Below are 71,416 nucleotides of genomic sequence, written 5' to 3' on the forward strand. Positions count from 1 at the left end.
GTTCTGGACAAAAATTGTTCCATCCCAGACGGAAATAAAAAGCCCACGGTTGTCCATAGGATATCCGAAGCCGGACATGTGGATGTCCGTGGGATATCAGCTATTTTCCATCAGACGTCCTAGAGACGTCCGAGTGGCCACCTCGCGGACATTCCGAGAAACGTCCGTGGCAGGTAGAGTTACGGACATAACTACTAGCAGGGTTTCTTTTATTGTTTGTTACTATTAATATCCTTTCTTGCATCTAGAGCACATGTTAACTATGAAGTCACTCATCACACTGGATGAAAGTGTAAAAATGACTAGCTTTATTTAGAAAAACCTTCAGGTAGAAGTAACATCACACTTCAACTGCAAATATAAGTCAAAGTATCAAAATATTGCGAAGTACGTACTTTTATAAGATGTAAATTGAAAACAAAACGTGATATGTCAAGAAGAGCACACGCGCCCTTAGCGTACAGGGTGAACGTAAACTTATAGAGCACCAATAAGATCACTGGTAAAGTTGCTATCACAAAAGTGTCCTCTGCTTTGCCCTAAAGGCAGAGACAAAACTGTTTGTACCTTCAGGTAAATGGTAATACGTACAAATGTATAGCTAAGGATAAAGGCTAAATAAGGATATAAAAAACCACTAAGGTAAAAAAAGGCACATATTACGGGTGTCTCAAATTCAGTTATTCTGGTCCATAAAAAATGCACATTACAGGGTGTCTCAGCGAAATCCTCGGGCTAAAGAATTTGTACACGGGTGCATCAATCGAAGAACTTTCTTTCTTACAAGTACCTGTCCGATACTACCTACAAGCTGCGTACCGTGTGAATGAGTAGGAGGCGCTCATTACTTAACTAGAAATTCAAATGAGGTCAGTGAAAACATAACTTCTAAATGAGCTGCTGTCAGCATTAAAATGGGTGCTATCCCTTTTAGGGCCTTCAGTGGACACCATTTTGATAAAAATCTGCCACTGAATCTGGTCATTTGTTGCAGCAATTAGTTGGTTTTTGTGGTGGCTGGTCTCCATGAAGCGCAAAAAAGGATGCTCTTGAACTCCTTTATCCACCAATGAACTTTTACTTCAGCACTCCCTGTTGCAAGATAAGCTCAAGAACACTGAATTCATTGGGGGTAAGGGAGTGGAAGGCCATCCTTTTGCGCTTCACCGTGACAAAATCTAAGCCAAAACCAGTTACTGCAACAAATGACCCGGTTTTGGTCCCATATTTTTATCCAAAAGGTGTAGTACCCATTTTAATGCTGACAGCACCCTGATTTAGAAGTTATGTTTTCACAAAACTCATTTGAATTTTTATTTAGATAATGATTGCCTCCCACTCATTCACATGGTGCGCAGTTTGTAGGTAGTATCAGGCAGGTACTTCTAAGAAAGAAAGTTCTTCGATTGGTGCACCCGTTCGCAAATTCTTTAGCCCGGGGATTTAACTGAGACACCCTGTATTATGCATTTTTTATGGACCAGAATAACTGGACACGGCTGTGTAAGAGCTGCAATCTGTGGCTGGAAAACTCCCCCGTGTCATCCTGGGATACGAAAAAGACACGAAAACTTTGAGAAGTTCGCCCAAAAGATGAGTGTCCAACTAGTGGCCTCCGGAATTCGGGGAATCGGGATCACCTCCGGAATCCGCTTCACCCATACCTGAAAGACAACAACAGACTATAAACAATGCACATAACACAGTTCCTGTGTTAGTCAATCTGGGTCAGAAGTTTAAAGACTTAGTATATTTAAGCGTGAAATAACTTTTCCCCATTTCTCTTAGAACTATTCAATGGTCACTTCAGGTGAAATTTACATCCCGCTGCAACATTAGAGAGAGTTACAAAGCCTTGCTTATGTGAAGTAGTAGGAAAGGGAAGCATGCAAAATGCCAGGTAACACATGATTCTATTTTCTCTAATACTCCTGCAGGCCCAGTGACCCTAGCAGGAGTTACAGCAAAGCAAATAATATCAACACAAATTGCTGTCAACTCTTTCTCAGACTTTTCAGATTTCCGCACGGCACACTAGAGAATTCCAATTCTGCTCAGTATGGGGAAACTAACTACTCTTTAAAAAATTGTGAAAAAATGTAAGACTTTTTATTTTCCTACACACACACAAAGCAAGAAAACCATTTTGCTGCATTTGCTGACAGTTTACTACCAGACTAATACAGGTTTGTACATATAGAAATTTGTGAATACGAATAGTACATGTGTATCTCTAAAGTTGCACCTTGAATATGGATGAAATTTATAGTGGGCTTCTCCGCATGAAGTGATGCTGAGCTGCAGGCAAATGTCATGGCTGTAAAGCATATTCGAAATCGGAAACTTTCAAATATGAATAAAATATGAAAACTATTTGACAAGTATTTGAAATGTCAAATACTGGCACACCATTGATTCAATGAAGTTGGCTTGTGCCTCGGGAAGTCCCATTTATGATATTCAGGAAACATCAGCAAAAAGCACAGTGCTTCATTTTATGAAACAACAAAGGCAGGATGCCAAACAAGACATGGGATCTATACTTACGGTTCTTTTTGTAGAGACGTTCGCTCGCGTGGCGGAGCCACGACTTGATGGCTTGTTCTCCCTCGTAGTCAGAAGCGCCTCCAAAATTCTTATTCTCTCTCAAAGCTTCTATTAACGAACAGAAAAATATAGTCCATAAAACATTTGTGATTATTCACCTTGTTTTCTACAGTACATTTGTAGAGCGACATGACAGCAACATGTGAGCTGCACAGAAAACAGGATACAAAGACACCATTTGTGCGACGGTACAACTGCTGCTACTGTGACAATGTAAGGCACCTCTGGGGGCAAAACAATTAGTGACGCACATATGGTTGCTGACAACTGATTTAACCCTCTAGGAGCCACAAAGTTTATCTAAATTATAAGACAATGATGACTATTCACCTTGATATCAAGAATGTTCAAGGTGACCAATTAGTGTACTTCTTCGCACATTGAACAAAAGTCTATCCTGTGTATTTTGTCACCGGCTTATGCATCACGGATGCACTTATTAAGGGGGGCAGTGTGAGGGACACCGGGACCAGAACTGTGTGTGCACTCTCACGAGAGGAGAGGGAGAACGGATATATGTACGGGAGACATGCAGGAAGTTTAGGGTTACGTGAGGACCGAAATGGAACAAACCTTACAATGCTATTAATGCAAAGAGTAGAAGTTCATACCACGCATAACTGCCCAGCACCACAGATCTTTAAACTTCGACTTTCCCTTCTTGCCTTCCCAACTGTAATTAACGGCAACATTGTCCAGCATCAACATATTCAATATTCTTGTTGTGGCGTCCTTCGCACTGCGTCCTCCGTATCTTTTCCACTTGTTTTTCTGCAAGAACGTTAAGAAGGAGATGATCAGGATGACGAACACCATGCACTTGGTCAATGGCAAGCACAGATCAATCATGAAACTGCTATTCACATTCACTGCTATTCACAAGTCAAATACCCGCGAGTATTCATGGTTCCCTGAAAACACATCTGTGCATGTGAAAGCAATGTGAACAGATATTGAATGATGGGCTCAGCAACTATTATCTACGTCGCATATCACTAAACGATAGCTGCTGTTGAAGATACACAGCAGGGACACTATTTCATCGCATGTCCTCTCTCCTCCACACAGATATTTCAGTAACTTCATCAGATTGTACAGCCCTTCTGTTTAATAAAATGGACACCAAGCCTCGTGTGCGCTGTTGTTTTACATTATGGAGAGGACTACATGTCGTCTGTATCTCGTAGCTGTCCCTCAGTGGTTGAGCGGCAGTGAAACGGAACCCAAATTAGACAGACAGGTTAGAATTGGCAAGTTAAGTTGACAAATGAATGGATGTTATTAGGTCAGTAATTTTCAATTTGACAACAACCTCAACGAAACACAATGTACCAGCCCATTACAAAGCAAATGCAGCTACATGCGAGTGGCAGATCAAGAAGCTATACCATCTGTATTGAAAGCAGAACAGCCATCCTCAAACTGAGAACCCATTTCAGCATGGTAGTTACCTGTCTCAAAATCTGAGAACTCTACACAAGAACGTGCTCAAGCGCGATCTCATCTTTTCTCTCAAATTTGCTTTATGCATCCGGTTCAAACGCTGAGTACGAGCTTGACATCGAACTCGTGTGAGAGATCAATCTCAAACCGCTTTATGCAAACAACCCCTGGAGGGCAATGGTGGCTATGTCATTGACATTTTTAAACCCGATACGCCTTATTCGTAAGTGCTGCAGTATCGTGGCGGCAGCAGGCGGAGATGCCATGTTTGAGTATTCGGGGGGGGGGGGGGAGCATTCTTCTGTAACAGGGCCAGGTGAAGTGTCAGAATCCTTGAGATTCAAGCTTTTTAGGATGGCAGGTGAGCAGGAAGAATGGCCCATGAACCCGACATATTTTTCGGAAAATTTGTTTTCTATGACAAGTAAACAGCGAGTACGCTCGGTGTAGCTGCAACTTTGTGACAATTTTGCATCGCGTTGCGCACTCTTAAGACTGTTGCTTTTGTACATATGAGTACTCAGCTATACTTTCCCCAAGTTTACACTGGAGTATTTTAGTACGGTGTCTTACAAGGTAACATAGTGGGTCTCTATGAGCACATTTGTGCAGCATGCAGTGGCAATGGAATTACTACAGGGCTCCCTGCTTAGCTACTGGGTCTGTTCAGTAAGTGATGCTGTGGAAGCACCTGATGTTTCTTAGCTAACAAATAAATGAGACTAGCAGCAATTCAGTATATTTAGTATTCAGTAGCTGCAAAATCCAGAATTACTAATACCCTGTATGTATGGACATAATGATGTCACCACATCCTGACTGTGTAGTTTTTAGAAGAAAGGCTAGTAACCTGTTTACAGATACTACACCTAACAGTAAGGACTGTATCATGAAAAGAGCAACCATGCTATACAGTGATTCAACAATAATTCCTCTTTGCAGTGTCAGGCACCACAGAAAAAAGCAAAGTAGGTAGAAATCAAAATCAGAGCTATTTCATGTCTTACGAGTGCCTTCCGCTTTGAAGCTGACTGTCCAAGTGACTTGTCAAAGTCCTGAAAATCCTTCAATGAGGTAAAGGGAACTGGTTCAACATCATCTTCGATGATATCCGGCTGCTTTGACATCCGTGCCAGCAATATGTCAAGTTGGGACGACACGGCCTCTTGCATCAGCTCAAGTTTTGATACCATAGTATCTTGCACCAACTCAATTCGCCTCAGGAGTCTCAGCGTCTCCTTCTGCATATCTGGAAACAGGGCACCAGTAATGAGCCACTAACCATGTAAGACAGAAGTACAGTCACGCAGCTTTGCAACTAAACACAACGTGAACGAATTTTGCACTTCAAGAGAAGCTCACAACTCCAGTCAATTTCACATAACAGACAATGCGTTTCTATCCCCAATTTAACAACTCAATGAACAATTTGAGTAATAACAAGTGATAAGTTTCTTGCTTGAACCATTCTACAGCAAGAAAGACTCCTAATTAATGTTCTGATAGTGATAGCAATGTGGATGCAAGATGTGTAGGTAAGGAGCACAACACCTGTGGCAGTGCCAGTGGAGTGCTTCTTCGCTGTTGATGCGGTGCTGCTAAGTTCAGTGTCCTCCACTACACTTTCGCTACTAAGCGTCAGTAACGAGCGTCGCTGGCTCGATGGTTCTGTAAGCAGTATATTGCATTTATAAGGCCAGCATTACAGGAACCATGATGGGGTATCAAAAAAAAAAAAGAAATCTGGGTTACTGATGATGACGGCCATCAGCAAACAGGTCATTCTGAAGAACAACTTCTTTCTTGCATCGATTGTTATTCATTCGACTCTGACTGCTTTGTGATATTTCTGTGTGCTTAGTCTATCGAGCAAAAAAATAAAATAATGACTGTCACAGGGCAGTTCCCAAAGGCGCAGTTGCCATTTTTTGCAATTAACCATTACTCCTTCCTTGCTTGGGTTCTTTCCAAATATAAGAGCAAATGGAATGCACTACTTTCACTGTTACAGCCATTCAATGTTTTTATACTTGAAATTTTCTACACCCGTGTAAAGTGAACTCAAAAGTGAAAGAAAAATAAAAATGAATAAAAACACACACACATCTATAAACAGGGTGTCCCCCCTTTATTATAATAAAAAAACTACACCACCTAGAGTCATGCAGTCAATGGCATTTGTTCTTACTGGGTTTTTGTCACCTCCTGTTGTGAATGTAATGTAACGTAAGCTTAATTATGCAAATTTTTGCAAGCTTAAGTTCGGAAATTTGCCTAATAAAGGTCACTTTTTCATCCCACCAATGTGAAGAGCATGTCTAATTTAATCAAATTAATGATAATTGACAGGGATATTCAGGAGCTATCCCATCGGAAAAAATAGCCGAACATCATGCTCTACGGAAGTCGCACAGAATAGCGGACGATGAATTTTTCAGCGCAATCTTTGTCAGTCCGACGAAAGGAGGTTGGAAAGCCAGGCCTCCCCGACATCGCAGAAAGAGATAACACAGGCGCGGCTTATCACGTCCGACTTTCCCTCTTCCAATTTTAGGAACTGTTACTTTTTCTACTATCACCCTGTGGGCTGGCTTCAGAACCTCCTTTCGTCGGACTGACAGCGATTGCGCTCAAAAAGTCATTGCGCATTATGGTCCGATGCTCCGAAAAGCATGATATTCGGCTATTTTTTCCGATGGGATAGCTCGTGAGTATCACCGTCAATTATCATGAATTTGAGTGAATTTGTTACGCTCTTCATATTGGTGGGCTAAAAAAGTGACCTTTACTTGGAAAATTTCAGAGTTCAGTTCGCAAATATTTACATAATCGAACTCTGAGTACGTGACAGTCACATTAGGAGGTGGCAAAAACCTAATAAGAACAAATGCTGTTGACCGCGTGATTCTAGGTGGCGTAGTTTTTTTATTATAACTCAATGACACATTTTCTGGGACACCCTGTATATATATATATATATATATATATATGAATGTATAACTGAGTACAGATGGACGCGAAAACAAATAGACTACAAGTAATGAAGAGACTTGGGAGGCCGTATAAGGGTTAAAAACACTTGCTACTTTTATTACATTAATAATTAAGGGGGCGCTAGGAATAGATTTACAGTTAGGGGTCGACGTTTCGGCAGTCAGCGCTGCCTTCAACAGAACTAAACTTGGAAATAGGTGACAAGGGCTTATATACAAGGGAAAGGGGGAAAATGAGAGGGGAACAGTGCACATGGAGCGGAGTTGGTGATGTTGCAGGAGCATTGTTGCTAATGGTCCATTGAGCACTTGCAGGAGCGTTGGCTGTCTTCCAGGAGAGTTCTCCTTGGTCGTCTGATAAACCTGAAATGGTAACAGAGAGACGGCAGAAAGAACGAAAGAGGGTCGGGGGACTTGGTCTAGGAGCTAAGGCTGCGAACTGTAGACAATACGCCGGGGTCTTCGTTTATCGTGGACTGGAATTTGTGGATTAGGAATGATTCACGCTGTTGCCTGCTATGGTCTGAGGGGAAACCAGATTGTAAGATGTACACGTGGATGTCCTTGAATGAGTGGCCGGTTTGATTGAAATGACGCGACACAGGGAGATTTGGTTTCTTAGTAATATCGGACCTGTGATTATTAAAACGAATTCGGAATGATGTTGTAGTTTGGCCGATATATTGTGCTTTGCATGCGTTGCATTCCAATAGATATACTACGTTGGATGAGTTGCAGTCAGAAGTAGTTTTGATTTTTACTTGGAAGTTGCTGTTTGTGCTTTGTACCCTGTCTGCAGTCTGCATTACAATACAAATTTGGCATCTTCGTCCGTTGCATGGGTGGCAGCCTTCGGTTGTTGGAGGTGGCTTATTGACTTTTGCGTTGACTAAGTGGTCTTGAAGATTCCTTGCACGACGATATGCTATGCGAGGCGGTTCTGGGAATATTTCTCCAAGGCGCTCCGACTGTGTTAAAATTGGGTGATGACGTTTCAGTATGTTTTTAAGGTTAGGGATCGCGCCATTGAAGGTGACTGTAAGATTAACCCGCTTGGGGCGTTCGGGGCGTGTTGAGTTTTTTAGAAGTTCACTGCGATTAGTACGGTGGGCTCTACATATCACGTCCTTCACGAGATCCTGGGGAAGTTTTGGCTGACCAGCGTGTTTTGGAGATCGTTAAGGTTTGCGTCCTCTTGGGAACAAATGCGCCGGTAGCGGAGGGCCTGACTGTACGGGATGGCCAATTTTGTATGTCGGGGATGGCAGCTGTGAAATGATAGGTACTGTTGGGAGTCAGTCGGTTTTCGGTACAGATTTGTTACGAGTGTGCCATTGGATATGCCAGGAAATCCCGGTCGCCCCATAGTATCTTCAAATGGCACATCAACCGAAAAAATCTCCACGTTCGTTGACCACCTCCTCAAAGACATCCCCCCAAAATTCCCGTCATACATAAAGGATACGAACCATTTCCTGCAAATAATTTCGGATATCGAAGTCCCGATCGGTTCCCTGCTTGTAACACTCGATGTTACCTCATTCTACACCAATATTCCTCACGATGACGGCATCCATGCCACTGTCGTAGCATATGAAAAATTTTCTGAAAAACCGTACGACTCTGCTGTCATAGAAACACTAATTTCTCTAATACTCACATGTAATAATTTTGAATTTGACAACAGGCATTACATTCAAATTAACGGCACAGCCATGGGCACGTACCGAAAACCGACTGACTCCCAACAGTACCTATCATTTCACAGCTGCCATCCCCGACATACAAAATTGGCCATCCCGTACAGTCAGGCCCTCCGCTACCGGCGCATTTGTTCCCAAGAGGACGCAAACCTTAACGATCTTCAAAACACGCTGGTCAGCCAAAACTTCCCCAGGATCTCGTGAAGGACGTGATATGTAGAGCCCACCGTACTAATCGCAGTGAACTTCTAAAAAACTCAACACGCCCCGAACGCCCCAAGCGGGTTAATCTTACAGTCACCTTCAATGGCGCGATCCCTAACCTTAAAAACATACTGAAACGTCATCACCCAATTTTAACACAGTCGGAGCGCCTTGGAGAAATATTCCCAGAACCGCCTCGCATAGCATATCATCGTGCAAGGAATCTTCAAGACCACTTAGTCAACGCAAAAGTCAATAAGCCACCTCCAACAACCGAAGGCTGCCGCCCATGCAACGGACGAAGATGCCAAATTTGTATTGTAATGCAGACTGCAGACAGGGTACAAAGCACAAACAGCAACTTCCAAGTAAAAATCAAAACTACTTCTGACTGCAACTCATCCAACGTAGTATATCTATTGGAATGCAACGCATGCAAAGCACAATATATCGGCCAAACTACAACATCATTCCGAATTCGTTTTAATAATCACAGGTCCGATATTACTAAGAAACCAAATCTCCCTGTGTCGCGTCATTTCAATCAAACCGGCCACTCATTCAAGGACATCCACGTGTACATCTTACAATCTGGTTTCCCCTCAGACCATAGCAGGCAACAGCGTGAATCATTCCTAATCCACAAATTCCAGTCCACGATAAACGAAGACCCCGACGTATTGTCTACAGTTCGCAGCCTTAGCTCCTAGACCAAGTCCCCCGACCCTCTTTCGTTCTTTCTGCCGTCTCTCTGTTACCATTTCAGGTTTATCAGACGACCAAGGAGAACTCTCCTGGAAGACAGCCAACGCTCCTGCAAGTGCTCAATGGACCATTAGCAACAATGCTCCTGCAACATCACCAACTCCGCCCCATGTGCACTGTTCCCCTCTCATTTTCCCCCTTTCCCTTGTATATAAGCCCTTGTCACCTATTTCCAAGTTTAGTTCTGTTGAAGGCAGCGCTGACTGCCGAAACGTCGACCCCTAACTGTAAATCTATTCCTAGCGCCCCCTTAATTATTAATGTAATAAAAGTAGCAAGTGTTTTTAACCCTTATACGGCCTCCCAAGTCTCTTCATTACTTGTAGTCTATATATATATATATATATATATATATATATAGGTTAAAGAGATTAATATATCAGATGGCTGCGAAGCTGAATAAAAGTAAAATAATAAGACGTGGATGACAGACTAACAGAAAAGTTAACAAGAACTAATTTATTTAACGGGTAATTTAACATATACGTATCATAATATGCTATGAAACGTTTAAATGAACGGTCGACACTTCAACAATAGCACTCTCTTTTGTCCTGACAAAGACAGTGCCACTGTCGAAACGTCGACCTTTCTTGTAAACGTTTCATAGCATAATATAATCTATGTGTTAAATTACCCGTTAAATAAATTAGTTTTTGTTAACTTTCCTGTAATGTCGTCCATGTCTTATAATTTTACTTTTGTATATGTGTACACATATATAGATATATATGGGTTCATATATCTGACGGCTACGAAGTTGAATAAAAGAAAAATGCGACATGAATTACAGATTACAGAAAAATTAGCAAAAACCAGTTTAGTAGGTAATTAACACAAAGATTATAATACATTATGAGACGTTTTAAAGAAAGGTAGACGTTTAGACAGTGGCACTGTCTTCATCAGTACTGAAATGTTACAATGCAGCACATGGCTTAATTAAGTTCTTGGAGTGACGTCAAGATTGGTAAAGGTGCACCACATGGCAGGCGTCACCTTCAGGAATTTTCTCCGAGGAGTGATGCCATGCCTCTACCCAAATTTGATTGAAGAATAGAAAGGGCGACATCATTTACGGAATAACAAGGCTGTTTGAAATGATGAGGAACAGGAAGATTTGACTTTTTCGTTAACGTCCAACCGGTGGTTGTTGAAGCTGACCCGAAAAGATGTTTTGGTTTGACCTACATATTGTGCTTGACATGCATTGTACTGAACAGCGTAAACAACACTGGATGAATTACAGTCAAAGTCACCATGAATTATGATGAAGAAACTAGTTACGTAGCGGTTGACATTGGAGCAGACTAGATTATCATAGAGGTGCCGCGTGCGCCTGTAGATTCATCATCATACCCTTGACGTTTTGCGCCGATTTGAAGGAACGACAGAGGAGCCTCCAAACTGGCACCCTTATTCACATTTTAACTACAAGCAGCAGAATGCGTGAATCTCATTTCTTTTGCATTATTCTCATGATGACCAAATCTTTCATAGAGCGAAGAGATATTTTTGTACTTCAGTGCCCCTTTAATAACTCAAAATTCCCTGACAACTTCACATTATCCTGGATTTTAAACAATTTGTATACTGTAGACATAAAAACTCTCATTAATGGGCACAGCACCTTTGCCAGTTCGAAAAGGATGATTCTTTGTAGTTGACTGGATGGCGGCAGGATCAGTATCGTCCGCTGTTGGATGTTGCCAGCTTGACAGACCTGAAAGCCAGTAATTGAGAGGTTATGAGAGGCTGACAGGCTCCTGACAGTTGGTGAAAAGTTAATGACTGTGCTTTTAAGACGCTGACCCTGAAAATAATAGTTTGAAACGACGGTCAGAAGGAGACAGGGTGACTCTATGGCGCATCAAGTCTTGCTCACATGCGTATGCTCGTTCCTTAAGAACCACAAGGTATCTTTCAGGAAAGGCAGTCTAACACATTCCATGCGCAGACTATAACTGAAGCGGAGTCGTAGAAAACAGTAAGTTTAATGTTATGCATGTCTCGCGTAGCTTGGTGTCTTTGGCTTCTTTTGCTGGCGATACTACAATAACAATGAATGCTAGAGCGTGCCAAGCATTTTTCTTAGGACTTCTAGCAAAACAAATGTAAGCGTCAACAAAGCAACAGCCAAATGTAAAAGAATGGAGCCTTGAAACATGCTTCAGCTTTCTTAATGCTGGCAGGACAAGTAAAAATAATTCACTGGGAAGCATAACACAATATCACTGTCTTCCCAGATGAAGTACTAAAAAGCTAGGCAAAATTTTCTCATTTTCCAGTTCAAGTTAACCTGGAAAAGTTCGAAGTGTGGTAAATGACAAGAAACATTTTGCAAACTGCCTTACCTGCACCTGCATAGTCTTTAGTGGCCAATGTTTGACCTAAGGATGAGCCATGAGTTGTAGTATCCTTTCTTTTCTCCTTTCTGGACAGCACTACAAAGAACAAAATGATCAGCTCAAATCTGACATGCTGGTAATGGCCTGTCTAGGATATATGTATGTCCTGTAGGATATTTCGCTATGTGATGCCCCTTTGCACAACTGCCCTTAGCCTATTCTTGAATAAAACATGTCAGAAGTTCAGCCCGGAAGCCGGGAAGAAAATGTAATGGGGGTTAAGCACGTACTCTACAACAATGCTACATATTTGAACGTCTTTATCACTGGGAAATGAATACCACACGTTACGTTAAGTGTTCGCACCCGGCATCCTGTGTGACGTTGAGAATAAGGTGGTGAGGGAAACAGAGGAAGACCAGAATCTGAGAGTTCATCAGAATCATCGCCCGAGGAAATTCGACGCCTTGCACGTTTCCTTTTCGGCGGTAGTACCTTCTCTGTACACAAGTCTGAGGTCTCCACAGCAAATGGAAGTTTTATCCTTGCTTCATCATATGATCCTTTAAAAAAAATTATTCGATTTCCAATTCCTCCTGAATCAAGCACACAAGAAGTAACGCACAGGATATTTCTGCTGTTCTGTAATATATATATATATATATAACTGTTCTGTAATAGGATCGGATCATTTGACTTTTTTCCCATAAAGCATTGATTGACTTTTCTACCCGTAATGTACGCATACCAATTAGCTTGTGCTTCATCACTTCATTCAGTATTTGCTGCCACTTTATCGTCACTATTTGGTCACTTTATTAATGAGAATTTTATTGCCAAGTCTAAGAGAGCACACCGTTATTTAAAACCTAATTTTATTAAATACTAATAATATTAAATAATTTATCAAACTAGTATTATTAATATAAATAACACACCTAATTTAGATGCAGTTTACTTTTTACTAACCAACCAACAAGGTAAACAACAGAAGCAATGGTAATCTTACCAAACCATTCCATAGGCTTGCATGGGCACTCAGCCCAGTTTGGCATCGGATGAACAGATCTCCTTACAAGACTTGGGATTTGAGAGCTTTTCACTGGTGGCCACATGCAGTGATTATCAACGATCCAACTGCTGGGGACAACGGCCACCTCATCATTTTCGTCAGTAAATCTGACTATTGCGAAAGAACGGCCGTCTGCATAAAAGTACACAAGCTGCGATAAATGTGGCAAGAACAAATTTCTTTTCCCTGTGTCTTGTTTATGATGCAACAGGTTGTCAGCACCAGACAGTTAACCCAGGACATGGTACACAACATTATCAATAAGGCCAGAAAATGGTATGCAAGACAAACGTGGATGACTCGCGTAGGAAGCCATCCGAAACAAATCCAAGAAAACATAGAAAAATACCATACAGTACTACAAAAACTGAGATAATGCCAAAAGCAGGCCATAGTCTGCGGCACCTGCAAAAGGGTTTCTAGAATGTGTGCAGAAGAGGAAAGACCACAAACTTCCCATCGAAAGGAAACTTCATGCATTTGCGTTTCAAGTCACTAATTTTCCAAACGTGCAAGGAGGACAGCTGGGACACCACATAAATAGACAGTAGCGAGGAGCGGCATGGTTTAGTGTAGAAGTCATCCTTGATCAGGTACTTTCTTCCCACCAAGCAGCATGAACCTGACATTGTGTGTGCTACATTTTCTACTTGAACTATGCTGCCGTCAAGCATCACACAACAGTTGTCAGGCTCCTTCGTGCGTAGTACAAGTTTGTCAATGACAACTTTTTTGTGCTGTGGTCCCTTGCAACCAAGTGGAAGTGGGCCTTCTGTGTGTCTTCTTGATAATAAGAGCCTAGGCAACCTAACCGAAACGGAGACCGGCATTCTGTTCTCCTCGCTGATGCGGTTATAAAGCTGTTCAAGTGGTTTTTCTGGCTTTCGCTTGAGCTTTTTTAGCTTCTGCATGAAGTTCTCAAAGCGGAAAGCACTCCACTCCTCCAATGGGCCATGGCGTCTCACATCAGAGGTCAAGTGGAGCAAAGCATGTACGTTGTGTGAAACATGGGCTTTTCCATAGAGAATAATGAAAGACTCCACAAAATGCTTCAAAAGCTGGTGCGCATAGTCCATCAGTTCACTGCTGGGGGTATGTGATGAAAGGATACTGATAGCACAGTGAAGTACCAGAAAATGCTTGTAAAAGCTTGGTGGAAGTGCACCATTTAGGACAACCGGGCCCGCATACAAGACAAAAAACCTGAATTCCGTGGCCTTCCACCGTTCAACCTCGTCAAGACGACGTGGCTTTCGATTGAACTCTGCTGCGGTGAAAGCTCGCAATGACTCAAGTTTGTCCGAAATGTCTCCTTGTACTGATCTGCTAAACAAATGATTCTGGGATCGAAACCACAGGAGTAGCAGCTTCCTGCACACCCCAAGATAAATCACATGCATGGGATCAAGCGGTACTTGTGCTACAAGGTCCATTGGCAGCTCCTCCAGAATTGAGACACCTGTGTGGTGGCATTCCTGGCTCCGGCTTCTAAAGGACTCATCAGTACGAAGTTCTGCATTTAAGTCAGGGAAACAGGTACGGCCCTTCAAATATTCGCCTGCGGTAACACATTTTGTACAACTATAGTACCCTGTATGCCCTTTGATAGACAGCACATAGGACTTTGCGGGGGCATCACAGACAAGGGCCTTCAATGCCACAGCAACAGTCCTGTCATTAATGGAAACAGACTGTTCAAGCACCTGCTTGATGTCATCAACAGATGGACGCAAGAAAGCATTTGCATCTAGTGGCTTGCTCTTACCATAGAAAACACCAATTGGAAATGGGTCTCCAGAACCACAGCCAACAACCCTGCATAAAACTGGCCAAAATTGGTCGAGTGCACTCTTCGCTAATGGAAGCCCATCTACGTTTAGGATGATTTCCACTAAAGCTGGCACATCTGCAATACCCGTCAGGCTACGACGAATTCCAGCAGCCAAACCGAAGTGACAATATCTACCCCCACTCAGTGATATTACAGGTGATGAATCACGAGGAGTACTGAGAAGTGTCTTCGAGGTGGACGGGAGGTCAGGGTGGCCATGGTTGCGAAGCCGTTTCAGAAGGGCGGTCAAAGCATCGCGTGTAACGAGAAACTCGAGACTCCAGTCACGCAAATCGTCTCTTAGCGTAGGATTCGCTCGCACAGCATCATCTCGTTGCGGTGACCCCGACAAACCCGACTGGGAGTCAGTCTCTACGAACGAATACGGCGAGACGTTGAAGCCCAGGGATGGTACATCAGCCTCTACGTCTCTATCATTGCTCGAATTAGACTCGCTGTCAGAACTTTCCACGTCTGTGTCTAATACACGCGGTATTTCAGGCGTTAGATCTCTGTAGTCAGCCGGGCTAGTTGGAGACTCGCTAGCCAGACCTTCTACATTTGTATCTGAATCAGACGACAGTTCAGGCGTTGAGTCTCTGTCACCGCTAGCGTGGCCCGGTTCATAAGAATCGATACCGACACTTTCAACGAGCTCAATGCTTTCTTCCACGCGCTTTTGAATGTGTCGGCGGAAAGTTCGTCCTTTTTGTTTTGGCATTATTCGAGACGTAGCGGTTAACTAACTAGAGGAGGTTACCTCTGTTCATGACAGAATCCGAGTTGCGGTATGGTTTGACGCCAGGAATGAGAACGGCGTGCACCACGTATCGAAACCGTTGTAACAAAGCAAAACCGCCACAACAGTTCACGTGTAATGGCGGCCTATCCACGAGCCAACGATACTCAGACAGCAAAACCGAAAAAGTAAAAAAATACCATAAAGAAATGCCATTTTTCTCATCAACAAATCCTCAGTTACATTTATTACAAAATTTGCGCTAGTCATATCTTTTTATACATTTGCGAAACCACTTAGATCCATTTTTAGCGCAGCAACATTTTCGGCCACCAGGCAGCCCAACGTAGTTGCGCGTATCATTCGTGTGGCAAAATGGCTGCGCGCAGGAGATTTATGTTTTCATGCGGTCGTCTCTCTCAAAACCTTCGTAGCTAGTGAGGTAAATATTGTGTGTTGATGTGTGGGACTCGGACCTGTAACGGACTTCCTGTCACCAACAAAGTGACCGTTTTAGAAGCTCATCTCACTTCTGAGCATTCATCACGCTAATCGCAGTGATGTGTACGTCGAAGGTGCCTGCGAATGTCCTCTACTTACTGAGGCAGACGAAACCAGAAGGCAAAAAAAAAATATATATATATATATACATATATATTACTCCTACTGTGGCCGAGCACCGGTGTAGCACCCTAATATCGTTGAGCTGCCACTAACCTCCCTGAAGGCAGGGGAGCTATTCTCGATGAAACTAATGCGTGCATTACTTGCACGTCACGAGCTCTTGGGCTGGGTCCACGCGACACGCTCCGCCCGAACGCTCCGCCCATTTCTAGGGACATTTGTCCCTAGCGAAGTCATTTCCAAGTACATTCTTTGCAGTGGCATGCTCTGTTGTAAGAGAACGTAACGAGGTGGCGCTACGTACAAGATGTAATAAATGTGGGAGCAAAACGCAATCGAAATCGTAATGCTGCGTAGAAACGTTCATGAGAAAGCCGTTCATGAGAACATTTTATTTCCAGCTTTACAGTTTCAGCAAAAACTTGCAGAGAGTCCTTTATGTAGACATGCATGTGAAGATTTCCAAAGCGATACAGTGGCGCCACACCTTACGCTTTGACTTTTACAAAATTACATCGATGAGTTGTCCCTATATTTTCCCTAGCCGGCAGACACAAGCCAACATCGTGTTAGGCCATACGTCATTTTGACGTAAGCAATGACGTACGGCATCACTTTTAACGCAGAAAAGTAAGGCAGCGTAGGGGGTGCATTACTTTGATCAAGGACGGAGGTATGATCGACATAGCATACATACTTTGGGTTATGGCCTTATATCTTGTTCGGCAACTGTTTTCACGACTCAATGGTGGCGTACACTGCATTTGTTTGTGGTAATGAACACCGGTGTATGTTGTTGTTGGTTCGTACTTCACCACATAGCACCGCACGTCCGATGTGCTTCACCACACAACATCTCCATTGAGCCGTTTCTCCGATGTAACGTCGTGCAAGCAAAGGGATGGTCTCAGTAGTTTGCACAGAATTTAGTTCCTCCGGGGGGGGGGGGGGGGTACTTTTACACGCTTTTGACGAAGTATTGTAAAATGTCACAAAATTTAAGGGGGGTCTGTTCCAGATTTGGGGGGTATTAGGGTGCGTGTGTGTAGGGGGGAGGGGGACGGATGTCCTCCCATTCGAAGAACTTGGCAAACGCTGATTCTCAAGGGAAATAAAAAAGGCGTTGGCTATGCGGCTATGCATGGTCACTTCGATGGTCACTGTCGATGGCCCGAGCTCGCGAGGATGCGGTTGCATCATATGTTCCATGCGCGCGACGATGCCCGCACACAGCGATTTGTGTATTCATTGTGTATTTGTCAAACGAGTGAATTATAGAGGAATGTCCTAAAAAAATTTGTGAAAACTGCGACGGTGTTCACAAGGCAAGAGCTAGCAATCGCTCCAACGGCCATTACACTTGCACAAATTTTGTTGGCGCTCTTCGCGCCACTCGGTTTGTTCAAAATTGCAGCAAAATTCCATGCGCGAGCGCCACCATACTGTCAGCAACTTCGTAATGCAATGCGCTCACATTCACATATTTTCTCTCTTTAGCTCTTACAAGTCCGAGCAAATTCTCTCGTCGCAACTAAGTTGCATATTGCTACACTCTTACGTATTTCCACAAATCTTTCCTTCGCATTGTGCTCTTCCGTTTCCGGCGACGGAATGCAAGGGCGGTCTCGTGAGGCGGACAAGACGCTAGATCCTGAGGGGTATCATTGCCGCGTCACTCACTCTTCCAGGTGCTTCCGCGCAAAAATGTAGCTCCTACTTTTCATTGGCTGTTGCGTGGGACGCCTTGCATTCTAGTTGCCTCCGCGGGAAAAATGAAGCCATTATTTCAATTTCATCTATTTTTGTTGTACTGTTTATTAATAGGCCTGTTTTTTCACACGAATGTTGCACGGACGATCTTTTTCGCGTTGTTGAAATACTGGGAACTTTTTGCCTGCTTTGTAGTGTGTTGGGTTTGTGTGTTGAAGGTTGAAGTCGTTGAAACCAGTTGAAGCCGTCATGGCGTCGTCATGGCTATAGAAGCCCGCTCATATTCGAAACGTTGAAAGTGTATCTGAAGCATGATTAGCACTTTGTAATTTGTCAGCATTTGTATCACCACTATGTTTATCACGGGTCATCATGAGGCACCGTGATATGGATTTGATGGAACAAATCGGATTCAAGTCAAGTCTTTATTTTCGAGAAGCAATGAAGTCATTATGTATCCAGAATTATAGTTTTTTTCTTTGTATTTATTTATTTCTGCTCTTACGCAACAACGTCTTACGACATTACTGTGGCGTGAATACATACAAATAAAAGTAAGCAATAAGTACAGCATACAAAAAGAAAAATTAAAAAGCACACATTTCTAAGACAACAGGTACTCAGGCCCCGAAAAAATAAGCTCTATACATCCGTTGGGCTGAATTTTCCTGCAATGATCAATCTCGATATGTACGATGGAGGTTCCTTTGTCATATACTAATTTTATCATGAATAATATTATCTGAAAATTGCAAACGTAACTGTTGTCTCCTTGTCGACAAACTATCCCAACCTAATCTTGACTTTATCTCGCTTATACTAACATCCATGCAACTCATCTGGCCGCAATAATCTGAACCCTCTCCTGAATTAAAAGCATTTCCTACGGATCCCATACTGTACATGCACAATCCAAAGTAGGGCGAACCATAGTAATGTATGCATCCCGTAGTACTAGCCCGTTTAATATTATGGAAAACAAAGTGAAGCATCTTTCTTGCTTATTTGCTTTTTTCATGCCAAATCAAATCCCATTTCAAATCCGGGTTTGTCAAATCCTCTGCAAAATCCAGAAATTTGGAGAATTTGGTAGAAAACATGGCCAGGTGGTCAACTTAAGAGCGTCGTGCTGCTATTCACTGAAAGTATATCGTGTCAGGTTAGCCGGAGATGAATAATAAAACACACGAAGTTTCAAATTTACAAATGCATCCAAAGTAAGGCAGACACTTGGGGTAGTTGGTACGGTGTTTAAACAGCACAAAGAAAGAGAGAGATATACACCACGACGCCGAACGTCCAACCGATTTAATAAAAGGAAAAATATACATGTACAACAATTATTTCTTATGTAATGTCTTCCCGCAATTACAGTTTTCTGGCATCTTCCACCAAACTGTACACTTTACTAGCTCTTTTTTTTGTTTTTCGCCTTTTTTTTCTCTTTCTTTTTTTCTAATGTACAGGCACGCAACGCTTCGGAACCGGTTCTGCAGTAAAAAGTTAAAGGTATCAAGAATATATATGAGGAATACTTCAGATTTCGAAGAATACAAGTTGACACGCGTGTGGAAACAGTCCGGGTGCAATATGTCACGAGGAGCTTTTACAATTTCGCTGCAATACAACACTACTATATTGAAAACCATGATCATGTATGAACAAATTAATATAGTGCAAGAAAACTGATGTACTCTATAACATTTTTTTTTTAGTTCGTATTTGAGTCTTGTATCGTCCTCGTCGTCTTCTGTGTTCTTCAAACTCAAGGAAATGTTTCATCTTTCAATAGCCTTGTGTCCAGCTAGACAAAAAGTCCAAGTGAAAATTGCCTAAAATCTGCCGGAGATCGGTATTTGGTTGGCACAAGTCGCTGCAACTTGGGCTGACGTCGTCATATTGTCACCTACGAAGCCAGTTCGTAAACTGCGTTGGGCTCAAAGCAGTGGCCTAGCCCAAAAATATTTGTGGAGGAGTTCTATGGGGACTTTACATGGGTGAGGAGGATTTCATTATCATCTCCCTCTTCCAAATGCCCTAACCAAAGTTACTTTTTTTTTTTGGGGGGGGGGGGTTAAACCCCCAAACCCCGGCATATAAATGCGGGCCAATATTGGCCCAGCGTTGAGAGGAAACTCCGAAACAGCAGCTGCTGCTCGAAACAACAAGCAACGATGCTAGTCTATGTAGTTCAATTCGATGTATACAAGTCCATTTCTACATTTTTTTCTTCAGCTTGCAAAATTATTTTCAGACAAGGTGAATAATAAAACACACGAAGTTTCAAATTTACAAATGCATCCAAAGTAAGGCAGACACTTGGGGTAGTTGGTACGGTGTTTAAACAGCACAAAGAAAGAGAGAGGTATACACCACGACGCCGAACGTCCAACCGATTTAATAAAAGGAAAAATATACATGTACAACAATTATTTCTTATGTAATGTCTTCCCGCAATTACAGTTTTCTGGCATCTTCCACCAAACTGTACACTTTACTAGCTCTTTTTTTTTTTGTTTTTCGCCTTTTTTTTCTCTTTCTTTTTTTCTAATGTACAGGCACGCAACGCTTCGGAACCGGTTCTGCAGTAAAAAGTTAAAGGTATCAAGAATATATATGAGGAATACTTCAGATTTCGAAGAATACAAGTTGACACGCGTGTGGAAACAGTCCGGGTGCAATATGTCACGAGGAGCTTTTACAATTTCGCTGCAATACAACACTACTATATTGAAAACCATGATCATGTATGAACAAATTAATATAGTGCAAGAAAACTGATGTACTCTATAACATTTTTTTTTTTTTAGTTCGTATTTGAGTCTTGTATCGTCCTCGTCGTCTTCTGTGTTCTTCAAACTCAAGGAAATGTTTCATCTTTCAATAGCCTTGTGTCCAGCTAGACAAAAAGTCCAAGTGAAAATTGCCTAAAATCTGCCGGAGATCGGTATTTGGTTGGCACAAGTCGCTGCAACTTGGGCTGACGTCGTCATATTGTCACCTACGAAGCCAGTTCGTAAACTGCGTTGGGCTCAAAGCAGTGGCCTAGCCCAAAAATATTTGTGGAGGAGTTCTATGGGGACTTTACATGGGTGAGGAGGATTTCATTATCATCTCCCTCTTCCAAATGCCCTAACCAAAGTTACATTTTTTGGGGGGAGGGGGGGTTAAACCCCCAAACCCCGGCATATAAATGCGGGCCAATATTGGCCCAGCGTTGAGAGGAAACTCCGAAACAGCAGCTGCTGCTCGAAACAACAAGCAACGATGCTAGTCTATGTAGTTCAATTCGATGTATACAAGTCCATTTCTACATTTTTTTCTTCAGCTTGCAAAATTATTTTCAGACAAGGTGAAAACCAGCTTCATACATTGAGCCATAGTGACACGGACAGCATTACTTAAACGAGTAGGAATTTCAATTTCCTACTCGTTTGTAATGTGTATAACCTTTGACAATAACAGCTGTCGAGCAGGTTGGTACGTGTACATATCTATCCCAATAGCGGCAAAACGATGGTAAGACAGGCCACACACGACCAGCAGCAGCACTTTCAACCTTTGGATTTTATTTTTGCACCTACCAGATACAGTTGTAAGGCACACTGGTGTTATAGAATAGAATATCGCGTAGAGGGGTGCAGAAGATGCATGGGATACCTACCATGGTTGGTTGAGAATCTTATTATATTTGGACCATTCTTGGCCCATCATTGCTGGTGTCTCATGGGATGCTATCTAGCCAACTAATGCCCGACTAGAAACCAAGCTTGGTTCTACAATGGCCCCAACGGCAATGCATGCTGGTCCCCGTGTTTGTTAGGATCGACGGTCTGTCACATACTGGCCCAAAGTTGGCGGTATTCAGTTGGCCCGAGTAAGGCCGATGTCAATGAAAGCTTGGCCGAACCCTCTTCTTCGCAAGCTCGGCCCAACTAGGCCGAACAACGTTTAGGTATAGGAATGGCGTTTTTCTCCATGGGAAGCACATTGCTCTGCTTACTGTTAACAGATTCTTCGTCCCGCTCTGGTTCATAAATTTGGTGCACCGTGTGTTTCTTTTCTTTCATTTTTGTTTTCTTTTAAATACAGACAGGGAAGCTTTGTGCTGATGGCATGTATATAGTTTCCCTTCAGTTGACAATTGAACCCCTGTATGCAAGAAGGGGATAAGTCGAAAAATCCCAAACCGAGAAAACTTCGAATATTTGGTAAAGTAATTGCAGCCGGGTTACCTCGACTAATGCAATGGAAAATGTGTAACATATATGTTCGTGTTTTTTGGGTCTGTGACTTAGCAGAAATTGTCCGTGAGCATGATATATCATTTTTCAATGTAACACCGCATGCACACAGGGTTATCGCGCAAATACAAGCAGCTTTCGCAAGTCGTACTTGGATTGCTGAAGAACCAGGTAGGGTGAAGCAGGGGCGGATTTAGGGGGGAGGGGGGTCAGGATGTCCTGACCCCCCCCCTCAATTCCAGACTTGAACATAGGGTTCAATGGATCAATCCCAGCATGCACCTGGCACTTGTCCATAGCGGACCCCCTCCCCCCCCCCCCCGGGAAAATTCTTGATCCGCCCCTGGGGTGAAGTCGCCTGTGCGTTGCAGAGCAGCATGGGTCGAGCGTATCGCGCTGCTAAACGAGCACAATCTTGAAAATAATATCGTAGGTGACCAGCATAATATGACTTATTAGTGCTCACGTTTTTTTTTTTTTTTTTCGATTACAACGCTCAGTATCACTGCCGGCACGGTCGTGTTAGTTAGGAAGAACGTGTTTTTCGAGTGGAAGCCGCAGTTCAATTTAAGCTATCATTTGTATGCGTGTAGAAAAGCGGCAAGATCTGACTGCCCATCCCATTGGCACACATACATTTCTCGTTTCTTACCCTCCTGTAACAGGTCAATAAATTGCAATACGGTCCTAAATTTTCTATGGCAGGTACATGCTGGTATGTGGATGTCATTGCAGCAAAAATACACGAAAGGGGATTGCATTACATGCATGGATTGCTTACTGCATACAGAGGTTCAATTACATTATATATGGTTATCTCTAAATTAAAAACTGGAGACGGGGGGACAAAAAACGACAAACACAGACAAGCTTGTCTGTGTTATGGATCTACACCACCAGCTCGCTTGCTACCTCTCTATCCTCTCGGTACTCTGTATATATTTTTGTCATTTTCTTTGGGGACTGTGTTGCACGATTTGCCCTAAACATACCCGATCATCGTGATCATTTTGTGACCTTAGTATCAATAAAGAAGTATTCTTGATCGAAGACAATTTGTCGCCTTCTCTTATGTTTTTGTCGTTTTTATCTGCCTCTCTTCCTTTCTACTTAATCTGCATATCAACATACTTTGGTTATGGACACTTCACTTTTTGTAACCAGTTGGAAGGAGAAGCTGTCACGAGATAAGGGTATTTCGAGGCTGTCGGGATCCGGGGTTCAAGAGCAGTGGCAATCATATAAGGCCGAAAATCATGAGACCGAACTATCAGAAAGCTGTAAAGTCGGAAGACAGAACTATCGAGAAACCGGACAAAGAGGAGCCCTAAGATATGAAAAGCATTAAAATTACAATTACTACATAAAGTATACTTTCACTAAGTCGATGTTATATGTGAATTGCTGTAGCAAATGAATCATTAAAAAAAAGAAAAAAAAAAGAGGACAGAAATCACGGGACCCGCGGTGCTGGATATACGTATATAAACTGCAAACTAAATTTTGAACATATCTCACAGAAATTCTAGAAAAATCTTGGGGGCGACACATGATTCACATTTATCACCTGCACTTGTGCCTGTTTTCCCACGGTGGAGGTTCCTCGGAAAAACCCGTTCATGTCTTTGGAAGACCTTTCTTTTTTTTTTTTTGGGGGGGGGGGGGGGGGGGTAGCAGAATTCGCATGCGCGAATTCAACCTCCTCTTGTCGTTTTACCAACCACCAACCAACCTGCTTTGTACATGAGCTATGGTGCTTCTGCGCAGATATAAGACAGCGTTACTTTTCTGATTCTTGTTGTTTAGTTTCGAAAGCGATTGCCCTATCTACAGGGATCTCAAACACGCGGCCTCTTGGCCGCCAAAGAGAACGAAGCTACCCTCTCGAAAAATTTAAAGACGAATTAGGAGAACAGATTTTCAGGCATTGTTTTCAGCCTGGCCTGCCGCACTGCTGCTGCGCTGTCCATGTTAGGTAGAATACACTGCATGCGAGCAGTTCTTGTGGCTCTCCAACCTCACAAAATTACGGACACGGCAACCTGGTATTCGCGTGCGGTATGGTACACTAGCACACCGTAGCTAATAAGAGGATTGAGTCGATCTTCTGTCTATCCTAATCCATATACTAAATCAAATAGTGACATTAAAACTCGGCTTTTGAAAGAACTCAGCCAAAAAGAAAAGCAAACTGTCAGTTCGAAAGAGAGGTAGTCGAAGTGGCTGAAATAAGTGGTTCTTCCAGTTGTACTACTGAAGCTTCTATTTGTCGGATGGATAAGGAACTTGAATTTTTATTCAAATCATAGGAATTTTTTTCACTTGTGTCACCCCTTATCACTAGGGTGGTTTTGTTTGCACATGCCTAAAACTGTCATTTTGAGGGTCTTGTCTGACATACTTGTACAGACTTCTTGACTACGGAGCTATGGCAGACAAGGATAGCAGGAAAAGATCACCACTAGGTGTAAAGTTCCTTTTTAATCAGGTCGTCTCAAAACTCCCAATCCCAACGTTCAACCTTCCTTTTCTGTTTTTCCAGAAATAAACCAGTTGATTGTGGAGTGGTGTTGTCCTTGTCTGCCACAGCTGCCACAAGATGTCATACCAACTAGCCCATTCTACAGTGCTGGACAAAAGTTTATGGAACATACTCTGGCGCACTCCTCCCTCTGAGTGACAAGCTGGCAGCGAATGGTATCGTACGGGCTTGCATACAGGTGACTGGGCTACCTATACGCACATGTCTAAGTCTGTACGGTCCCATTCACTGTCACACTAAGGAAGGAATGCGCCGGAGCATGTTCTCTAACATTTGTCTAGCCCTGTACTCGTTTTGACATGGTGGGATAGCAATGCACCTGCGCACATGACTGCGTCGGATTTCCTATCATTATAGTTTAGTTGTAAGCAGCTCTGTCTCTCCATTGTCCCGTCTGTATGCTCTTATTCCTTTTTGCAGTTATGTACCAACTGGCCCAAATTTCTGCACTTTTCATTAAATACAACATAGCAAACCCGAAGCCATGACCCACTGTGAATATGCCAGCTAGCTCTTTCTCTTTGATTTTCCATACTTATTTTTCCAACTGCGAGCTAAGGCAGCAAGTAAATGGATAATTTGGAGTGCTCCTGAACATTCTCCTAAACCTTTGTGAAGGTCGAATAGTTTTTCATACTTTCAGCACTCGACTTGAAAGGCCGCCGGTCCTGTTTTTGTGTACAATGTTATGTATGATATACCAAAGTTTTACGGTAACTACAGTAATTTCTTTTCCTTGTGGCCCTCCATGATGTGGTCTAAAGTCAATGTGCCCTGTGGCTCCAATGGCGTTCTTCGGACCCAAATATACTGTCTCGTAAAGTTTTGTCCTCAGTGCCACGAGGGTTCAATGATATAGACTGGCATACAATTATGTCAAGTACACCCAAAGACCTTTTTTCTAATTCTCGTATTATTGGACTACACAAAAAGAACTACCTTTATAGTACGGAGAGAAAGGGGAAAAATGGAGGCATCAAGTACATTCTCCACGTCACTTTTGTCGAGAAACGGTGATAGCTTTTGCAAAAGACATAGTACAGGTCTCTCGCAACAACCTCGACATTTTCTGCTTCATATTTTCTGTGCGAATGAATAACAGGAGTTATAGTCGGTTCCACATAATGTTCACCTTAGCAATATGTTCTGTGATGCATACTTTGACCATCCAAAAAGTGGCAGAACATGACTCCTTCAACTCTAAATATTACTGTCATCAAAAATATAGTGCTTAACGAAATGTATGGCATTTGCAACTGCAATGATTGCTTTCTATCAGCACTGTTGTAGCCATCGTGCTTGAGTTATGGTTAGTTCAGTGATCTCCTATCACTATCAGGGTTTGTTCTATCAGCAGAACGCTAGCCATTGTGGCGGACATATGGTGGCCCTGATAAGGGCCGTTTGTTTACTTCGTCCAGGTCTGCTGTTTCTTCTCCCGTGCACCATGAAGCTACTGAAGAATTCCTTAGCATGTCCACAGTCCATCTTCTAGTGTACATAGCTCCCTACGGGAGCATGCTGTTGGCATAAGACAATCCGTGGGGTGGGGCATCGTCACGCAGCTGGTGCCTGTGAGATGCCCTGGACAGCATTCAGGCATGAATGCAAAAGGCCAATGCAATAATCCTGTGGGAGTGGCACACTTGATTACAGTATGCCACCAGAGGCCTTCCGCCGGGTCAGCTCTGTTTGAAGACCTTGAACTGAAAGTAAAACATAATTGTGAGTAGTATGAAATTACTGAGAATTATAAGTAAACAGTGTCAGTTACAAATCTGTCAGCTCAGCACGAGAACAATTGTGTGCCTGCTTTGATTGGCCTAGTGAGGACTACCATAAGCAGGGGTATGCAAATTCTCCAATAGAATCCCAATACCTCTCTCTCTATCCCATACCCAATTCATATATGGCATCTGACAGTCCTGGCCTTTCTGGTCAGCTACAGGGGTTCCACCTGGAAACAACAGGGTGAAATGTATTTAGGCAACAAAAAGCTTCAAGTTTGCAGCTTTTAACATGCTGGATAACATTTTACTCTCCGTAATCATCATTTGCAAGCCTTAAATTTTGGCAGTGTCATTTATAAAATCCTCTACAATTTTTGAAAAGAAAACCATCTGATCACTCACTGCGGCGTTTCTATGCTATCAGAGGCCATATGAGGACAGGAAAACGTTGTTTGGTTGTTCAAACCAGGTCGGAGCTTAAAACCTGAGTGGTATCACTCGACACCGCTGCTTGATTGCGGATTTCTGAGCCTTAAATTCTGACTGTATTACACGTTAGATCACTCACCGAGGCTTTTATAAGCTATCGATAGCTGTACGAGAACAGGAAAACGTCGTACGGTTGTTGCAACTTGATCGGAGCTTAAAACCTGAGGGGTATCATTCGTAACTGCTGCTTGACTGCAGGGTTTTGAGCGCTAAATTCTAAGTGTATTACACGTTAAATCACTCACTGAGGCTTTTATAAGCTATCGAAAGCTGTACGAGAACAGGAAAACGTCGTACGGTTGTTGCAACTTGATCGGAGCTTAAAACCTGAGGGGTATCATTCGTAACTGCTGCTTGACTGCAGGGTTTTGAGCGCTAAATTCTAAGTGTATTACACGTTAAATCACTCACTGAGGCTTTTATAAGCTATCGAAAGCTGTACGAGAACAGGAAAACGTCGTACGGTTGTTGCAACTTGATCGGAGCTTAAAACCTGAGGGGTATCATTCGTAACTGCTGCTTGACTGCAGGGTTTTGAGCGCTAAATTCTAAGTGTATTACACGTTAAATCACTCACTGAGGCTTTTATAAGCTATCGATAGCTGTACGAGAACAGGAAAACGTCGTACGGTTGTTGCAACTTGATCGGAGCTTAAAACCTGAGGGGTATCATTCGTAACTGCTGCTTGACTGCAGGGTTTTGAGCGCTAAATTCTAACTGTATCACACGTTAAATCACTCACTGAGGCTTTTATAAGCTATCGATAGCTGTACGAGAACAGGAAAACGTCGTACGGTTGTTGCAACTTGATCGGAGCTTAAAACCTGAGGGGTATCATTCGTAACTGCTGCTTGACTGCAGGGTTTTGAGCGCTAAATTCTAACTGTATCACACGATAAATCACTCACTGAGGCTTGTATAAGCTATAGAAACTTGCACGAGAACAGGAAAACGTCGTTCGGCTGTTGTAATTTGGTCGGCGCTTAAAACCTGAGGGGTATCATTCGTAACTGCTACTTCACCGCAGGGGTTTGAGCCCTAAATTCTAACTGTATCACACGTTAAATCACTCACTGAGGCTATTTATAAGCTATCGAAGACTATATGAGAACAGATATACGTTTTTTGATTGTCCAAATTTGATCGGAGTATCATTCGGCACTGTTGCCTGTAAATCTTCCGAAATTGAACTTATTTAACGGATTTCACCACAGCTGAAACAGGGCGCGAATGTTTCACTAAAAATTCGGGAGTACAAACATCAAGGAACTAAAATTACTTACCTCCATGTGGTAATTAGCATGGAACAAGAAGCACAACACACACACGTCCACCTACGACAGCGCGAAACCGACGACTGAGAACAATTGATGTCTTCATGCGCTGACCAGGGCACTACATTCATAGCCACCGCCGCCGAGGCGTACGAACACAACGAATGATACCCCTCAGGATCTAGCCTGCAGGGTTTTGAGCGCTAAATTCTAACTGTATCACACGATAAATCACTCACTGAGGCTTGTATAAGCTATAGAAACTTGCACGAGAACAGGAAAACGTCGTTCGGCTGTTGTAATTTGGTCGGCGCTTAAAACCTGAGGGGTATCATTCGTAACTGCTACTTCACCGCAGGGGTTTGAGCCCTAAATTCTAACTGTATCACACGTTAAATCACTCACTGAGGCTATTTATAAGCTATCGAAGACTATATGAGAACAGATATACGTTTTTTGATTGTCCAAATTTGATCGGAGTATCATTCGGCACTGTTGCCTGTAAATCTTCCGAAATTGAACTTATTTAACGGATTTCACCACAGCTGAAACAGGGCGCGAATGTTTCACTAAAAATTCGGGAGTACAAACATCAAGGAACTAAAATTACTTACCTCCATGTGGTAATTAGCATGGAACAAGAAGCACAACACACACACGTCCACCTACGACAGCGCGAAACCGACGACTGAGAACAATTGATGTCTTCATGCGCTGACCAGGGCACTACATTCATAGCCACCGCCGCCGAGGCGTACGAACACAACGAATGATACCCCTCAGGATCTAGCGCCTCCCGTGAGACGGTCGCCTACTGCAACAATGCAACTGCATGCTTAATTGTTTTAGCATTGGTTGCGTGCGCGTGAGGTATCTTCACGCCTTCTTCGCTCGGCGACCAATGATAGCTTGCAAGCGAAGTAATGCACGCATTACTTCATCGAGAATAGCTCCCCAGGTCTGTGTTGTATTCCCATCCTGCACTTACAACACTTTGTTCACTTCGACCAACACCGTGTCACCGTCCTGCACCTTCCCTCGAATGTCGCACGTGGCCCTACACTCCGAGCACTCGGCCTCGTGTTCAACTGAGATGCAACGAGAAGATAAACTTGAAAGGTTCGAAGTGCAGTAACATATTGATCGGCTAGGTGCAATTATATCACACATTATTTTTGCAGGCTGCACACGTTAATACTGAAGCCAGTATGAGAAGGATGGAACCTGTTCTGAGCGGGACACAAAAGAAGATAATCCAGAGGCCAACCTTTCAGTGAGAAGACTTGACAAGCAACAACCTTATGACAAAGTTAGAAACACTAAATAAGTCATGAAACAAGTGCATCTCTAAATCTCGTAATTAACCATTGCAGTTGAGCTCAGATTTGCGAACAGGACGAAAATTTTGGGAGGGCCTTATTCACTGTGTGAATGACTTCACTGGAGTAACCCAAAGCAGAACGTCAACATTGCATAACATGTGGGACTCAGTCTTAAGTAAGTTACTTCTAAAACGTATAGTAACTAAGTTACAGCTATAGTTACTTTCTTGGTCGAGTAACTAGTTACAATTACTGAGAGAAAATAACTTAGTGACATGACAGTTACTTTTTATAAAAATGATGACCATGAGAGGGTGATACAATTGTTAAAAACATACATTTATTTACATTTACTGAAGTGCGATAAAAGTTGTCTGGCACTTAACGAGAAGCATATAAGGTAATACGCGGTTATCCCACACGGAAAAATACGACATGTGCATGCAACTTGGCGCATCGCGGTGAAGAAGAAGAGCACGGTGACACGCACGCGTTTCGTACCGTGTAGAGAGACATACACAAGAACAAGGAACTCTCCTCAAGATGCTTTTTCAGGTTTGAAGTTGACGTCCTGTTTGCCGGTACGTCTTATTCCATAGCGTGCACATTGCAATTAAATTATTCTCGTCCTTCCGTGATAAAAACTCAAAGGTTGCTTCACATAGCAGCCACGGAAGCTTAGGATAGCAACAACCGGGGCCGGAATAGCCATTGCACTGGTCGGAGTGTAAGTGAGCTGACCGGAAAGTTTCTCTTTGTGTATAATCATTCCTTTGTCCATATCCACCGAAGGCAGGATCCCATGCAAGGGCAGTGACACTGTTATTTACATATGACTCACTCCGAACGTTGAGGGTCACTAACTTCAAGGAATTTCTGTTCGCAAAGTTGGAATTCCCTGCTTGGTCAAGATCTCAAGGCAGGGGGCACATACCAATTACGGATAAAAGGAAGGAAGACACTGTTAGGGGGAAGTAGGGGAAGGTAGGGGGGAAAAAGGAACGACATTTATTCGAGTATCTAGTTACATTTTGCAGTTACATTCACAGAAATAGTAACTAGTTACAGTTAAAAGCTACTTCTCTGGAAATGTAACTAGTTACTGTAACTAATTACCCCCAAAAGTAACTAGTTACAGTTACAAGTTAAAAGTAACTTAGTTACTACCCAATACTGGATCAAGTCATGCCTGCCAAATACTGATTACACTTGGTATAATTCTATAACTGTATTGGTTATGTGTAGTATAGCGAGCTATCTTTAATATGACCGTAACCGTTTCCGTGAAGGGATGATTGCCATATTTGCATCGCCCCTGGCCGCGGAATGTCGAACGTCGTGTCTTTCCCCCAGTAAACATGACACTTTTCAGACTGGCACGTTGCGTGGGAAAGTAGCAAGAGAAGATTTGAAGAAGAATGCAGAAAGAGTGAAGTCACATTGTACTCATTACCAGACCTCAAACATTTGCATAACCTTGAAACTGACTATCTCCCCCAATGAGCATGACAGTCGCCCGCAGGTGGCTGCACATGCCCATACGCTTACTCGGAAAAGGTCCAGTTTGGTCAAAAAGTGGATTACCATACTAACCAACAGCATACGTCACAAACACCTAGTGCAGCACCTTTGTGTCACGGAGCGATGACTAACATAACTGCTTTTTGTTGCTTGTCATCCGGTTCGTTGTAACGTTTATTCAATTCTGTCTGAAATCAGCCCGGCAGCTTAGGTCTGCATCACTCTTGATTATCTCAAGATAAGGAGCACATCTGTAGGTCAGGAAAACGACGCATTCAACAGCTAGCAGTTACATTAATGAGGGAAAAGTAGACATATTTTCCTATATTCCTCTAGAAAACATCGGTCATAGATACAGGAATGGTCATAATTAAGCAGAAGGATTTACGCAGCAAAGGAATGGTTCCCATGGGAAGTGGTCATAAACCGTGCATGTCATAATCACAAGTGTCATTAGCAACCCGAGAATGCATGACAGAGTAAATATTTTTAATATTTATTATCATACAAGTGCCACTTTTCCAGTCGACGGGGTCGTCTTATTAATTGGACCATGTATGGTGTCATTTTTAGGGATCCATGTTGTCCACATCGACTGACAGCAGGTTACATCGACTGGTGTATATTGTCAGATTTTCCTTTTTTCAGAGAGCATTTGTCTGTACTTTCCTTTTTTGTAACTTTTGTACCTTTCTGTAATATAAAGTTTACAAAACCAATGGCATTTTCGTTCTTTACTACATGCTTTCCAACACACTTAGACACCAGTATATATGTCCCCACGTATTCTTATGTTAGATATCTTAATAAGCACCAGTCGCTGGACGACTGATTCGAACGTTACAAATGAGTCTTCTTTATAGGTTTATTTGTAGCAATTGAAAATTGGTTAGATGACTGCTTTAATGGCAACAGTAACCTTATTGTCAAGGTAACAGCGATCATTTTAGAAGTGTAGCTGTTGACCCCAGTCAGAGATAACAACAGGTGACCTTTCACAATTCTCAATAAACATGATTTGTAATTTTTATATCTTTATATTAAAGTGACGAAGCTAAGAGCTCCAATAGTAATGAGACGCCACAATATCAGCCTAATTTTCAAAAATTACCGACTGGCTCTCCTCTATACATGATGATCTTCCACTGAAATTTAGTGTTCGATCCAACACTTATGATCTATTCAAATGTCCATAAAAGGACGTCCCACGGATCACAAAATTTCTACGTCCACTTACGGACGTCCGTGGGCTAAAGAAATTTCGGTCTCCGTAGGCTGATCTCCGATGGACGTCCGGCGGGTGTCCGGCCTCGGACGCGGACGTAAGGATCAATCTCGGATGTCCGGGGGACAATATGTTCCGTCTGGGATAAAGAACGGTCCGGGAAAGGATATACTCGCATGGCAGAAAGGGATCGTTCTGTAGAATCACAGCCGTTGTTTTAGCCGTGTATCGGTTTCGTATGATTTATATCAAGCACCGCCGCAGAAAGTGTCTTTTAGTGAACGACTGCGGTGCTTTGCCTCGCAAATATGGACACACCGAAGCAGCCCAAATACGTTGTGAGCGTGATCTAATTGCTTCACGCAATTAGAACACGCTCGTTAGGACAGTTAATAAGGTAGTGATGTAAGCTTAATCAATTAAGTTTCTTAAAAGTGGTAACACCTCCTTGAGACGCAAGATTTACCTCTTTTTGAAGTACAGCCCTTCTATGTTTGTTTGTTTCTTCCTTCATTTGTTCTGATTATTTGCAGGCGCGGTTGTGCCAAACTGAATGTCCTTCTCGAGTACTCACATGCTTTTGCTGAATACAACTGCAGCGTGAGCAAAGCTGCTTAGGAACGTGGGCCTGCTATCCAGTGCTGACTTTGTCATGCTTGTTATGTGGAGCACGTTCGAAAAAAATGCAGCTGCACATCTGAAACTCCAATGAGTATCATCGTCATCTAAAAGAGAGCGTCGTAGCACCGTTGTGAGACCAGTCACGCTTTCTGAATATCTTCTATGGCTCCTTCCGCAGTTTGCACAATTTTGTTCAGCATCGAAGTCTCTCATAGGAACCACTTTGCATTAACTGTGACTCCCATCTTACATTTTGATGTGCAAGGGCCTTCTTGCACTACACACGTATGGTCTGCAACAGGATAAGTGCAGCAGGACGATTTGGAGCTTGAAACAGTTGTGATATTGTCATTTTGGCCCTCGTGTACCCCGTCTGTGAAACGTAAACAAAAAAATCTAACACGATATGCTTTTGTAAAGAAGGTCACTGATGGTGAGTAAAGAGAATATACAAGTTCAAGTTTATTCAACATTTTATATCATACATTATATTATTCAACATTTTATATCAAGTTTATACAACATCAAGTTTATTAAAGTTATTTCTTGCACTTATGCGTTTCAGGATAAAATGAACGTGCAGGGAGGTCATAAAAGACTACATTTATTGTTTTATGACCTTGCTACAATGACAATATATATTTTAGGAATGACAATGGACAGGTACTCTCTCTAAATTTGTAGCACTCAATTTTAGGATAGAATGAGCAATGAATAGCGACTTCCCTCCTGGTATTTTCTTATATATGATGAATTTTGAATTTAATGTGATCAAATATGTGTTAATATAATAGTATATATAAGAATATAATACGTGATAAATGAATGTGATCAACAGTAGATGTAAACAACACCAGTAGCCAGAGAAGTGCATTCTCAAGAAATAATTTTCTTCTTATAGCATATATGTGCATGCCTATTAACTGAAACAATTATCACGGTTCTCACGGTTGTAATTTCTGAGAGTGTACTGTAGAGACGGCTTAGATCTACAACAGTTAATACAAGGTATTATATACTGTGAATACATGTAAAAATCCCATGTGACACATACTTTTTTGGAGGTGCTGTGGTAATCAAAGTTTGTGGGCATTACGCAGGTTCTGCACCCATTTCTTGAGTATGTCGAGGCAGCTGTGAAGTAACCTGCATTGATGATGATTATTCCAATTTTTATGGTGCATCAACAACAAAGGAAATAATACATCAGAACATTGGTTTGGGTGCAACCAGTTAAAAATGAATATGTTGTTTAATAAATGCATTGGACAAATGTTAAAACATCAGTTTAAAACATGGTTTAAAACATGGTTTACAATCCCTGTATCTTCTAAAAATTAAAAAGATGAAAAACTATTCTAAAAAGAATATGGGGAACTCTTCTAAAAAGAATTATAATCTCTAATTATTATATTGCTGGGTGAAGGAGCCTAAAGTGTAAGGTGTGTTTCTGATGTGAACATGTAAGAAAATATGCAAAACTGAGAGAGGCTAACCACAGTGCGTGCACTGAGGTTGTTCCTTCCTGTAAAGTAGAAACCAGTGGATGAGGAACGTGATACTTACCTGTACACCCAGCCGTATCACACTACACAGATTATTCACTGGGTAGCCCTCATGACGAAACCTGTATTGAGAGACCACTTTTGCCTTAAAAACTGCTTCAAATAGCACGACACGCTACAAATCATTACTATCGTAACAAGCTGACGATACAGCTCAGACAAAGGAGTTATTCAAGTAGCGCCACACCACCGTTACGTAGGATTCTGTGTCACAAATCAAACCAAGGCACAAAACAATACCAATACATGAAAAAAGGTGACAATCGTGGTCTCATTATGACGTAATACCGAACTTGTGCGTGAAGGTAATTCAAAGAAATGAATGTGGCACTTGCTTCCGCAGAGAACACCGTGTACCATGCTAGCAATGCATGCAAAAAAGCGCTCGAGTGCTCGCACATATATTGATGACAACACTACCTGTGTAGTGTAACGTGTTCTTTCAAGCATATTATGCACTCAAACTGTATTTGCCGCCGGGTAAAATGCAAGTGTGCTCGATTGAACGTCGGAAGAGCGATCAAGCAACCTGCATCCAGTGCTCGTTTTGGACAAAAAAACACTTCATAATGGTCAACTAAATATACAGAATGAACGCCTATTTATTCCTCGATAAAGAGTGACTCACCTGTATAAATTTAGGCCCTGTAACCTTGCCAGTACGGTTGGTACGACCGTAATTGCAAGAAGTTGCCATGATCGCTGCGGCGACTGTTGTGAGCACCGTAAGATTGGCGGCCGGTTTCTTCACGCTCGCGCTCCCTATCCGCGATCCAGCCTTTTACAATCGAGATCAGTGGTGGCGACCATGCAGTGATGGGAAGTACTTGAAGTACCAATAAGTAGTCAAGTACTACTTTAAGTGCATTTCTCAGTACTACCTGTATTTTACTTAACGTACATTCCAATTTGTGAACTTTGTACCTTGCTTTAAGTTAGGGCGCCTCAATACTACTTCCTCTGAATAAAGAGCTAGTATTGAGTATCCACTAGCATTGAGTATTGAGGGAGCTAGTACTTAGTGTCCACACAAATAGTATAGAGTCACCCTTTGTCGAAGCCAATGCCGCAAAGCCGCCATGTTGACGCCCAAGCTTACGATGCGTGGTTGCTGTGTACCGACTACACTCACTTTTTCAAACCTCCTCCGGTATCCATTTACTCAGATCCAAAATGTACAGTCTTAGAAATGAACTTCACCGCATAGCACGTTCTCAGCCTACCATCATCCCTAATGATAGCGTTATCTGCCCTGATTTGTTGAAAACGGGAGGCGTACGCCGTTTTTGTGACAATTATGAACAGCATAAATGTCACAAAAAAGGCGTACTCCTCCTGTTTTCAACAAATCAGAGAAAATAACGATGTCATTCGAGATGATGGTAGGCTGAGAGCGTGCTATGCGGTGAAGTTCATTTTTAAGAGGCAGCCCTTTCAACATCACCACCACCACCACCTCATTTTTAAGAGTGTAGTGTGTCGCTGAGCGTATAGCTACCCTTCTGTGAGCGCATCGCGTGCTGTGCATGGGCGGCAATTTATACCAGACGACGCTGTTGTCTTCACCCTATGCAGAGGGAGGTAGTATTCAGGATCCCAACTTTATATATTTTTCTTCTATACTTTTCTTCCACGTACTGAAGTATTCAATTGGCAATACAAGCGCAAAACTTTATCGCAAAATATTTTTGTCGGTGCATATTAATGGGTCAGCCGTGAACTATCGTTATTTTCCAGCTAGCAACCCGGCAAAAATGCTTGCTAAAAGTTTTCTAAAGGTAACAGTCGCAACATAATTACTTCGCGTTTTATCACCACCGAGTGCTGAAACGTACAACGATACGAGGTAAATTTAAAGGGCATTGATGAGTTATTTAAGCTGTTTTGCAATGCATTCGCACATTACTTTAAGCACATATGTATTATGATGCTATGTACATGTGCTAGGTACTTCGTACCTTTTGAAATACAATTTTGATATGCTTTGCCCATGTCTGGAGACGAGACAGCGTATGCTGTGAGGGGTGACATTACGAAGGCACAACCGGATTGACGGATAGACAACGTATGATGATGAACAATTTCAACCATTGTATTAGACAGAACCATTAAACATTGATTCATACACACTGCAAAAAATATTCCGCGAAAAAAGCGGGCAAAGTCTTGGGAGCTGTGTTAATTGTGAACGGAAAAGTGTTTTCGAGATATACGGCACAAAATCGTCAAATTTACATGTCGCTGTATTTCACCATTACGTGTTCACCCGATTTAAAAGATCAGACCATGTTTTTGTTGTTTAGTGGTTCATCGTCATTATGACGAGCTATTGCCAGGTGCTGTATACTACCGGGTGCGGGTATACTGTACAGGGTGTTACCCTATAAAATTCTACCCGTGCCGCAATGCCGTACTCGCCAATTACTCGATACAAGTGGCACATTGTACGGTCTTCATATAAAGCTCATAAGGACATTGAATCTTGGTAAATTTCGAAGTGATTGAGCGCCGCAGCACGAAGTTATAACTCAAAACGTGCAGTTCACGTAGTCAAAACAATCAAGATGGCGGCGTTGAGAAGAACAGTAGACATGCTGCTCCCCAGACGGAGACGTGTCGCATATCCTGCCAGCCGGATGGGACTGCAGTTTTCATTTCGCTTTCGTGTAACTGTCGTATTTTGCTCAGAACAACAACAACAACTATATGAATGATTACGGGATGAGGTGATTCACCGCAACAATAGCGGTACCATATACCTCAGTGCCTGTGGGTTAGTACATGAGTGGGATGACGATGAAAAAGATGAGGCATACACTCGCACACACACACATGACAGACGCAAATGAGATATCACACACGTGGGTGCGTCGTAAGTTATGGGTTAGTTAGTTAGTTGAGTTAGTTAGTTATAGTTCATCCGGTCGGCTACCGGAGATGAAATGCTGTGCTCAGAAGTAAGCAACGTCAGGAACGAAAATGCCGACGTACTCAGCAGACGACACCCAAAAGGGATGTCGTTAGCTTACTGAAAGGCAGTGAACTAGCATAACGCGGGGATGTCTCTGCCTGGATGGACGGATTGCCAGAGCGACACGTCGCCGCCTGGGGGACTGTGTCACAACTGCGATTCACAATACCACCACCGTGGCTGTTTTGACTACGGGAACCTCACGTTTTGCGCTATAACTTTGCGTTACGGTGCTCAAGATGTACCATGATGGAACATCCTTATGAGTTTTATACGTAGGCAACACATCGTACCACCTACATTGAGTAATTGGCGAGCACGGCATGCCGGCGAGGGTAGACTTTTATAGGGTAACACCCTGTATTATAGAAACACGCACGAGCCTGGAAAAATCACTGTCTCTTATTTTGTGGAATCATGTGCGACCTGTATGATTATCAGACACCCATACCACGTGTGCTGTGTTAATAAAACACTTCTGTTCTGTGTACTTCTGTGAAATGGCAGAAATATGTCTGTTGTAGCTAACCTGTAGTATTCACCTTAACCTAACTAACGCCTGTAAAAGGAGTTACAAAAACAAAATCAAGACTCACAAACAGGGACTCAACAGCACAATAGTAAGCTGTTAAAGGAGTACAGAGGGCCATCGAAAAAAATTTCAGATTAAGACATCTGATGAAAGTGTTTGTGTCATTATACCGAATAGCGCGAAAGGTTTTGATGTGTGCAATTTGTTTCCCAGAAAAAAAACTCACATAAACATAGCTCCGCGCGTTCACCCTTAACTCGGCACTCCAGCTATAACGAAGATGAGGAGGTATGATGCCACATCACCGATGATGGTATAAGGAGAACTCGTTCTGGTTCGCCGGTCAGTGGGGGTCAATGCCTTGTCCCTTTGCCTCTGTAAACCTGTTTTGCCAGTTCTCCCGGAGAATTGGGGATAGAAGGAGCGGTCGAAGCAATACCGGGCAAGGAGAAAGGCTTTATCACGACCCCGAACAGCCGAGTTGCAGACGACAGCGGAGTAGCAGACATTTCTCTAGGCCAATCAGCGAGCGTTCTCCTTATAGCGTGAGCGCGAGGTTCCAGGCAGATCACAGGCTGGTACTGCTCTTCACCACCGTTGCGCATGGTAGCTTTTTGCGACGTATTTTAAATTCAATTTCTGCGATAATTATGACTCTGTGGTGTAAATTACTTCGCATGGTGCATCTGGCTGGCCTACTTAAGTTTTATAGGAAGAAAACTGGGTGTTAAAAATGACTTCTGTGATACTTTAAGAGTGTAAAATTTTCGGGAATGTGGACCAAATAGAAATAATCAATACCAAATTGCAGAACGAGAAAGGGATAAAGGCGATTAACCCATCTCTTAATTTTACCCCAGTTTGCAGCGGAGTGACAGAACTCCAACAGGCACGCCATTTAATTTTGTTTGCCGGTGAGGGCGCTTTGTTCCTCTTTCAGTGTCGATGTGTCCGGATTAGCTGTTAAATGAGAAAGAGGGTATTTTTCAGCAATCCTAATTTTTCACGCTGTACGATGTCAGGTGTAGGACTGCCTTTCCTGCTTCATGGGCAGGTCAGCCAGCTGTCATGTATTCTGTGGCCCGACGGCCTTGACCACCAAACAGAAGGAAGCTATCCTATAAAATAATTTAACCAGGAATTTGGAGTAAAACAACACATGAAAATGTTTTACTTCCTTATGAACATGAAATGTGCCTGTCTATTGACATCTTTTGGACATTCTTATGCTTCTTTGAGTTTTCTTTTGACATTGATTTCCGATAGACAATTGTCGAAACAATTGCTGTAGACGGCCTTTGGCCTTTCTTTTTCCTGAAAGTATAAAGAGGTCGCGACAAAGGAAATCTATTGACCGCCTTTGGACTTCCTTTTTCTTCGTTTTCAAAACACAAGTCAATGGTTAGTCCAAAGAACGGTCAAAAAAGGGTGTTCCGACGTAAACACGAAAATTTAGGTGGAAGTGTAAAGTCGATTAGTGTTGCGGTAATAGAACAGATGACACGATAAGAGTGTTACGCATACCTAGAGTAGGAAAGAGAAAAAATCTGGGGGCTCCACGTGATAGCACAAACGTATATAATCCCGTGAATGGGCTGAGTATGATTAGTCAATAGGTCAATAGTAGCCATACACTCTTAGAAATGAACTTCACCACATAGCACGCTCCTAGCCAACCATACCTAATTGTATGCTAAATACTGCTTGAAGCACTCGCTAGTCTGTCCAAATTACTTTACCCTATATCAAACTACATTCTATCATCGGAATTTATTATCTGATTTTAAATATTTTTTTGAATATTTTGTACTTGTCTGTCTTCCTTGTTGTACTGTACTAAGCGGGCGACTGATCAACCACTTTTCTGCAGAATAAATTGCACAGAGTTTCAACAAAGACTACTAATGTAACCGTTTTTATAGACTACTAATGTAACCGTTTTTATAGACATTTGTGGGGTTTAGTCGTACGATTTGTGACATTAAGTGCATTTTTTGGAACGACTGATTTTACTAAGCTAGCACGTGGTGAAGTTCGTTTTTAAGAGTGTGCTACACGACGTGTCCTCGTTCTGCGACGCGTTCTTTTAGCGAGAAAGTACTTTTTAAAGGTTCGCCGAACAGAGGTCTAACGCGCTGTGTAGATCACCTGCGCACGTCGTTCTATCGCAGGAGCTCATTTTATATTTTGTAGAACACACCGCGTGGAAACCTAGAAAAAAAAAACATTTTGAGTCCACCTCAGTGCTCGTTTAACGCGGACAGCCGTATAGCGCGCAGGAGGGGCCCAGAGGCGAAATTCCGCCGCCCCATAACATGCGGGTTATATGACAGAAATTATGGCACTTCGCTGGACAAATTGGAACCCAGGCCATATAGGACCCTTGAAGAGGTGCTCACGTGCGGTCAAATTTCTGGTACATGAATAAGGGTGAGGGCGCACGCTACACTGTAAACAAAAAAGTATTATTACAAGTGGTTGTCCGTTAAAACCAGGGGTCGAAACCGGAACTGAACCGTAACCGAAAACCGCAAAAAAACGTTATTTTTTGCCGAACCGAACCCGAACCGAACCGTAAACACTTTTTGTCTCCCCTTGAACGAACCGGAACTGAACCGAAAAAATATGATGCTGTAACCGGTTCGCCAGACGGTACAAACGCCTATACCTGCCGTCGACTGCCGCGCACCAGCTCCCTGCATCGCTCGGAATCTTGCCGAATTTATAGAGCGGACAAATTGATAAACTAAGAAGTGGTGAGTCCATGCACCTCCTACAACCTTATCTCCAAAAGGTTCACCACATCCCTGTACATTTTTGCGATTCGAGGTGTAAAAAAAAAGATGTGCTGCACGACAGCTACACTTTGCATTGTTGCCTCGGCTGCTTCCTTTCATTCAGCGTCGCATTGTGAAGGCGACGTAAAGTTTAATAGTCCACAGTGATATCCACAAGCAACGCAGATCTCTAGCGACCACGGGAAAGGGGTTGGCGTGTGGTCCGGAGCATGGAGGAAGAAAACACAGGAGCGGCCTCTCTCCCTCTTTTCAACGGGGAGCAACGTGCCGGCCTGCGCGTGGGGTACTCCTATCTACCACGAGACCGCTTTCTTCCCTGTTTTCCTTTGGAAATTAGTGATAGCATTTTGCAATGGAGTTCAGTGGTATGCTGTGTGCCATTTCCCAGCACTTTTCGGTACAGTAAAGGATGATCTGCTGTCGTGAACTGCATCATGGCTCTTCGTACCTATGAAGTGTAGAGGTGAGGGAGTAAGAGGATGGAAGGAGGAACAAGCCATCGCCGGAACCTGATATTACCACTCACATCTCGTACACAGCACACTAAACCGGTTCGAACCGATTAATATCGGTTCAAAGCGTTATTTTGGTTGTTCTGAACCCGAACCGAACCGATAACCTCGAACCGGAACTTGAACCGAACCACAAAAAATAACGGTTCCGAGCCCTGGCTAAAACTGACAGACGCTCGACCGCTTCCTACGAGCGGTGCATAACGTCCGTTTCCACTTAAACAGTGTGAAAAGCAGTTTTTGACGGTCATCTGTATCTTTATTGCACGTTCGTCCGTATACTTCAGGGACGGGTAGAACGTACGTATTCGCCCAGCACTCTCTGCGTTACAGAGAGGGGTATTATCTTCGAAATCCTCCCACTAGAGGACACCACGGCTGTGCCGTTGAGCGTTGATTTGTTTTCCTTTTAAAATTTCCAATGGTGGTGATAGCGACAGACGCGTATCGGACTTCTTTTTCTTTTTTTTTTTTTTGCTGCCAGGCCATGGTACTTGGGCCCTTGAGCTTCTGCAGTACTTGCGCCACCGAAGGTAAGTAACTGACCGTGTACTCATTGTTACTTAAACAGCACAGTGCTTGTGAATGTGTATCGCAAAAACATGCCGGCTAAAATCAACATAAGCACAGACTTCCTATTCCCCAGGCTGGTGTTCGTCCTCATGCGCGTTCTTATATCCTGCACTCACAACTCGCTGCAGTGTACGTATGTTCTGAAGTTTGTGTATTTTTTCTGCCGTATCTAATCGCCACAAAACGAAAGACCGAATGTAATAACAATTACGCCATACGCAACTAGGCAGCATTAGTCAGCGTCTCAGTTGCATGTCATTCTTGTAGTGCAGCAAAGCTTTGTCTTTGACTAACTGGTTGTTACCGTCTGATCGACGAGGCTCTTTTCTTTTTCTTTTTTTTGCAGACTTGGGTGGAGGTTCCACATTTTAAATAGAACTCTTGTTCTATTTCATATTACTTGAGTCCTGGGGAATGCACTGCCGCAATAATTAAAGGGGCCGTAAACAGGCCACCAAACATTTCTGAAATAATGATACCCCATGAAAGAACGCAGCTCATAATACCCAAATATACATTTCGTTCGGCTCGTGCCAGCTCATTGACCCGTATAACTGCTTTCAAAGATGAGTAACCAGCGAGCCTCTCTCCACAACGCATACGTCACATGGCTACGTAGCGTTTTGCCGTCCAAGCGGGCGGACGAGCTGCACACATGACGTTTCAAATTACCAGCCAATAAACATACTTCATTATCAGCTGTGAGTCGGAGCGCTGAGTTTGTTTGTGTGAAACGACGGTTTGCGCTCCGTGGTTCCGAAATTCAACGTCATGACATCTTCAACATCTCCGGCTGGCGCAAACGTCAACAGCTGGGCTGCTATCACATGACGCGATTCGAACCCGGGTTCCTCCCAGTCACGACGTGACGTGCCCAGCACGCTATCCACTGTACCACGCGAGCTGGTGACGCAATGCCGCGTGGATCAAACCAAAGTACGGCAGCCCAGTTGTCGGAACCATTCGAAGATGACGAAGATGTTCCATCGCGCACCTACCTAAGATTCCGGAACTGTAGTCCCGGATATTCATTCGCGCAGGTGGTGTGCTGCGTGCTACTGCCCAGAAAACGTAGTGTGCGTATGATACCTAAATTAAACGCATTTCTTTTTCAGTTTGAGGCTGTAACTGTTTAGATTTAGAATAGAAGAGGATTCACGTTCATCTAGTCCAATTCCGCATTTGAAATAAAATCATACGTGGAACACTCAATCGTAATTGGTGGGGAAAGCGCTACGTCAAAATGACGTAAAGTTAGAGCGCGGGGCGGAGCTAAAATGCGAAAGAGTGCAGTGAATATTTCATCCGTATGCAAGCGCCTTTTGTTTTTGAGCTTTAGTAATTGCAAGGAGTTTTCACTGACTAAGTTCCGATAATATAACACAAAGAAATGTGCACCTTTTGTACCTGTTTACGGCCCCTTTAAGCTCAGGTTCATACATTGTCGTTTCAGGTGGTGACATTTTCAGTAAGAGCACTTTTTTTCTTGCCGTGGAACGAGCGATACCCTTTGAAGCTGGTCGGATGTTCCTTGATGCTGCAATGCCCTTGTGTTTTCTTTTCTTTTTTTTAATTCCGTGTTATTGCTGCGAAGCAACTGTGGCTATGAGCGGCATTCAGACGTGCACAGATGGAGACAGGACAACAGGAAGGAGTTAGTGGAGTGGTTGGTTAGTTAGTGGAGTGGTAGAGGAGTTAGTGGTTAGTCTGGAGTTAGTGGAGGAGACAGAGGGGTTAGTATGGGTCCTGGGCCGACCTTTGGGGGATCTGTGCCGACATTCGTCTGGAAAGTCTTCGGAAAACCCAGGGAAAACCTCAGACAGCACAGCCGGTGACAGGACTTGAACCCACTTCGTACCCACATCAGTTCTCTCAAGAACAAGCCAGCTAGCCAAATCCTGATACCTCTACAGAAGTAGAATGTAATCAAAGTTTGAATCCTTTATTAGACGCATTATTCATTTTGAAGCTAAATTTGCTTTCAAAATGAAGTTTACGTCTAAATTCATTGAATTTTTTTCCCATACTTGATTTGGATTTGATTTGCCGCATCCTTTAAAATAACCTCTTATTTGTTTGGTCAAATTCACATCTCTTATGTAGACTGGTATACATATTATACTGTGAAGCCACTGTACAGCTCATTGCTTAGTCGGCCACTGAAGCTGCAATTCATTAACGGACGAACCTTTATCAGCTTTACATACGACATGGGTGTCTTACTTACATGCTTCGTGTTTCTTCCTGTAGACATATCATGGAGCCGGGCACAAAACAAGCCAGGAAGACACATTCAAGAAAGCCACTCAAGGTGATTGAGCTGTTACGTCAAACGAAGTGAGCCTTCCAACAATACCAACCTGTTAAATAAATAATTTTATAAAGCACAGTTCCTGCACCTCTTGTGTTGGTGACAAGAAATCTGAGCAGCGGATGTGTTGTGGACATTGTGGATGTATTCACCAAGTAGGTTTTCCAGCCTAGAAGAGACGTGTCATCACTCCAGAGCACAATTACATCGTACCGTATATCAGTCAGAGGCTGCGATGCCCTTGTTGTATTTGTCTACACATCTTTGTTCCTGTGAAGCATTTATATGCGGTCTCCGTTAGTACGTACAATTGGGTATGGGTTGAATTGCAGTACCTCGTCATAAGTACCACTGGTGTATAAGTAGGGAGTGACGTTTTCGGGTTAAATGATTCGGGGGGTAAAAATTGGGCGCTATTTTTAAATCTGTAATTCGGGGATAAATCGGGCGATAATTGTGCCTTCGGATGTTATTGGGTGTTTTCTTCCTAATCTCCTTCCCTAATCTCTCTTTTATTTCTTTTTTTTTTTGCGGGATCGTGACCTTCCAGCGGTAATCCCCGAAGACATAGAGAATGTTGACACACATGGGTGTATTGCTGCCCAAGCAGCACAATGCACTGAAAGTCGAGTGCAGTAGGGGTGGACGGGTATTGGAAGACCTTGAACAGACCCGTGAAACTAAAGAACATTGATAAGACACATACCGGCCACCCCCATTGCACTCGACTTTCAGGACATTGTGCTGCTTGGGTGGGAACGTAAGTGACCCATTCTTGCATGTGTTACACGTAACCTTTGTTCGTCTTCAGCGGAAGCGTCACCTGAGGATTTCATAGTGACTGGAATTCGGGGAGAAATCGGGTTTAACACGAATTGGTCGGAGGTCAGTTGGGGGGGGGGGGGGGAATAACCGGGCGGAATCGGGTTTAACCCGAAAAAGTCACTCCCTATGTATAAGGAATGTGCGTCGTACAGGAGCTAGTGCAAACGCTTGCAGCTGTAGAAAAAAGCTGGTGCACTTCATTATAAAGGAACAATCACTAGCAAAAAGACGGCGTACCTTAACATCTTATAACGGAACATGTCCGGTAAAGAAACAGTTCGCCGTACACCGTAGAACGGACAAGTCTCTGCAAGTGCGGCATCGGTAAAAATGTGCCGTTTTTCTACGGCACTTTCGTGACGTTTTGCAACGGAGCATTTGTTTGTAAAAAAAGAAAAAAAATCTGTGCTCCGGTGATCGGAAAACGGACAAATGTATATGGCAATATAATATCGAGTAAGATGCCCGTTTTTCTACGGATTTATTTTTAACAGTGTAGCTGGCGAAACATTCTGCTGAGTTTCACTGAGTTGGGGTTCATATTTCTTCTAGCACCGTGTGTAGGATATTACCTGTCCGCGTTAAAGATCCCCAGGTGGTCGAAATTATTCTTAGTCCTGGCCTGCGGAACGTTAAGCATGTAGCCACACGACTGTAGGTGTGTGTGTGAGTGTGTGTGTGTGTTGAGGACATGCGAGGGGAACGGGACGGTGGCGCTATCCATTCAAGTCTTGAGGAACTGAAAATTCTAGGAATCGCCGTGCGATGGAGCCATATGCCAACTTCCGAAGCATACGGTTATGGTGGACTAGAATGAGTGGTGTCCTGAGCGGTCTATCCAAAGCATTGCGAGCGTGTGCGCTTCGATTGAAGCCGAGCACGTGACCTTTGACAGCACACCATTGCCGCACACAGGGGCGGATTTATAGCTAAGATCTGGGGGGTGGGGGACACACGCACAAAAAAGAAGGAAAAAAACAGAAGAAGAAACAATACAAAAAAGAAACAACATGGCTTCAGACAAACACTTCAGAAAAAAGCACGGCTGCTTTTTGAAGATTTTTCAATTTGAATTTTGATAAGTCTTGGAAATTGTTGCGCTGCCGACGGCTAAAGTATGTATACGTAAATGAATTATGAAAAACTTAATTGTTCCTTCAAGGTGCTATTTCCGGAGACCTACGAGCGTCCCGACACTAGCCCCCCCTCTGAATATTTGGACTTTGTTCCGCGATTATTAAAGAAATGACCGAAGTTGGGACGGTGAACCAGTGTACCTCAAACTTCTGGTGAGCTTACGGCTAGGGAACCCTCTGGCCAAGTGCAGCTCTGAACTTCGACATGCAAAACTAAACGAATTTTACCCATACGTAAATGGAGAATATTACTAAATGGAACTGCTACGAAAATTCTAACTATTTCACGACTAACGAACTATTTCACGAGTTTCAACTAGTTTCAAAGTTTTCACGGGTCACGCAGAATGACACAGGATCATCTCTAAATTAATTACGTGGAATCATTGAACAAAATATGTAGCTGAGAGGCGCAGTGTAGTCCAGAGCTTGGCGACGATGGTGCACGATGTCTGCGCTCTCATGCCGAGCAGGGCACACACGTAACGCGTTCCACGACTGCTGTTTTAGACACTCGTTGGACGCCTCACAGAGAAATGGTCACAGTCTTGCATGCCGTGTAGTTTCCAAGAAGCCTTCTTTCAGAAGCAGTTACAATAACGAAAGCGAAAGACAGTTTCCCCCAGTCCCTGCCCTAGACAGCAGACCCTGGCGGTAGCACCCATACGAACCCACGTCTATTCAGTCAGTAAGACTGGAACCTTGATCTGATTCAACACTACACAAACGTGAAAAATTCTCAAAGTCATATGCGGCATCCGTCATCTGTCAATATAACGACAATAGAAGGCCAACACAGTGCATAAGTTCACAAAAATCCGACACATGTTTGCGCACCAATGAAGAGAAACACAAGCAAGAGGACCAAGCAAGCCCCCGCGTCTCCCTCTCCATTGTGTTGTCCTCGGAGTCAAGTCCTACCATATGTACAAATGACAAACATGTGGTCTGCTGTGCCTTAAAAAGCGGGAAAGCGGGGGAACGTGTCTTGTGGGAGTTCACATTTGTGACATGGGCTCACTTCAAAAGAAGAAACCGATAACCCCTTAAGTTCGATCACCATTAATTACCTAATTGCTTCCATATGGGAGTTTCGAAAGAAACGTACACATACGACCACAAAGAAGGCTTTGTCCGTGCAAACGACGGAGAAGAAAATTCCGTCTGTTTAGGAAGGGGGACACGAGTGCCGCACGCAGAATGGCCACTGGCGGAATACCCATCACATCAACAGGCGTATACTTGAAGGTGGAAAGGGACAACTTCCAACCCCCAAGTAGAGGCCCCTGAGAACGAGCAAATGAATCTGCTCACCTCCGCAGACCTCCTTAGACAAGCGGAAGGTCGCAATGAAGTTGTCCTCTGACATCGTAGCGAAAGCATCGCTGTAAGTGCGATGTGTGCGTTCCGGGTCGCGATCGGCGATGCCCTCCTCATCAAAAATGATGAACAGATCCGCCATTTTGATCGCGAACCCCGAAGCGGTTTGGGTCGTCCTACCTCCGCTCACAACGGCTACAGTTACGTGATGCACGAGCCGCCGCCGGGGTAGCAGGGAACGGCTCTTTAGTGCTCCATCGCGAAGCCTGCCACGTGACCCGGCCGTTGCTATGGAGATGGGTGAAACAATAGCGATCTCGCGCACCTACGACGTGGCTGGGAACGCGCCCCTGGACTGCTCCATGGCACAGCACGCGCGTGCACGCGCAGCATGGACTAAAACACCGGTGCACGAGCTGAAGCGTCGTTCACTGCTTAGTACCGAAGCAAGAAAGAGTCCAGTATAATTTTGATCGTAGCTTCGTAACGGAATCAAAGTTTTCAATTATGATAACAACTACGAAATCAACATATAGTGTCTAACGTGATATGAAATAAAGTTGTTTTTGCATTTTAGTGTCCCTTTAAATGCACGTTTTCCCCCTTTTACTACTCACACATTTACTATCTTGTGCCTTGCGCCCCTTGCCTTCCAGAAGCACTCTCTAAACTGCATTACACAATAACAGTTAAGAGGAAAAGGCACATAATTAAGATGTGCTCTTCATATTTATATGTGCACAGATGAACAAGTAGTCTAACAACAACTTTATTTAAACGATAATCGCTGGAGAGTTTCATCGCAACGGGCGATGCTCCCAGTGCTGGCGGTAACGTGGTGAAATCGAATAATGTCTCACAATGAGAGCCGAAGTCATACGGCGTCCAAAAGGTTCAGAACTGCCTGCAGGGCAGACCATTGGTGGGCTGCATTCGGCCATGGGCTAAACAATTTTAACGTAGAGCGAGGGCGAGAGTCTAGCTGACTGACAAAGACTGAAAGTGTCATTCTGGAAGGGGGGGGGGTATGTTTAATAGAATGAAAAGAAAGAAAAGGAAGGAAGGCAGGAAGGTTGGTAGTGCGGGCAATGGAGAAGGGTGTTGTCTACACTGTAAAAAATAGTAGTGGAAAATACGGGCATATCGCCGCGACAATAACGGGAGCGAACCCGTTGTTTCAAACCACGCGCGTTTCCGGTTAATTCGCGGGAGAGGAGGAGTCTGGGCATGCACACTGGATCTGCATGGCCTCCGCAGCAACCGGCACACGTGTGAGGAACGCAAGTGCCCACCGACTGTCAAAGCCAAAGCTGTGCGTGCCCTAGTCGGTTTTCACAAGAAGATTTCGAAAGTATGTGAAGTCTTATGATGTCCTTTGTGCTGTCAGCTTTTACGAATCAAGGGAAACATGCGCCGCCGTTGTGTGCCAATGTGTGAACCCAAACAAAAACATGGACTGGTCTCAGAATGGTTCCATTTGAATCTGGACTGGTTCCACTTGAATGGTCCCAGCCGAATCCCCAAGTGGGGTGACTGGTTTCATTTCGGTGAAATTAGTGGTATCAATCTGGCCTCGGATGGTTCCAGAAGTTCCAAGTGGAGCCTCACAGGTACCATTTTGTTCCCAGAATGGTCAATCAGTCCACTTGAGATACCAAGCTGAGCAGCCCTTTGTGATCTCATAGGGGAAGAGTCCACTCTTGATATATACTTTTCTGGTCTTGATTGATCTTTTTTTAGCATATGCATGATCTCGTTTTGTTGCTTTTCTTTGTTTTTTGTTTTTTCGTCTTGTATTTCAGGCGAATATCATAAGCGCCAGCAAAATGTGAAACGACATATATTCGAAAAATGACAGAAACTAAGCTAAATAATTCGAAAAAGGAAAAAGAAGAAAAGGTAATTGTAGAGACCGACGGCCGGTGCAATGGCTCTTCAATTCAAATTCAATGGCAATGGCTATTCAATTCAAATTCAATGGCAATGGCAATTCAAATTCAAACGGCCACAGGGCAAGAGTGGCACTTGGAAGCAGCGTGTTGCGTGTTGCAGCAAGGTGGTTTTGGCTTCATTTGCCGTGCATCTCTGCATCGTGGGTCTCTTGTGCAGTATTCGCATGTGTTTTAGTGCACTTTCCAAGACAATGCGATGACAATGATTCCTGGAAATCCATCGTCGATATCGAAGGCCCTGGGTTAGGCAGCAGGCCGAAAGGGCGTGGGTTCGAATCCCACCGCTACCAGATGTTGTACAGCACTCAAAAAGATTCGCCCCTGAGATATGCCGCTGTTGCCCTCAAAATTAATCGTTTGCTCCCTGTTTCTTCCGGACATGACTGATAAAGATTTCAAACAAATGTTCCGCTGCGAATGAAGGAGGAAAGGCAGTGTGCGGGAGCGTGGCCGAGTGGTCTAAGGCGCTGGTTTGGGGCACCTGTCCGAAAGGGCGTGGGTTCGAATCCCACCGCTATCTGACGTTTTACAGCACTCGGAAAGATGCGCCTCTGAGATCTGCCGTTGTTGTTCTCAAAATTAATGGTTTGTTCCCTGTTTGTTCCTGATATGGCAGATAAATTTTTTCAAACAAATGTTCCGCTGCGAATGAACGAGAAAAGGCCCGTGTGCGGTAGCGTGGCCGAGTGGTCTAAGGCGCTGGTTTTAGGCACCAGTCCGAAAGGGCGTGGGTTCGAATCCCACCGCTATCTGATGTTTTACAGCACTCGGAAAGATGCGCCTCTGAGATTTGCCGCTGTTGTGCTCAAAATTAATGGTTTGTTCCCTGTTTCTTCCTGACGTGACAGATAATTTTTTTCAAACAAATGTTCCGCTGCGAATGAACGAGAAAAGGCCCGTGTGCGGTAGCTGCTTCTTCTATTTGTACAGATCGGACGCAGGAATTATGAGCTCCGTGAGAGCGGCGACTACGGCTAAGCCTAGCCGGGATGAAGGTTACAAAATGATTCTGCCAACGATTCCATCAGGTACTGTAGCGTTAAATACCGTTTTTCTGCATGCTGATCCAACTGGGAGGCCATACAACATTGGCCATTTTAGTGACGCTTTGAAGGACAAAGTTGTTCGGAGCGAGGTCACATCGGTCGGTCCGTTTCTGTTCAACCACCTTTGGGCCTTGACCTTTAATAGCGTGAGTGCAAAGGACAAGTTTCTTAGCCTCAGCGAAGTAGCGGTGAAAGAGAAACGATGTGTGCTCATTGATCCGCATAAGAAAGAGCTTCATATCAAAATGCATTGGCTCCCTCAACATGTACCTGACGTGGCAATCGAAGCAGCGCTTGAAAGATACGGCGTTGTGACAAACATTGTCAGAGAAAAGTGGAAGGACTCATTCTTTGAAGGAGCTGCGTCGACGACTCGGCAAGTGGTAATTACACTGAAAAATAATGTAACTGCGGACAGCTTGCCGCACCAGATGTATGTGTGCGGTTGTCAAGTTCTTGTGTCAATACCAGGGCGACCGCCATTGTGCCTACGGTGTAAAGGCGTGGGGCACATTAGGAAGCAATGTCACACCCCTTGGTGCAAAACGTGTCGCCGTTTTGGACACGAGGAAGATGAGTGCGTTGTGACATACGCGTCAAGGGTTCGTCAACAACATGGAAGCCAGGACAGTCAGCACAACATGGAATGCGACGACGATGCTGATGGAGCTGTACCTGTTGCCGCTCCTGTTCCTTCGTCTGCTGCTGCACCTGCTGCGGCGACAGTAGCTTCCCAAGCAGGCACGCCCATTGCTCCAGCAATGGGTGGCCCTCAATAAGAAGAGGAGAAAAGCGTTCTCCAGGAGCGTCAAGATACAGCCTCGTCGGGTTTAGAAGGATATGGAAATGAAGCGACCGAAGAGATAGAAGATGATTTCTGGATCACACCAAAGAGGAAGAAGGGAAGGAAGTCGGCGCCGGCGACAATGCCTCCGAAGATTGTTGAAGTGGACCGCTCTGTTCTTGACGATATTGGGTTTTTGTCAGCATAGTGTGTTGGGGAGATTGGCTACCTCAGTGTTGTGTTAGCAGGATGCGCAACTAGATTCCTCCAAAGTCGGTAAGCTTAAGCTGCTCTTCCAGTTCACTAAAGTGATTTCATAAGTGATTTGATTTGATAAGTAAATACATAATCACTATTGAAGCATAGAAATCATGGCTGTGGGTCATTTGGTCATTGCAACCCTTAATGTTAGAGGGTTTAACTCTAAAAAGAAACAATACCAACTCAGAAGGCTACTGGATGGTTTTCCTCAAATTGACATTCTTGCTATTCAAGAGACAAAAATTGAGTCGCAGCGGGGCACCGAACAAATGCTATCGCAGTATTTCATGAATCAATACGAAGTGCTCGTTAGCCATTCCATTGGATATTCTGCTGGTGTCATGCTTTTCATTAAGAGAAGTCTTTCCTATACCCATGTATACCATGCCGTAGATGCAGATGGTAGGTCAGCAATGCTAGATGTAGACATTAGGGGGAAACTTTGGAGGTTTTTAGTCGTATATGCTCCAAATGATAAGAATCAACGCTGTGCGTTCTTTGAATCGACCAGACAATATTTTGATGACCAATATAACATAGTGTTCCTGGGAGATTTTAATTGCGTCCTCTCAGCGAGTGACAGAAGCACGTTCCGAAATCTTGAAGATGATAGTGCCGAGTGTCTGCAATGCATTGTAGAAACTCATAATTTGATTGATGCTGCAGAATATAGTACACCAGACACAATTAAATACACACATTTTCAAAGGAACTCACACGCTAGATTGGATCGCATATACTATTCCGCCAACAAACTCAGAGAGGTGACGAAATACCAAGTCTTCCCAGTCCACTTCAGCGATCATTGTCTCGTAGTGGCAACAATTGGAAATCCCGAAACGGCAAAACGCACTCCAAAGACGTGGAAGCTATGGAAAATGAATTCGAAGCTTTTACAGGACTCTGTTTTCGATGATTACATACGACGAAAGCTTGCATGTCTTGCCGAGAATCCCTTAGGCTGGGCCGAAAAGTGGGAAATCTTCAAGCAGGAGGTTAGACGTTACGCGATTGAGAGGAGTAATATAATAGCATATCAAGGAATGTGTGAAGAAACCAAATTGAAAGAAGCTCATCGCAGTCTGGTACAGCTTGAGGCGAAAAACCCAGGCACATGTTTTGACGATATAAAGGAAATCGAGCTCCGGCTCGATCTTTTCAGCGAACATAGGTATGAAGGCGCAAGAGTTAGATGTCGAACAAAGAGATATTTGCCGGATGAAACGCCAAACAAAAGCTATTTGGCAACAGAGAGGAAGCAGACGCGTAGTAGGCGCATTGAAAGTTTAGAGCACGAGGGTAAAGTAGTGGGTGACTCTGAGAAAGTGAGGGAGATATTCGTCGATTACTATAAGAGTTTGTTTGGACAAACACCACGAAAAGTCGATGAGGGTTTGATAAATAGGTACATTGCAACCATGCCAAAGCTAAGTGAGGAGGAGAAAGAAATGTTAGGGTCGGACATTGCAGCAACAGAAATACAGTGTGCAATCAAAGAGTTAGCTTTCAACCGCACTCCCGGGCCGGATGGCTTGGGAGCAGAGTTCTACAAGAAGTACGTAGAGCTGCTCACGCCTGTTTTACTTAATCTTTATGCAGAAGCGGAGGAAAACGGCATTTTTCCTCTTAGTTTTCGAAGGTCGCACACTGTATTAATCTCGAAGAAAATAGCTGAGGGGTCCACTCCGAAAGTGACTGACTATAGGCCTATTACCCTCTGCAATGTTGACTACAAAATTTTCGCTAAAGTGCTTGCTGCACGTCTGCAATTTGTGTTGCCCCATCTAGTAGGGGAACATCAAACGTGTGCCATCAAGAATAGAAGAATACAAACCAATATACATCTAGTTCGTACGGTGTTGGACTGGTGCAGATATGAGGGTGGGCACGTGGCGATGCTACAGTTGGATCTTTCGAAAGCTTTCGATAGAGTTTGTCATACATACCTGTTCGCATTGCTACGTCATGTCAACATGGGAGATAGGTTTGTAAATCGCATCCAGTTGTGCTACAAACTAGTTGCAACGAGCCTCGTGGTGAATAGATTCATTGCCACCCCGATTGCGCTTGGAGCTTCGGTCCAGCAAGGTTGTCCTTTATCGCCTTTACTTTTCGATTTGTACTGAGAACCGTTGTGTAGGCGCGTAATCTGTCAGTATGACGTTCATGGCTTTCAGCGGGGTGGTGTTGAAGTTAAAGTTGTGGCGTATGCAGATGACGTTGCGTTCTTGGTGAAAGATAAGAGAAGTGTCGAAAAAATAATGGAGCAGATCGACTTGTTTTGTGCAGCTTCTGGAGCTCAAGTAAACAAAGAGAAGTCTTTAGGAGTATGGTGTGGGCTTTGGGGTTCAACTCCAGAAATATTTTGCGATATCAAGTGGCAGACGAGCAACCCGGACTACCTGCGGGTGCCATTACACGCAAGTAGAAACACAAACAGGATGTGGTCAGAAAGAATTGATAAGATGAAAAAGCATGCATTCACTTGGAGAGGCAAGGAACTGTCAATATATTAGCGGGCTTCAGTTTGCAATGTGTTTTTGGTGGCGAAAATGGTATACATTTTGCAAGTACTTCAGTGTTCCCGTAAAATCGTACATGCATGCCATCGCGTGTTTGCCACCACGATATGGTGCTCAACATTTGAAAGAATGCGCCGAGAAAACCTTTTCAAGAAAGTCAAGGATGGAGGGTTAGGTCTACAGCACTTGTTTGTAAACCAGCTAATTATGAGACTCTGGTTTTATAGGCAGTCTGTGCACCCGCTATTAGACGCCGTGAAGAGAGCAGTAGCCTACAACTATATGCGATATATATACATATGTTGGCTTCCACGAACAAGGCTTGCAGTTGACAGGTTTTTATCAGGAGGTCGTGGACTGCATCAACTTTCTCAAAGTCAGGTTTACCCCAGATTACCTCTTTTCGGTTTCAAAGAAAGTGTTGGCAGCCCATTTGATAGATACCTTGTTTCCCGTGCCAATTTACAGGCAAATTCCGTCTGAGTGGCCTGGAGCGGACGTTTTGCACAGAGTCAAACGCATGCACATAAAGCCGAATATGAAAACATTCTTTTTCAAGCTTCATACATCAACGCTCTCTGTGAAAGCATGGTTGGAACAGAAAGCCATATATGTTCCATGGTCCGCCAACTGCAGGTTTTGCAAAGTCCCTGAAACCGTTGACCACATCTTTCTTGATTGTACGGAAGCACAGTTTTTCTGGGACGACATACAGATTAAAGTACTGAATAATCGCCTCTCTCTGAACCCACATACAATCAGATTCCTACCTTTACATCCGAATGAAGATATACGTTACGATATTATCATGTTGATAGCTATGTATTGATTGTGGAAGCTGCGTATGGCAGACAGAAATGATGAGCCATTGGCGTCGCCCATGCAGTATTTTAAAGTAGAAATAACGCAGCTGAAGCTATGCTGCATGCAGCATTTGGAAGCACCACCGTGGTTAGAGCATCTGTGTGAATCGCTGTCCTCTATGTAAATTATTACTCTCTGTGTTGTGTACCATGCATAGATTGAGAAGTTACCCGTCAAAAACAACTCGTTACAAGTTAAGTTACCGTGTGAAAAATGTAACTAAGTTTATAACGAAGTTCTTCAGCTTGAAATGTAACTCGCAGTTACTGAGTTACTTAAAAAAAAAGAACGAGTTACTTCCAAGTTACTTCGGACACAAAACAGCATTACGCAGGCGCAGCGCGCGTGAGCAGCTGAGTTAGACCTTGAGTTGCCTGCGGAGGAGTGCAACATGCTTAGATCGTTTTCGTATATGTCCAACAATAGACCTCTCCCTGTTTGTAAACAAATGACGTCATAGTGTTCGACAGCGCGACAAATTTGTTAGAATTGAAGTACACTCGCAGCTAGAGGTGAACAAGGTCGCGCCCGAAAGCCACATCTTGAGGGGATTACGATATGGTCCCTTAAAGGGACGCGACCCTCTGTCCTGCTTTTCTTTCAATGGGAGGCAGCGAACAAGTGCCCGTTCGTGGAAACCAGCCCTCTCCTTCCGATTTGTTTCGGTTTCAGTCTGTCTACCAATGTCATGATGACGTTTCTCTGGTAGAGGTCTATTCGAACGCTTTGCATCTTACTCCCTGTGGGCGCACAATGGTTCAGCTTCATTTCAATGGCAGCGGTTCTTACTTCCTGAATAAAATACTGTCAATCACATTTTATGGCAAAAAATGCCACGAAGGAACCGGAGAGAAAACAAGAAAATATCTGGACGCGAGTGAAAAGCGAGTTAAAAGTAACTTGGAACTTAACTTAAGTTACTTTGGCAAAGTTACCTGAAAAAGGAACGAGTTTCTCTGAAAGTTACCACGGCGCAAAAGTACCGAGTTAAGTTACAAGTTACCAAAAAAAGGAACTTAGTTACAGTAACGAGTTACATGTAACGAGTTACCTCGAACTCCATGTATTGTTTTGTATCCTGTGTGTATGTAAATTATTACTCTCTGTGTGACCTGTGTAACCTGTGTGTTGTGTACCATGTATTTTTTTGTATCCTGTGTATTTGGATGCTACGGTGTGCATCATTCATTCACCATACATCACTCATTAACACTGTACAGTCATAGCTTATTTTAATGTTTGTAAATAAACGTTATTACCTGGTGGAAAAAAAAAAGCGGTAGCGTGGTCGAGTGGTCTAAGGCGCTGGTTTTAGGCACCAGTCCGAAAAGGCGTGGGTTCGAATCCCACCGCTATCAGATATTTTACAGCACTCGGAAAGATGCGCCTCTGAGATCTGCCGCTGTTGTGCTCAAAATTAATGGTTTCTTCCCTGTTTCTTCCTGACGTGACAGATAAATTTTTTCAAACAAATGTTCCGCTGCGAATGAACGAGAAAAGGCCTGTGTGCGGTAGCGTGGCCGAGTGGTCTAAGGCGCTGGTTTTAAGCACCAGTCCGAAAGGGCGTGGGTTCGAATCCCACCGCTATCTGATGTTTTGCAGCACTCGGAAAGATGCGCCTCTGAGATCTGCCGCTGCTGTGCTCAAAATTAATGGTTTGTTCCCTGTTTCTTCCTGATATGACCGATAAAGATTTGAAACAAATGTTCCGCTGTGAATGAAGGAGAAAAGGCCCGTGGCGGAGTGGTGGCGCTGGTTTTAGGCACCAGTCCGAATCTGCTTCCGGCCGCGATAGCGTACGGACGCAGGTAACATGAGCTCCTCGTGGGCGGATGCTACGGCTAGGCCTAGCTGGGTTAACCCTGAACAATTGACGTCGAACGGTCATACGGATTATCGTCTTATTATGCCAACTGTGCCCTTCGGAAAGATGTCGTACAACACACTCTTCCTTCACGCGGACCCCCGAGGACGGCCTTACAACGTGCAACGTGCAAAATCATCGACCCTAATGTGAAAGAAGTGACCGTGAAAATAAACTGGGTACCGAGGAATATACCTGATGAATCAGTTATACAAACGGTTATATATAACGGTATATATAACCGACTGCCTACAAGATATATAAACGGTTTCTGTTGATGACATGCCCCATCTGATGTTCATTACGGGATGTCAAGTACTGTTGGACATACAAGGGCATGCCCCACTTTGTTTGAGATGTAAACGGGCTGGCCATATCAGAAAATCGTGCAATACACCATGGTGCAAAATATGTCGAAGACTTGGACATTGGAAGATTTTGGAAGAAGAATGCGTGTCTACATACGCATCGGGAGCTAAGCAGCCTGATGAGCCAGCGAGGGAACTTTACACTGACGACATAGACAGTGATACGGCGATGGAAGTTATTGCAGAGGGAAGCAAAGAAAGAAAAGAGCCTGTTCTAAATGTCAACGAATCGAATGAGATGGAAGAAGACAGCGTAAGATAAGAGCGGGATAACTGTGCCAAAGAAAGTGAACATACTACAGAAAAAAGACCTGATGGACACGATAGAGCCGACGATGTGTCTGCCACCAAAGGGAAGGAAAAGCGGTCGTGTACTCCCACAGCCAAAAGACTGAAACATAATAGCCCCACGACTTTAATGAGCTTGACTCCTCAAGAAATTGGAGCGTCGCACCTCGATGACTCCCCCTTTGCTACTATTTAACACCACGGCAATGAATCACACGACTGGAAGCCCACTGCGTGCAGTAAAGAAGCTGGGAATGAAAACTTTCGCTTAGACGCGTCAAATACACCAAACCATGACTGTAACATCAATCACAGTGATGGCCACCCTAAACGTCAGAGGGATAAATTCACGGAAAAAACAATATCACTTGAAACGATATCTTGAAAGCCATCCGAACATTGATGTTATTGCCATACAGGAAACAAAGATAAATACAGAAGAAGCCACTGCTGATCTAATAAACAAGTTGTTTGCCCAGCAGTATGATGTCGTCGTGAGTCATGCAGTGGGCCACTCAGCAGGAACTTTACTCCCAAGCAGCACAATGTACTGAAAGTAGAGTGCAATAGGGGTGGACGGTATATATCGTATCAGTGTTCTTTAGTTGCACGGGTTTGTTCAAGGGCTTTCACCTACCCGTCCACCCCTATTGCACTCGACTTTCAGTACATTGTGCTGCTTCGGCTGTGTTTGAAGCAGAGATGCGATATGACACCGTTGCAGCATGTGGTCGACAAACAAGGAAGGGTAGCGAGGATTGATGTACTCATCGATAACGAATTGCATGCACCTCAGGCTTACATCATTGTTCCATTATTTTATAGTTTATTGTGCCATTATCGAATCATCGCACTTCGGTGCAAAGAAGTTTCCAATATAAAAATTAGCCTCCTACTTTGCAAAGGAAGATAATATCATTCATTATGATTTCCAAAACATACAATATATGCATAATGAAATAAATTTCATTTCAATTAAGTTGTGTGACGACTCTGGTCGACCTCTCCACTTCAAAGGTCCAGGCAAAACAGCTCTAGCTCTACACTTTAGACATGTTTCTGAAAGAAATCCCAGAAATCCACTACGACTACGGGCATGGATTTGGCGACCTTACACCGTACTCGGTGCCAATGTTTCAGAGGGGCAGTGGATTCTTTAAATCATTGTGCAAGTTTGCATTACCACTCCTGCGACGAGCACATCCATACATTACTAAGACGGCAATGAATGCAGAAAAAAATGTGGCACGAAAACTATCAAATGGACAACATTTGAAAGAAGCCATTAGAAACACTGCATCTGCGCTTAAGGCGCAGGAGGTGGCGGAAGACGTGTTTGACAAGCAACCCGATTGGAGTGGAGGAATAAATATTTTCGTCAACATAGTTGTATGATTGAATAGAAAAACGGAGCCGACCAGTGCTTGCAAATTGGGAGGCCTATATAAGACAAAATTGGAAATAACCGAATGCAGGATAAACCAAAGCGTTCGCGACACAGGTCGTCCACTTTTACAATTTGAAAGAAGCCATTAGAAGCAGCGCCGAAGGCGGCGAGGGAAGACATCGCGAGAAAAGTGGAAGTAAGTGGCGGCAGATAAATGGCCTGTCAAATCCTAAAAAATAAAACAGCGGAGAGGGTGATACTTGTATTCAGTCGCAAACATGTCACTGGTCAACGTAGTCCACGTCCAGTCCGAATTGGTTTTGAAGGGGGAGTGTGAGCTTTTTCAAATCGCCACACAAATTTCTATAGAATAATGCGAGAATCAATTGTTCTATGCTGTATCGACAATTACCGGCGGCGAATCCACGGAATATAAGCAAATTATCTGATCTCTATCTTGATGTTTCTAGTATGTACATTAAACTATGCAGATATTGAGAAGCGATGGGAGTGATCCATATACAAGAATGGTGGATGGTGTAGTCGAGGATGTTGTATTCCCCGTGAATACTTAGGAGCGGCAATGTTTAAGTATATTAATGCATATATATGAATCAGCGATTAGTATCCTCAAATTGTCTGACTTCCTACCGATGTATGCCGGATACTTTGCTCCACACAAACACGTATCTTCAGAAAACAGCAGATGATTGTAGTTTGTATATTTATATTTCAGGTGCGGAAACGGGTTCGTCGACGCGGGTGACCATTTCTTCGAGTTTTAAGTAAATTTCATTCGAAAAATATTCGTAATTTTTAATATCCACGACATAGAGAATTCGCATTACGTTATAGTGTATATAGAAAAAATCAATCCATTCGATTACATTCTTTGTCATCATGAATGAGTTTTTAAAACCTTCGCATGTCACAGTGAGCGAACTGAAGCTTGCTTAATGTGAAATTACACTTTCTACAACTCAGTCCGTAAATTGCAGCATCTGTTGAAATTTTAATTAAACACTTACTGATGTGTGGTAGTCTCCACTGCTCCTGGATGTGATCCGATAAATCTTAGCAAATAATGCGCAATCAAATATCTTGTATAGAATGTGTGACTATATGGACAACTTTTTAAACTATATCTCTAAAAAAATTGTAAGAAAGAGTGTACAGTTTTGACTTTGAGAATTTAAACAAGAACATGATCTTTGGTGTGGAGTTCGCGTTTTGCCTCATTATAAGCTAGAAACCTCTAAAATTAAAGGGACTCTGACCAGAAACTGTGGGAGCTCTTTCGTACTTCCAGTCGATAAAGCACCCAACAAGGACTCTCCATGCGAAAATTCATGCATTAAAACCCCACGGTTTCTCTAAACTCGAATTTTAAACATTCGACTTCATCCGAGTGCAGCACGCCTAGCGTCAAACCGAGAAAACATACGTTTATTTTGAATATCCACCCCGGCCCACCATCAAGATGACGTCAACACGGGGGCCACTCGCAACACCCACAATTGGCTCAAACGCGTCACGTGGTCACGCAATACCTGTCAATTTCCTTCATGAAATGGCATTTCTATGTTAATATGTCTGTATTACAGAGCCTCAAAAAGAAAAATATACCCTGCATTTATCACCTGCAACAGTTTCTACGATTTTCTTTTCAATCTGTACACGCGTTCCATATATGCTTCCGTATCCGGTCAGCTGTAATGGATGCCGTATGCCGAGCTTGCGAACTGCGAACTTGTGTGACTCCCGGTTCATCCTCTTTGTTCGGGTCATTGGGTTGGTGTTGGAGTTGGTCGCCATATTCTGAACGTTTCACCTATCGTTGCTGTGTACTGTTCTTGATCTGCTGCGAAGCGACGAACCGCAACGGCAGTCACTCGCCTCAGCGAAATTCTGTCTGCTGCATCTCAAAGGAGCATGGGGACCTGATGATACCTTCAACTAAAGAAACCAAGTGTGCTCTCGTGTGGTCCTGACGGACAAGTAGTTTCAACAAGGTTAGCAGATTTATTTTTCAGTTCCAAGTCTACATATTGAAAACCATGCAAGTGCAGTCGATCATTCTCGTAGCTGTTGTGTAACGCGTATGCTTTCTTACGTATCCCACAGAACCCTCCACTTTTTCAACGAAGTTATCTTTATGAGATCCTTCTGATGGCTTCTTACTAGGCTATGCCGCTCCGAAGCATTGAGATGGGGAAGCGTCGTGGTAGCTGCACCTCCGCTTTCGAAAGATGAAACAGTCTTTCCACACTGTGCTTACTGGCTTTGTATAGAGTCTGGCAAATCCGACAGACATGGACTGCCTTTTTCAAGAAAGTTTGAAATGTAAGTATGTGTATATTGGTTTCACATATCCACCACATATTGAGCGTGTGTATGATTGTACTTTATATGCTACAGCATATCAGCGTACATTATTATTCAACACGTAGTGTGGCAAACTCGACATCAGTCACACAAAGCCAACAATTGCCTTTTCTTCAATTTCTTATTTTTATCATATCATGTTTTTGTCTATATCTCACCAACCAACAAAGTATATTATTTTAGTATAATCGTCTGATATTTAACAAGTCACAGTTTTGCCATGGTTTTGGCGCACTATAGCCCGAGTTGCTTATGTGCCATTAAATTGAATCATCATCATCTTCAACTGCCATTATTCAATTGAAGTGCCAGGTGGATATAATGATATGGCGAGATATATTTTTTGCTGTCATCCTGGAATTGCTCATTTCAGAAGAATAGTCACCGTGAAGTTTGTTTTCGTTTTCGGAAACATTAAGAGGACTAAAACCAAACACTTTTCTTTCAGAGCATCCCTTATGCACCTGCATTTCAATTCCAATCTGTATTACAAGAATGACAGAACACTCAACAGAGATGAACATCTGAAAGTGAAAGAGCTGGAACGAAGATACGTTAATCTGTGTGAAAGGTGCTTAGTATGTGTGTTAGTCGAGGACATAGGTCTCAAGCTGATTCCTGTCTTCAGAAGAGGTGACAACTATGCTCCTTCTATCTATTAACCAGATCCACTTTTTAGGGTTCCCTGTAAACTAATGGAGCACATCATGTACTACCACGTTGTCAACCAAGTTGAGTCTGTCGATTTCTTTTTTTAAATTCCAGCATGGCTTTAGAAACGGGTATTCAGGCAAAACTAACGTAGTGGAATTCGTTCACAGCATTTTGAACTGTCTTGATTTCTGGGTACACGTAGATATAGTATTTTTTTATTTTGTAAGGGCTTTTCACACTGTGCTGTATGCTCGCTTGTTGGCCAAAGTAGCCCAATTAAAATTTGATCCTGCTAACTGGATATGCAGTTTCTCAACTAACCGTAACCGTTGCGACAACTCGTGAGGAGAACCTATCATATCGCCACCATGCAGCATTTGTTATGTTACAATCGCTTCACATTTTAATCTAGTCAAAAGCAAGGCCTTTTGGTGATCGGTCTTGTATAATTACATGCCCCTCTGTTATGTAACACCACACTGGGTTCTGCAACCTATGAGAGATAAATAAATATATTTCCAAGTACATTGTTTACAAGGCTCGTTATTCCATTTCGCCACACTACCACAAGCAATTGTTAGAGTAGTGGCCCAGGGTATGAAGCTCGCCACTAATCATCATTCAAACAAAGTTCATAATGTAAAATCCTTTACTGAGAACACCGGCTTAACACAACAATTAAGAATAGAGTAAACGTTTCATTGCCTATCCAGGTGGCATCATCCCTACAACAGAGAACAATCAAGAACAACATCAAAGGAGTTAAATCGGTGGTGCGCATTCCTTTCATCCAACGTATTTCATACGCTATTTGGAAGGCACTGTGCCCATCAGGCATTTTGACTGTGCATATCAAGTTGAGTGCATAGAATGTGATGCAACCTACATTGGCGAGATAGACAAAAGACGGGGGACAAGACTAAAAGAGCACACAAGGGACGTTGCCAGGGCTACTAGTGCTTAGCTTAACTAACCAAGACTGAATTAATCTACAATTGCTGTCCTAAGGGACATATGTTTTGATGGTGCAGTAACCTTTGCACATGACTAGCGATGGGGCCCTAGAAAGTTCTTAGAATCCTGCTTTATCAGGCGTGATGCTTCAGCCTGTAATACAAACCGTGGCCCCCTATCGGATGTGTATGATGCCCTCTTAGATAGGCTGATGTGCTCATCTTTGACCTTCGTTGTGCTGATGATGCCACCCGGATAGGCGACAAAACGTTTACGCTCTGTTTTTAATCGTTGTGTTGAGCGGTGTTTGCAGTAAAGGACGGTACGTTATGAGGTCGTCACCCGGCTTTTGGACTATATTTTCAAATAAGGTTGTTGTTTTAATACATTGCTGAAATCATTCTCATTGCCTATCATTTTGGGGGTGCCATTCTTGCAGTCACATGAATCACTGAAGGGCCAATTTAAAAAGTAAAGGCAGTCTGATTTATGTTCTTGCCGACATGGCACAGCGTATATACGAGGTAGCTCCATTTCGGAAGCCTGAGAACACTCAACGCAATTAGTGTGCTAGCATCAGATATGGTGTACAGCATTACATATTTGCTTTTGCTAGGGCAACTAAGAAGGGTGGATAGAAAGGCAGTTACAACCTGTTTCCACAAAAGACATTCATTAGCAATTTCCTCCAAGAGAGCCAAGGCTTTTTCTAGATTACTAGGACATGGGTCCCTGGTTATAAATAACAAGAATTTATCTACCAGAGGTCAGTGTTTCACACACCCTGCTTTCCATCAAGACTATTAAAAGGTGTGACCCCCAAACCTGCACAAAATTCCTGGAGAGTCTTTACTGGACACTGTTGCTGTCCCTCTCACCAGGTGCTCTCTATGAACCTGATTCACAGTTCTGGATGCACTGCCTGAGCTAACTTCAGCATGCTTTCCCAACACGAATGGTAACTGCTATGAGGAGTGTTGTACTTACTGAAAGCAACATGAAATGCTGTACCTTGACAGGTAATGTTGATACCCTTCTTAAGACCGTAGAGAGATGTTCCTTGCTCCCTTTATTCCAAATTGTACTATCAGACGCAAGCCCACTTGCCACCAAGCCAATTAGTTGTGCCTCACAGTCAGTGCAATCAAGGGAATCTATCACTGAGGCTCAGAAAAGCTGTTTTCCATCGGGATCTGATCCAGGACTGAGCCGTGAGTAGCCCCGTGAAAGCACCAGGGTTTCTTCGAATTTTAGATGTGCCAGCTTTTGTTTTCCTCCCCCTCCTTCTTTTTATGTAGTAGCTGATTACTTTAGCCTTGTACTGCTTGTAGCCTTGTACTACTGCTGGGGATTGAAGATGTGGAGATGATGTAAGAGGTGGAACTAGGCTTTAGGCAAAATGAGGCAAAGTGTGACTATGTACAAATCTTCTGAGAATGATAACGAAAGGAAAGTTAGGTAGCAAGTGAGCTGGTGGTGACGATCCATGACTTCAAAACCCGAGACGAGATAGGGACGATAACAGACAAACACAAACACCGTGTTTGTGTTTGTCTGTTATCGTCCCTACCTCGTCTCGGGTTTTCAAGTCATGGATCTTCTGAGAATGTTTATGTATCATTCACACAAAGAGAGGATGACCTCTTGTTTTTCCCAAGCTTGTGCCATACTCACCTTGCAAACTGGCGATACGCAGTGTATCTGCATCGTCTACACAGATGTACATAAAATATAGTTTAGGCAAATAGGTAACCGGTTACAGTACAGTGCGTGTGCAGTGTCATTTCTACATGTACCTGAGAGCAACTGCAGTTTACCTGCCCACACCCTGTACATTACTACACATGCTGTGTTCTTTTAGAAACCAACATTGTTGTACTTTTCACTGAATCGACAATCAAGAAAACTCAATATCGCTAAAAACCTACGCTAAAACCTTATGCACAGGGCAATACATAAAAACGTGACTCAGGACACAGCACACTGACAATTACAAACTATTGGTTTTCTCCAGTTCAGAGTTGTGTACTGTACAGTCTTTTTACGTGCTGCGCCCTGTACTGGAGTTTTTAACGACTTTAATGCAGGACCAAACCAGTTTTGGGCGCCCAAATTTTAACATCGTTCGACAAGGACACATGTGACTTACTTGTGAATATAGTCGCTCATAGGTTCGCGCTGCCCACGGAGTTCAATATGCGACCTTCAGGACAGTCATATTGAAGCATAGAAGTTGGAAATCTTCGTGGGTTGTAATGCACTCATACTGCAGTCATTCGGCAGTGTTTTCGAGCTCCTGGCAGCACAAGCATTCGATCTCCTTCGGCATTATGACACACCAGCCACACCGGCACCATGAACAGCAAGTGCGCATTAAATATCAGAACACGAAATTTTAGAGAACGTTTACGTGTTCGATCACAGTGTGCGTTAAAAAGCTCATCGCTTACCTGAAGACAGGCGACTCATGCTGTCTGCTCCATCTGTGACCGATGTTCGTAGAGCTCTAACTTCGTCTCGCATTCGCGGCATCGGCGACGTTTCGAAAGCCTACCGAACTGTTCAGCACGCAGAATTTTCTTCTCGATCGCAGAAATGTCAGAAAGACGTTCCGGGCTCGAAGTCTCCGCATTTCTTCCTTCGACGTCCATATTGAAGATCGCTTTCCGGACGGATGCCGGCGCTCTCACAAACTCACTAACAACAGAACTTCCGGTCCGGGCGCCCAATGAAACGTGGACCTCGTGCTTTCGTCACACACACGGAAATTGGAGGATGTCCACTACAAAGAGGCTAGATTTCGGCCCCGATTGCGCGAGTTGAGGAAGCAAAGCGACCCTAGCAAAAATTCCAGCTGGAATGTCCAGGCTGGATTATCGGACCGTTTCCTGCCTTGAAAGTCAAATGGACCTGTCCTGTAAACAGGCTTGTGCATCGATGAAAACAAGCTTGTACCCGGACGGAAAGAAGGTGTTTCCGCCATGGTCCATCTGGGTCCGGTTTCCATCCAACAGTGGCTTAGGTCTACTCCCAGAAGGTATCCAGGCTAGAACAAGGAAAATTCCAGTCTCGTTCCTGGCAGCTGCTCCAGTGTGGAATGCAGTGGCATCCTAGCGGGGAACCCTATAGCTACCTGGTTATTACCTGCTAAAATAACATCAATGGTTGGGCATGGACTCCATAGGCTTCTAACAGGCTAAAAAGTGCACCCCGTTGCTCACTTTGATGAGTAATCAACAATAATCAACAAGTTCTAAAGCAATTTATTGTTTTCCAAACACAATAAAGGGATCAAGCTGATCCGAACTCAATCTGTGCTAGATGACTCGGTGCACATTGAGGATACAGATTTACCGAATTGAGTTAACATTGTCACTTGCAACAAAAACGTAGTTCGATAGACACAACTGTCGGAATTCTACAGCACCTGGCCGCACAGCATCATACTGGTGGTATGGGATATCACAGAGTGGTACCATTATTGTTTTCAGGAGAACACCAGGTACGCAGTACTTACACGGTGTTCTGTGACTACGTAGGGTACTGTACACTTTACAGAACGTTATTTACACTACCAACAGTGACCCTCACTCAGAGGTGACGTGGTATGATCTTAGCATGCATGACGGAGCTGACACAACTGCTTTCTTCGAGGGGCTGGAGATTTCAGATGAATGTGTTCGACCTATATAGACTTACAAAAACTTAATGTTGAAACATATATTATTAGACACTTTTTTCTTTCTCTTGAGTATATAACACACTGGCTCAATTAGGCAACTTCACTCATTGACAGTTATTATGCCTACATTTGCACTCTGACTGAAAATGACGTATGAAACACTAAAATGGGGTAGGTTACCACAGATATGTCGCTCTGTACACCAGGCTAATGTGAAATACTATGTGAGGCGATAGCGCACACTATCTGATAAAAACGAAATAATAAAACGTTAAAGAAGCCACAAGCTTTATGTGTCAAATGCCAAATGAGTATAGCATTCCCGATGTTTTTATGAACATGTGATAATGACCTTCTCAAGAAAAACACCTTCCTACATATCAGGATGCATGCTGGCATTATAGTGAGATTCAGAGAAAGCAATCCCTCCTCTTTTCAATGGAAAGGCATTTGCAGGTAGTCTTCAGGTTTGTGGCTGACCACACATGATGGTGGACATCTTATTTTTGTGGATGACCTTGTTCTGGTATATGGCTGAACGTAAGCCAGAAGGCTCCATTGCACGGTTTGTCTGTTCCTGATTGTGCTACAGCTATTATTTAGGCCTTAAGTACGATGCTACTGATAATGTCACCTGATGCTGATTTCGCTTTTCTGTGTATACCGATATTGGGTTCCTTCGGTTTTCTATTTTATATGACTGCAGATCAGATAGCAAGCCGAGAAAACGTTGCTACAAAAATCGATGTGTAAGCAGTGAGTTGATGTCAGCCAGCACTGACACTGCCTGCAAACACCAATTTAAGACAAAAAAGAAAAAAAGAGCACAGCGCGGCTCAATAGTACGGCAGATTTAGATGACCTGACCTGAACAGGAGAAGACAAAACAATGAACAGTACTTCACAATAGCGAGATGGTACTAAGGGTGAGCAATGTGTGCTCCTGTGCACAACAATAACAAGTTTTCAAAAAGAAACAAAACTGCGCGGCTATCACAGTCAATAAAAGGTAGGTTACAGTATGTCCATGAGTGATGAAGACATTTTGCTTGGCTAAAGAAGGTACGTCAACTTGTACTTAATTCTTTCCCTTGCGAGCAGCGTCCTGGCACTTCGATGACAACACCGCGTTTAGCTTGTCTTCAATGTCTGTGATGCAAACGCTGCGTCTTTTTCCCCATTCATGGAGTGTTGCTGCAATAAAAAATATGAAGTGCTTAAAATCCGCAGCCTGCTCAACTACTAGCAATTCAAAATTTAACAAACAGCACGCAATAATATGTAAAGGCTCTGTGGTTATAACTGGACCATGAGAAACATGCATTTAAAAAAAACTCCCGAACACGCATTCAAGTATGCACTCAAAACAGTTCAAATGTGCAATAAAATTATGCAGCACTTGCATGGCCACATTTTTCTGGGTCTTACCCCCTGGCAAAACTGGATATACCTCTCTCAAAATCCACGTCTTTCGGGTTAAAGTACAGTGTGTGAGGGCACTCCTGTTATCACTACCAGCATGGAAAGGCATCCCTCACCTAATGCTTAGGTCGCATGAGGTGAAGCTGACTTGCAGAACATTGATGTATGATGGTTTCAAGAAATATGGGGCAAGACCAGAGCTTCGCAGATTTCATTCGGTGTGCAAATTTTGGGCCTTATCGGACACTATCCAAAAACGTGAGGCCCTAAGCTTTGCATCATATGCGGCTTCCAAAAAAGACTGCGCTGCATATGGGTCATATATCAAGCAGTACATTTTCGTCAAGTGGTGAAACAAGCTCGTTCTACATAACAGCGTCAACTCAAATAGAGTCGCTGTCCACACTGACTTCGCAGTGCACTTGGAGGGCCAAGGGGGCCACGGCAGATACGTAGCTACACCAGAAGCTACATGTGGGCTCTGCAATGTACAGCAAAGAAACTACTGCAAACGAGATCTTCAATATAGTGGGATCCAAGATCACACAGAGTCTGTATGTCTTTCCAAAAACCTTTCGTGCCATACAATGATGTGGATTTTCCCTCTGGGGACAAACAACACACACAACGCGAAATGTGACAAAAAGCTGTGACACAGCCATCATTACCAATTTTAATTCTTCTGAGGCATGCACTGCATGTGGCAATTTTACCTTTACTTATGTAAATGGTAGGCAATCCTCTACGTACATCTAAAATGCCTGTGTAAGCATAAGAGCTACAGGAGGAAACATTTATGAGCTTGTGCAAAAGTAAACAAAAATTACTACTTGAGATTGCTAAAATATTTCATCAAGCTAAGTGCCCCATAGAAATTCACAAAAACAATAAGCAATGTAAAACATAAAATGCTGTCTACCACCCATACAATAATTTAGGGTGTACCTACCTCTGACAACGTCAACCTTTTTAAGGAGTCAGCTTCATCTTGTCTCCATTGGTGCTCATCCCTGTGGGTGTACGAAGTGCCAAAGACGGCGTGCCCCAAATTGCCTCCGCAGCATCTTTGACCACAATGGTGGCTTTTTTGTTCCCGAAGATCTTTCTTGCTTGCTGTGACGTTACCAATACGCCCGAAGTCAAGTGGACCTTCAAAGCAAGAGAAATTTATGCAAGATAAATTAGAAGTAACTTTCGCGTTTAACAAGGACAAACGATTTTTCTCCACAAAGATTCAGGTTACTTCACACTTCATAGTATGAAAACTATTTCTATTCATTGCTGTTCTTTTGCTGAGTCTCCCTATAGCAAAGGAAGATGTGCAATATACACTAGTACGAATACATGACTGAACAAAGTTCAGTCAAACACACGTTTCAAAGCCACTGTATAATCCTCAACTGATTGGTGACCAGGCTGATTAAGATGTTAAAACTGGGCGAACTTAATGGAATGCATAGCCAACAGGGATTACAACATCAGCAGCTCAAAACTGTGTACCTGGTCACCCACTTGTGTGAAAGGTGGTGGAAGCTTGCTAGGTCCCGCAGCTGGCAATGGTGCATTTGAAACTGAAAGAAATAAGTCTTTTAAAGCCTGTCCAAAGTCTTCTGCAGCATTGTATGTGTACTTTAACATGACACATGCTCGAAACAAGCTCTGCATCCATGACGATGTAAGCCTGAACTACAGCAACATACTAATAAAAAGTGAAAGGAGATCCGAGCTCTGAGAGGGTGGCTGAAAAAGCAGGCACACGAGTGCCAACAAATTCCCATAAAAGAAATCCTGAGAATGGGGGACGAGCAAACACAACACAAAAAGTTCAATGCGCTGTTTCTCTTTTTTTTTTTTGTCCGAATGCTCTCTGCTTAGGCTGTCGGACGCCATTCAGTGTGCTGCCGTTACTGTGCAAAAATTATCGCAACCACTTTGTTGAGTGCCACAGTAAAGTGGTGTATGAGGTTTTCATGGATTGTTCAGGTAATTTCAGTGATAGGCAACCTCGCAAGTGAAGTACATGACAATGTGGTACAGTACAAAGAGGATGGGGTCACAACCTGCTGTGTAAAGGACTTAACTGGAGACAGAAACAGTGGTATACTTGCAAAATAGTAACATATGTGTACAAGAATGAGTGTTGGTCACTTATTTTGGTAATTCCTAAGCTTCAAAGTACTGCAGGCCGCATGAAAACTTAACATTGGCCACATGTGGCCTGTCCGAGACTCATGCCTCAAACTAATTATTAAACATTAGCTGCAAACAACTGCTGCGCAAGTGCTAGGCAGCTCTCAAACATACCATAACATGGGCTGCTGGCCTGCGAGAGGGACGCCTCTGATACGGAAGACGTGTGGGTAGGACCATCATCCGCAATGTCCAAGGCCATTGAAGATGATGATGCTGAAAAAAAAAAATGATATACTTACTATAGCTCACCACATAGCCAAAATAGTGCCATGAATGACAACTGACAATATCAAAAATTTAATTACACAATTTGTCCGGTTTCATCAAGATGTTATCTCATCATAAAAATGTCAACTGAAGAGTACATATTACAGCATAAGGAACTTTAAAGTAACTCATTTCTTTCCTTAACTGGCTTGGGCACTTCATTTCAAATTCATCTGCAGATCTTGTACCTTACATTTTTTACACAGTAACGTAAGTGATTGCCCCCTAGTTCCTTTTCTCTAGTAATTCCCCACGCCTGTGCAACAAGCTCAAGTAACATAATTGCAAAAAAATTAAGAGAGAAAAATCACTGTCACAAGATACTATTTTCCAGCAGTACAATGCCAAGCATCACACACCAGTTGTGGTCTCAGGCAAACGGGATGCAGCTTGCAGGAATCTTTCTATGGCTGGTTCCACTGCATGAGAACAAAACTGTGTAAGGAAATGTACCACAGAGGTCACATAAGAAAGGAAGGTATTTGATAACAGGACTGCAGCAATCACTGCTTGTGTGGGCAATTATACAAACATCACCTCGCAAAAATAAAAAATGCCCTCCGTCACAGCTGAACCAGCAGTGATAGGCGCTCGTGAGAAGGCTTTGTATTTTTTGCTGTGAAACGGCCTTAGTCTGTTGTCAGGTCTGTTCCCCTATCATTATTCCCTCACCTAACAAGAATAAGAGCCAGCTCACTTAATAGCATCTTTGAATGCCGGCATTCTTCAAGGTTGCTGACTTTAGTTTCCAAGAGCTGGGACCTCTTTTCTGCTGCTTCATAGCGACGTCGCCAAAATGTTGCTTCAGCTTCCGCTTTCTTGACTTCGTCAGCTGCTACCAAACAGTCACTGCTGCTCACCGAGTCTGTATCGGACTAAGGAGAAATTCTTCTCTTCATCATTGCACTTGCAAACTTTGTAAACTCACTTCATGTATCCGAGCCTTTCTTTTCTTTGACTCCGGCACATGTT

At 43.3% G+C, this 71,416-nt stretch overlaps 2 protein-coding genes, 4 long non-coding RNA genes and 3 other non-coding genes across 16 annotated transcripts in view; 5 read left to right on the plus strand and 4 right to left on the minus strand.

Annotated features, from left to right (window-relative positions):
- Positions 1–1,402: 1,402 nt before the first annotated feature.
- Positions 1,403–15,861, minus strand: LOC135385150 (uncharacterized). 3 transcript variants are annotated; one of them, XM_064614328.1, is made up of 10 exons: positions 15,727–15,858; positions 13,073–13,203; positions 12,430–12,626; positions 12,070–12,159; positions 11,346–11,438; positions 5,602–5,718; positions 5,058–5,299; positions 3,219–3,378; positions 2,548–2,655; positions 1,403–1,664 (listed from the first exon to the last, which is right to left on the minus strand). In XM_064614328.1, exons 3-10 carry the CDS (start codon positions 12,434–12,436, stop codon positions 1,606–1,608), a joined length of 876 nt encoding a protein of 291 aa, XP_064470398.1. In that variant the 5' UTR covers positions 12,437–12,626; positions 13,073–13,203; positions 15,727–15,858; the 3' UTR covers positions 1,403–1,605. The 3 variants fall into 3 exon arrangements, 2 of the variants coding, with proteins under 2 accessions (XP_064470398.1, XP_064470397.1); XM_064614327.1 differs by having other exon boundaries at positions 13,073–13,267; XR_010420320.1 differs by lacking the exons at positions 1,403–1,664; positions 2,548–2,655; positions 3,219–3,378; ... (2 more) ...; positions 11,346–11,438; positions 12,070–12,159 and having other exon boundaries at positions 12,436–12,626; positions 13,073–15,861.
- An 8,699-nt stretch (positions 15,862–24,560) lies between these two features.
- On the minus strand, positions 24,561–28,499 carry LOC135385152 (uncharacterized). Its single transcript, XR_010420324.1, has 3 exons — positions 28,329–28,499; positions 26,705–26,782; positions 24,561–26,531 (listed from the first exon to the last, which is right to left on the minus strand). It is a non-coding gene; the product is annotated as an uncharacterized LOC135385152 (long non-coding RNA).
- LOC135385151 (uncharacterized) lies at positions 26,968–31,881 on the plus strand. Of its 3 annotated transcripts, none has more exons than XR_010420322.1 (3): positions 26,974–29,438; positions 29,501–29,816; positions 31,736–31,881. It is a non-coding gene; the product is annotated as an uncharacterized LOC135385151 (long non-coding RNA). The 3 variants fall into 3 exon arrangements; XR_010420323.1 differs by having other exon boundaries at positions 27,759–29,438; positions 29,501–29,628; positions 29,693–31,881; XR_010420321.1 differs by having other exon boundaries at positions 26,968–29,438; positions 29,501–31,881.
- Positions 31,882–34,068: 2,187 nt separating this feature from the next.
- LOC135383017 (uncharacterized) lies at positions 34,069–35,285 on the minus strand. Its single transcript, XR_010419611.1, has 3 exons — positions 35,202–35,285; positions 34,575–34,635; positions 34,069–34,154 (listed from the first exon to the last, which is right to left on the minus strand). It is a non-coding gene; the product is annotated as an uncharacterized LOC135383017 (long non-coding RNA).
- A 14,890-nt stretch (positions 35,286–50,175) lies between these two features.
- On the plus strand, positions 50,176–50,255 carry Trnal-uag (transfer RNA leucine (anticodon UAG)). The gene has a single exon. It is a non-coding gene; the product is annotated as a tRNA-Leu (tRNA).
- A 6,003-nt stretch (positions 50,256–56,258) lies between these two features.
- Positions 56,259–56,338, plus strand: Trnal-uag (transfer RNA leucine (anticodon UAG)). The gene has a single exon. It is a non-coding gene; the product is annotated as a tRNA-Leu (tRNA).
- A 152-nt stretch (positions 56,339–56,490) lies between these two features.
- On the plus strand, positions 56,491–56,570 carry Trnal-uaa (transfer RNA leucine (anticodon UAA)). The gene has a single exon. It is a non-coding gene; the product is annotated as a tRNA-Leu (tRNA).
- Positions 56,571–60,519: 3,949 nt separating this feature from the next.
- Positions 60,520–62,451, plus strand: LOC135383018 (uncharacterized). Of its 2 annotated transcripts, none has more exons than XR_010419613.1 (3): positions 60,520–60,899; positions 61,012–61,230; positions 61,721–62,451. It is a non-coding gene; the product is annotated as an uncharacterized LOC135383018 (long non-coding RNA). The 2 variants fall into 2 exon arrangements; XR_010419612.1 differs by having other exon boundaries at positions 60,527–60,899; positions 61,072–61,230.
- A 3,674-nt stretch (positions 62,452–66,125) lies between these two features.
- The window catches only part of LOC135385153 (uncharacterized), a 7,206-nt gene continuing 1,915 nt past the window's right edge, over positions 66,126–71,416 (minus strand). For all 3 annotated transcript variants that reach the window (XM_064614329.1, XM_064614330.1, XM_064614331.1), the window contains 7 exons: positions 71,373–71,416; positions 71,142–71,319; positions 70,804–70,863; positions 70,289–70,390; positions 69,485–69,555; positions 68,934–69,133; positions 66,126–67,756 (listed from right to left, as the gene is read on the minus strand). The exon at positions 71,373–71,416 is cut by the window's right edge and continues 67 nt beyond it. In XM_064614329.1, the coding sequence (XP_064470399.1) occupies positions 68,954–69,133; positions 69,485–69,555; positions 70,289–70,390; positions 70,804–70,863; positions 71,142–71,151 (423 nt within the window). In that variant the 5' untranslated portion in view covers positions 71,152–71,319; positions 71,373–71,416 and the 3' untranslated portion in view covers positions 66,126–67,756; positions 68,934–68,953. The remainder of the gene's footprint in view (positions 67,757–68,933; positions 69,134–69,484; positions 69,556–70,288; positions 70,391–70,803; positions 70,864–71,141; positions 71,320–71,372) is intronic.

The sequence above is a fragment of the Ornithodoros turicata genome, chromosome 2 (assembly GCF_037126465.1).
Source record: "Ornithodoros turicata isolate Travis chromosome 2, ASM3712646v1, whole genome shotgun sequence".
In the NCBI taxonomy this organism is placed as follows: Eukaryota; Metazoa; Arthropoda; class Arachnida; order Ixodida; family Argasidae; genus Ornithodoros; species Ornithodoros turicata.

Bases quoted from the DNA above. Each gene is read 5' to 3' on its own strand.
- LOC135385150 (XM_064614328.1), bottom strand. The intron at 5,719-11,345 runs GTGCTGTGCCCA...TACTGCTTACAG, and splicing joins TCCTTTTCGAACTGGCAAAG to AACCATCGAGCCAGCGACGC. The intron at 3,379-5,057 runs GTAAGACATGAA...ACGTTCTTGCAG, and splicing joins CTTCAAAGCGGAAGGCACTC to AAAAACAAGTGGAAAAGATA.